This window comes from Callospermophilus lateralis, unplaced genomic scaffold (assembly GCF_048772815.1).
Source record: "Callospermophilus lateralis isolate mCalLat2 unplaced genomic scaffold, mCalLat2.hap1 Scaffold_2002, whole genome shotgun sequence".
NCBI classification, from domain to species: domain Eukaryota; kingdom Metazoa; phylum Chordata; class Mammalia; order Rodentia; family Sciuridae; genus Callospermophilus; species Callospermophilus lateralis.
In genome coordinates this window covers 152,425-224,513 of record NW_027512998.1, presented here as the reverse complement: position 1 = coordinate 224,513, position 72,089 = coordinate 152,425, and the positions used below count along the sequence as shown (strand labels likewise).

Genomic DNA, 72,089 nt, shown 5'->3' with positions numbered 1-72,089 from the left:
CAATTAGTATGATTTTCTTTTTTTTCTAATCGAATTGACCACTACATCTAGGATGATAATATATGATAGTAGCAACAGTATACATTCTTGTCTTGTTCCTGACTTTAATTGAAATTTATTCACTCTTTACCTATTTACCATAATGTATTTTAAAATGTTTTACATATTTCGGGGCAGCTATGAAGATCTTACGATTTTCTTTTAATATCCCCAGTATGGTGAATCATATCAGTAGCTTTTCTGGCATGGAAATGCCCTTACCTTTGAACTATAGTTGGGTGAATTCAGTGTGTTGCAGAATTTGATTATTAATGCTTAATATTTTGGTCCTTTTTATGCATAAATGAGATTGGTCAGTAGGGCCTTTCTTTTTTTCTTTTTCTTTTTCTGTTTTTTCTTGGTTTTCTCTTTCCCAAGCTTGGGTCTGACTGCTAACTGCTAAGTATACGCTGGGTGGAATCCAGTTCCTGGGTGGCCCTCAAGCTTCTTGATGGTGGATCTTGAACCATTTTTGCTGTTTCTTCTGTTGAGATTTTCTGTCTTGTCTTGGTCACTTTGGTAATTCACATTTCACTAGAGAGTTGTCTATCTGATTTAAACAAAATCTTACAATATTTTGTAGCTATCATCATTTCCCCATTTTCTTGTCTTATTCTGTATGTTTGCACTTTTTCTTTCTTCTCATTTTTTAGTTAGATGATTTTTATTTTATTGTTTTCTGTTATTCAGAGAATAAGCTTTTGGACTTACTAGCTCTAACATTTACATTTTTTCCTAATTCCTAAATATCTATTTTCACATTCATAAATAGAAGTTAATTCCTTCCTTTCTTATGCTTCCTTTAGGTTTATATTATTATTATTCACACTTACTGGGAGATTTTTGGTCTTTATTTAATCAATTTATTTATTTTGGAGGTGGGCACTTGGAATTGAACTCAGGGGTACTCAACCACTGAGCCACATTCCCAGTCTTACTTACTCTTTATTTAGAGACCTTCTTGAATTTAGAAAAATGGGCTTCTTTCATTGAAGAGGCAAAATAAAGCAAGCTTCCTTTTGATAGACCACTTTCATTTCCAAAAACCTGCCACAACATTTCTTAGGAAAATTATGTTTGAAATAACTTTGGTTTTAGAGAAGATGGTATGCTATTTTTAATTTGTTTACTATTTATCTCAGAGAAGTACTCATTTGCTTCTCACACCTCTGCAAATTAGAAAAGAAGAAAAACCTTTTTGCCCTTTTAAGATGGAGAAATAGCTGGGCATGAAAGTCAGAATTAGGGCCTGTTCTCCTGTCCCTCATAAAACTTCTCTTTGATTGTTATTTTCCAACATACCAGGAGAGATCTTTCTTGTGGGCACTGTGAACCTTGAGAACCAACATTCAAAATATATTTCCCACAGTGATAATTATGTCTATTGTTGGCCAGGAACATCTCTTGCATGCCTCTTGCCTTCTTATTGTAGTATGCCATAGTGTCTCTAATAATCATTAAGATTATTTCATTAGGATTGTGAAACTCACAGGTAGAACTTTCATAATGAGTTGCTGCCATGTATAGCTTCACCTTTTCAGAAAATTAACATTTGTATGATTTAGTCTTTCTGATCAAAAAATATGTGTGTGTGTTCTTGAGCAAAAAATATGTGTGTGTGCATATATATAATACACACACATATATATCAATATATCATTGTCTAGATTTATAAATATCTCAATATCAAGGCAATTAGATTTGGCATTTGAGCATTACCTTTGGCCTTGACAATACCAAGATTTTTAAGATATAGTCCCTATCTTTGAGGAACCCATGGCCCAGTGAAGGAAGTTATGCAGATATAGGAAAAGACTATATCTGCTTTGCACTGTAATAGAAGGGTCCAAAGAATACTGTAGATTCATTTATCTCTGCCAAAGAGACATAGAAAACAAAACAGTCTATACCGAGAAGCTGGAACTAGAGCAAAGTTTTAAAGGATGATTAAGAATTTTCTAGGCGGTGTAGGCCATGACATGTAAGCTAAATAGCATGGACAAATTCACAGAGAAAAGGTATGTGTCTTAGTCTATTTTCTAGTGCTGTAACAAAGTACCTGAGGCTAGGTAGGTTCCAAAGAGAAGAGTTCTGGAGGCAGGGAAGTTGATGATCAGGCAGCTGTATCTGACAAGGGCCTCAGGCTGTTTCATAACACAGCAGATAACGTCACAGGAGAACGTAAGTGGACGAAGCAAGCTGACCTTCCTGTCACAATAACTAATTCAGTTCCACTACACCTAATCTACCTCCATGAGATGAGCATTAATGCCTTCAGAGGGCAGTGCTCCAAGGACTTAATCATCTTCCACTAGGCCCCACTCTGAAGGGTCCCAGCAGGTTCCTACCAAGTCTCAATACAATTACATTGGGGACCAGGCTTCCAGCACATGGACCCTTTGGGGCAGACCATAGCCAGACCATAACAATACACATGAAAATGTCAATATTGTGTTGCAGGTAAAGTGTAGGAGGCTCCAAATGGAGTAGAGAAGCAGATGCAGAGTTTTATTCCAAGGCCAAGAGCCTGAAGAGGAGTATACTTCCCATCCACATGTGATGTCTTGGAGTCTGAAGTGACAGCTGCCAGTCAGGCTATCAGGCTTTGCTGTGGATGAACTGTGCTGGCTGCCCCAGGACAGAATCTGCCTATTGACGGAGAAAACGATGGCTCCCCGTGGCAGATGGAAGTCCTAGTGTAACTTGAAACTGGAAAAGAGACCTTTGGTACCAGAATCTCCTTGGTCCTCCTTTAACCCAAAGCAGGAACGTCAGGAATAATGAGAAAGCACACAATCTGACCTAGAGTCTCATGAATAACACTTGAAAAGAGAAAGGTTCTATCCTTTGTCCTTTTTTTTTCTTTCTGGGTACTGGGGATTAGACTCAGGGACACTCTACCACTGAGCATTCCCCAGAGCCCTATTGTGTATTTTATTTAGATACAGGGTCTCACTGAGTTGCCTGATGCCTCAATTTTGCTGAGGCTGGCTTTGAACTTGCGATCCTCCTGCCTCAGCTTCCTGAGCAACTGGGATTACATGCAGGTTCTGTCTTTTCTGTACCCTGCGCCATAGCATATACTCAGTGGTCTCAGAAGAGCATTTCAGGGGTATTCACAATCCTACCTGAAAGGTACTGCCTAGTCTGGAGAGAATGAAAACACCCCTTTTACCTGTCATGGTAAAATAAAGAGGTGGCCATTCATTTTGTAAAGTAACTCATAATTTTGTAATATTGATTATAGATTGAATTATAACCACCTCGTTCTATCAAGGTATGCCTCTACTATCCAAAACTAGACTTACCATTTTTCAGAGGAATCACTATTACATAAGACAAAGCTTACTTATAAATATGTGATCAACAATATGTATTTTTCATAAACCCAGTTTTGTTTTTAGTTAGTTTAAGGGGTGGGGGGACAGGAAACCAATATTTTCTCCTTTCACCCTTGGAAACTGCACACCCAATGATTTTCTTGGCCTTCTACCTTTATTTAAATGCCTGAGTCATCAATATCTCTGTTTCTCCGTCAAATGCTGTTCAAATATGATAATGAATTCAGTGAATGAACTGGAACAGATTTGCATTTCAGGAAGTCTTATAAAAGGGAAACAGTTTGTGAGCTCCTTGTGGGTGTGACATGAGGTTCACATTAGATCATGACTGTTGCATGTCTTCATTTTGGAATTCACATGGACCAGTCTGTGGCTGATGACTGACTATGTCAACCAGGTAGCATGGAGCCAGTTCCATTTCAAGAGTGTGTCTCCCCCCGTTTCCCAGGCAATTGCTCCTGCCCTCTGTGTGAGAGGAGCGTGGGCACTCAGCTAGTTTCCCTTTCCCTGTGGTAGATCATTTCTAATTCAAAGTACAGTCTGCTGTTCTCAAGGATCCAGCCAGCTGAAAGTAAATGAATCTACACATCAATGAATCTTTTCTGTTGAGGACACATTTGACAACTTATGGGACAGAGGTTTCATCATCCTAGATATTCTAGAGCAGGAATCCTTAGTGAGCATTGAGATCCCTTGCTGGTAAGATATTCCCAACAATTCTGATTCTGTGGGCCTGGGTGGAGGAGACTGCCTTTCTGACAAGCTTCTCCAAGGAGGGTTCCCAGCGCAGCAGCCTTGGCCTCACCTGGGGGAGCCTGTTGAAACTGCAGAACTCCAGGCCTGCCCCAGACCCACTGGTCCACCTGAGTTGGATTGTGCATTTAACAAGTCTTCTGGGGTGGTCATTCTCCATGAAAGATTGGTAACCACTGCTCTGGATCCTTCTCCCAAAGCTATGCTTAGCTCCATGGGGAAACATGACAGGAGAGGTAGATAAACATTTTTATTTTAATAATTATTGTCTGTTTGTTTATTTATTTATTTAGCAGTCCTGGGGATTGAACCCAGGGCCCTACAGATACTGGGCTTTGCCACTGAGCTACATCACCAGCCCCTTTTTTAAATTTTATTTCTAAAAGTTTTTACTGTTTCATTTTAGTTATACCTGACAGTAGGATCCATTTTGATATTATACAAGCATGGAATATATCTTATTCTCATTCAGACCCCACCCACTGCTTCCTTTCCTTTATTGATCTTTCTGCCATTTACCTATACTTATTATTATTTTTAAATTCACTTCTTGTGGGATTCACTGTGGTGTAATCATATATGTACATAGGAAAGATGTGAGATACTTTCCACTGTCTTTTCTATTCCTGTCTCTGGTCCTTTTCTTTCATCCCCCTTTGTCTAATCCAATGAACATCTGTCCTTTCCATCTCACCTTGTTGTGGGTGAGTTTTCACATATAAAGGAAACATTTGACTTTTTTTTTTTTTTTTTTTTGCAGAGCGGGGGGTGCTTGGCTTATTTCACTTAGCATGATTTGCCAGCAAATATCATAAAGTCATTCTTCTTTATGCCCAACCCTTTTTAAAAAGTTTTACTTTGAGACAGGGTCTTACTAGTTGCCAATGGTGGCCTCAAATTTGTGATCCTCCTCTGCCTGTGCCTCCTGAATAGCTTATAGACTATAAGTGTGTGCTACTGCTCTCGGCTATTATGTTTATTCTTATTATTACCTTCCATTTATGACAAATGGTATTATTTTACCATTTATGGTTGAAACTTAAAGTTTCTTTTTCAAAATAAGCTTATTTACTTATAATCATGAGTTTATTTATAATGCTAAATAAATATAAGTTCAGGTGGTGTGTGAATGTCACAGAAACTATCAGTCATATGTACACAAATGATTTAAATTAGCATGGTGCTTAGGAGCCTGATTTCTGGAGCCAGACACACTGAGTTTGAATATCAGCACCTCCACCAATTCACTGTATGATTTAGGGCAAGAGTCTTAACCTTTCTGTTTCTTTCTGAATTATTATGTGAAAACCTGTAAATATAGTACCTGTCCCATAGAAAGGGCATGCCAGGGCTAATTCATTTTACTATCATCCAGAGCAAGAATGCTCTGAAATTTTTTATCCTTTTTTATTTTATTTTTTAAAGAATCTTTATTTTATTCATTTTTTATGTGGTGCTGAGGATCGAACCCAGGGCCTCGCACATGCTAGGGGAACGTTCTACGGCTGAGCTGCAAACCCAGCCCTATCCTGCACTTCTTAATTCCCCCTGCTCTGTTGCCTACATACTCAGGCCAATATGCCCCACTTCCAAAAATCAAGGCTAGATGTTTCTAGGATTTTTCTACCACAGAGATTGAGAACAGCGGCTTCCACGTGGCCAATGGAAGACAGACCTACTTGGGAGTAGTGGCAGGTGGCCAAGGTCTCCCCGGTGGGAGTTGGGGAGCTGGCTGCCTCAGCCTGCTCACTGGATGCTGAGGAAGTGACCACTCATGTTGCTTTCACCATCACCTGGAGAGAAGGCTTAAAAGACAAAATTCCTTCATAACTTGTAATTTTGAAACTCTACTATGTGTATTCTAAGAGGCCTTCCACGAGGGCTTTGCACATGGACTTGCGGGTTGTGCATTCCTGGCTGCAAGAAACATTTGAACAACCTATCCTTAATGTGGCAGGACTCTAGGAGACATTGTGTGAGCTGGAGACGCCTGGAGACTACCCTCCATTAGTTTGAGGGTAAAAAAAACCTCTGTTCTTTTCTCTGATTTCACAGCCAAAAAATACCAAGAACTCAGCAGGACCGTATGGAGAGGTAAGAAATTAGAAATGCACTGAGGACCTTATCTTCAGATCCCTGTTGAGATATATTTTTAGAACCAACAAAAGATGTTTTTGTGAAATGGTAGCAGTAATTTTTCTTGCTTTAAAAAAAAAAGCACATTTTCTATTTGTGAGCAGCTGTAATCTGACAGACTATTCTTAGGGAGAAAAATTCTTAGATGTTTTGATGAGAGCAAACAGTGTGTAAAATTGTTTACCCTGAGTTATTTCTTTCTGAGATAACTCACAAAGCACAGCTGGAATAGAGATGTATATAACTTTTTATATTAACAAGCTTGGCAAGCCCAGTGCACATCTATTTCTGAATGGGCATAGACAGGCTGATCAGATAGGAAAAGGAGGAGATTAGCAGGACAGGAGGAAGAACAGTTCATCAACTGCATGGAGAGGGTGGTCCATACTCCCTATGCCAAAAGAACTCCCAGTAAAGAGGTCGCACTATGGCAGTATGAGCTCTGTGTGACCCGCCAACGTGTTCCGTTGGTACTTTGGGGCTGAAAAAAATGCTTTAACAGAGCTGGCAATGTAGCTCAGTGACTTGAGTGCTTGCCTAGTATATGCAAGGCCCTGGATTCAATACCCAGTACCACCAAATAAATAAATAAATAAATAAATAAATAAAACTAAATAGAGTGCTTTTAGAGTTACATGGAAATGGCCTTCATATTCTTGTGTTTTACATCTGCTGATTAAATCAACTATGGATTGAAAATACTTGGAGAAAATATCACATCTGTACTGAACATATGCAGACTTTTTCCTTGTCGTTAGTTCCTAAATGATCCAGTGCAACAACTATTTATGTGGCATTTATATTGTATTAGGCATTATAAGTAATCTAGAAATGATTCAGAGTATATGGTTGAATGTGTGTAGGTTATAGGTAAATACTATGCCATTATAGATGATGAATTTGAGCATCTGAGTATTTTGTTATCTGTGAGGGCTCCTAGGACCACAGTTACTAAGGGATAACTGTACTTACCCACATTTAAAAATTCTATTTTACATAAGAATTTGGATATGGAGATTTCCCTGGGGAAAATAAAAGAGCATTGGCCAATGCTGAGCTTGCACTCCTGTGGAATATCACATCAGTTGCCAGAGTTGAGAAGGTGCCTCTGCTCCAGACCCTGGCCTTGCCCATTAGCATTGTCCCTCCTGCACCCTGTTGATCTGGTATCTACCCTACCCCTGACTCAGTGTTCTCCTTCTGCAAGGGATGCTGGGAAAAAGAGCTCCTGACTTCTGGTTGTCTCACCATATGAGAAATTCCTCAGCATAGGAAAAGTGGCTAAACATAGTGGGTGGCCAAAAGACAAATGTCCACCCCTACTCAAGGAAAGAGACACTTGCAGAGTGGTTGGCCACCATCTAAGCCTCTGTATTCCCAGCCTTCTCCACTTCTTTTTCTCACATGCAGAGCCCTGCAGCTGGCATGCATTCTCTCACTTCTGTCTCTGTTTATAAACTACTTTTGTACATTTACAAAGTATAAAAGCTAACTAGAGCAGAACCCATAGACACCTGTGTTCCTGTTGAAAAATGTGGTAGCTTCTACTAATTGTTTATCTATTACACCCCTCCTCAAGTTTGAAATGATGATGGCATTCCTCGGCAATCCCTGCATCTCTTGGGGGTGTTTATCCCACTCCTACCTCTATTACAGTTATTCATGGTGGGTGATGGGGATTAATATGGTGTCCAGTGGAGTGCCTGATCAGGATCTGCACTGATTTCTCTGCAGAGAGGACCTGGACTATTGTCTTTATTGAAGCCTGACAGCAAACTGTTAATTAAGTATTCTAGCTCCTGTTTTACAAAAAAAAAAAAAAAAAAAAAAAAAAAAAAAAGTTAAGGTCACTAACCTGAAGCAACTTGTCCAAGGTCATGTCACTGAGGTCTGTATGACTCTAAGACCAGCATTGTCTCTGTGTTCAGGACCTCAACTGGGAGCAAATGTTGGCTGTTTCCCTTACCATTTTCTAAAGGTGCTTAAATAGCTAATGTGCATTTTGATGCTGTTTTTCAGTTATTTTGTGAGTTAAAAGTACAAAAGCCTTTGAGAACCTAGCTTTTTAAAAAAATCCTAAACATTTTATATATTTCAGAACAAAATAATATTTTTAAATGGGTCGGTAGAGCACAAAGCATCAAAGAGCTCATGGGCACAGCCTGTAACTTCCTGGAGCTCTGTATTCTTGTCAGATCTTAACATATACTTCTCTAGATAATTGCTTAATTATTATATCTGTCAAGATAAAAGCCTTCACACCCATCAAGTACTGCATATAAAAATACCCTTTAATCCCAGACGTGGAAAAACCATTCCCTGTGATTTCAGTAAAGCAGAATCCCCATGGTACCTAATCATTCTCAGATTCTTAAGGACAAGAGTAGATGGAGAACAAGAGCCCATGGGGAGAAGCAAGGGGATAGACTGTTCTCACGTTTGTGTCCCTTTCATTGAAGGGTCCCCCAAATATTTTAAGTTTTTGCAAAATGGAAACAGAGAAGGGATGCAATCTGAATCGTGCCAATTTAATAAAATAATGTGGTGCTGTAGAAATGAGTCCAAAAGACCTGGACTTTCAACTCAGCATTGCTGCTCTTTCTGAAATGTACTAGGGGAGATAAAATGTGGTTTTGTGTTACACGGAAATGTCAGGATCTATCTCATGATTGTTGAGAGAATTCAATGAAATAATGTATTCAAAGTTTCTAAAGCTGTGCTGAGCATTTACTAGGGGTTCCAACAGTTATATTGCTGATCCTCATTATTTGCAGATTCCATTTTCGCAAATTCACCTTCTTGCTAAAATGTATTTGTGACTCTAAAATAGTGTTCATGGTGCTTTTGTGGTCACTCACAGACATGGGAAAAGTGGTAAAAATATAAGTCACCCAGCAGGCGAATTCCCAGCTGAAGTGGGACAAGGTGACACTCTCTTCTTGCTTTAGCTCTTACACCATAAACAAGCTCTAAGGCTATTTCATGCCTCATTTTAAAAATGATGTGCTTTTTCTGTTTAGCAAAGCACAGTGCTGATGTGCTGTCTAGTGTCATAAGCCCAAGAAAGCTGTATGTGCCCTAGGGAGAAAAGCTTCATTCAGTCATGAGTCATCCTGCTGTTGGACAGAAGTCCTGTTGTTCTGTTCAGGCCCTCAGTGAATTGGATGATGCCCACCCACATTGGTGAGGGAGAGCTATATTCAGTCTAGATTCAAATGCTAACCTCTTTCAGAAACAACCTCAGGGATACACTCAGAAATGATGTTCTGCCAAAACTATCTGGGAATCCCTCAGCCTAGTCAAATTGACACATAAAATTAACCATCACACTCAAGTGTTTATTTATTACATCCCTCCTCGAGTTCCAAATGATGATGGCATTCCTCAGCAGTCCCTACATCTTTTGGGGGCATTTATCCCACTCCAACTTCTATTACAGTTATTCATGGTGTTGATGGGGATGAAAATGGTGTCCTGTGGAGTGCTATCAAGTAGAGCATTTTATGATTTTATACAGAGAGCATAACTATGGTGACCAGTAAGAATTGACTATATTCACCGGTAGAAATGGCATACACCTATAATCCCAGAGGTTCAGGAAGGAAGGAGGATCACAAGTTCAAAGCCAGCCTCAGCAAAAGCAAGGTGCTAAGCAACTCAGTGAGACTCTGTCTATAAATAAAATACAAAATAGGGCTGAGGATGTGGCTCAGTGTTTGAGTGCCCCTGAGTTCAATCCCCACTACCAAAAAAAAAAAAGAAAGAAAGAAAGAAAAATTGACTGTATTCTATATAGTTCCCATGTTAGAAAGGTTAAATATTATTGACTAACAAAGTAACTCCAACAACTCCACAACTTAAAACGATAGAAGTTTATTTTTTCACGTCTGTAATGTCTCATCAGGTGTTTGAAAGGAAATCTTACAAAAGGTGAGCCAGGAACCCATACTAAAGCAACTTGGATGCAGGCTCACAATAATTGAAACAAGGATAAATTATCAGCTATTTGTATTTGACATTTTATTTCACAGAGGCATCCTTTCATCTTATGGCTCTGCTAACACATAGGAGCTTTGCTTATGGAGAAAGGAGTCCTGGGTAGAAGACCTTAAGAGCCAGCCTCTCTCATGTGTCTTAGTTAAAAGATGAAGTCCTTACATAATGAGACCTTTCTTTATTTCTTTTTTTCTATGAATACTTCAGCCAAACCTTTAATCTCTGACTGAAAATATTTTTGCCACCGAACAAAAGATTATGTAAAGAATATATCCAATGCCTCTATGAAAGAAAATGTCAAATACAAATAGCTGATAATTTATACTTGTTTCAATTAAATTGTAAGCCTGCATCCAAGTTGCTTTAGTGGCTATAAAACAGTAGCTTTATATGACTTATTATCATATTTATCAGGTTTTGAATAAAACAACATTGACACTCCTTGAAAAAAGCATGCACTATCTCTGATATCTCTGCTTCGATTTACTATGGCCTAATGCTGTGGCCTTATGCAGTCCTTCTATTCTCATTTTAATATTGAGGAAAGAGGAAGTAACAATGTTTATCAGTACTTCACACCCCAGCCTTTAGAGAGAATATTATACAAGAAAAGTGTAGTCTTGTTAAAGGATCACCTCTTTGGAGTTCTTAGGAAATTCCATGCATCTCTGTAGAATTATAAGGAAAATCATCATGAAATTTTTTTCCCAAAAGTTGCATTTACCTGTACATTTTCTTAAATTTGTAACTTTTCTATAATTTTAGGGAATTTTTAAATCCTGCTGAACAGAGGCTGATACCATATGATCAAGCAGTACCATGTCTAGGTATATACCTAAAAGAAAGCAAGGTCCTAAGGAGATGTTTGTACACCAAGGCCCACAGCAGAATTTCTCACAATTTTTTAGAGCAATTCAGGTGCCCACCAACAGATGAATGGTTAAACAAAATGTGGTATTGACATGGAATAATCAGGAATGAGTTCTGATATATGCTATAACATGAGTGAACATAGAAAACATTAATGCTAAGTGAAATAAGCCAGACTCAGGCAAATATTGTATGGTCCTACATAAGTGAAGTACTTACAAGAGGCAAATTCATGATACAGAAAGTAGAACAGAGCAGGTGGTGAGGAGATCAAAGAGGAGTTATTGTTTAATGGGTAGAGTTTTTCTTTGGGATGGTGGAAAACATTTGGGAAGGGATAATATCATTGTTGAAAAGCCTTGTTAATATACTTAACACCACTGAATGGTTTACTTAAAAATAGTTAAAACAATACATTTTATATTATTTTTATTCTGCCACAATAAATCAAAATCACAATGAAAGGAGACTGGACTTTGGGACTTTAAGCCTGAGTTCCAGTCCAAGATCAACCAGGGGGTATGACTTTGAGCAAAGAACTTCATGTCTCTGAGTGGCATATTGCTCACCTATAAAAATGAGAATGTTACTACTGGCCTTAGAGGATTGTTGTAGAAATTAATGTGATTGGCCTGTCACATAATAGGCACTGTGTAAAATGATAAAGAGAACTAACATATTAAGTAAGCAAAATCCAGTAGACTATGTGAAGGTTAAAAGGGTCATAATTGTGGGGATTCTTTAATATAGGTTTTTAGTCCTTACAGTGTGACTTGATATGGGTTTTAAGATATTCATCTGCATCCAGACACATGTGTGCTCTGCAGACAAGTACATTTATCTGGAGATTAGATATCAACTATTTGAAATATCTGAAATAGAACCTTATTTGCAGAAATATGTCTAAAAGCCCTAGGTGTGCAAATGCCAGATTACAGTCTATGTAGAGGAGCAGTGCATGCCCACAACCAGAAGTTGTGCAGAAACTATGATATGGGGACAGCAAGAAAAGTCAGAGCTGACAGGAGAGAAAGAGGCAGGAGAATGACTAACGCCCCCTGGAAGCTTTGCTTGAGGCTTGCATCATGAGTAATGTTAAGCCCGTGACATTCAGAAAAGGTTAGATTTCATTCTGTTTGCTCTGCTTAGGAAGTTGGGAGTCTATGCAGTATGCATTGAAAAGGATAAAACTGCAGGTTCAATGCTAATAATGTGGATTTCAGTTATCTGGAAAAATCCTTATAGAAGGAAGTGTGGCTATTTCCCTATATACTCGATTTTTTAAAATATTTATTTTTTAGTTTTAGGTGGACATATGTCTTTATTTACTTTATGTGGTGCTGAGAACAAAACAGCTGAATTCTATCAGCTTTATCACCTAATTATCTCTAGAATCTGGTCAGTTTCCAGCATTTAGCATGAGGCCAGCCTTGCACTGGGCTCTGCGGGTGAATAAATGAATTCAATGAATTAATGAACAAGCCAAAGAAGGAAACCGTGTACAATATGCATGTGTCTGTAACACATGAACTGCCTGCATATAAAGAAAGACATCCATGTTTAAAACTACCCCTCTTTTTCTTTTTCAGAGCAGAAATCCCTCTCTTGGGACCATTCATAAACAAGAGACACCAACACTGCCATGCCAGTGCCTCCACCTCCTCTGCCTCTACCTCCCCCACCTCTAGGAGCTCCTCCCCTTCCCCACCATCAGCACCTCCGGTAAGACCTGTTTTATTTAGTGTCTGGTTTGCTTTGGAGCTTTGGGTGCTTGGATTACACTATAGGGAAAGATTCTCAATGTTCAGAACCAACCACTACCTAGCTCAACTGTGGCAGGTGGACCTCAGGTAGCTCTGACAGCTTCAGGATCTGATTCCAAACCAGCCTGGGTCAGGTATCTGTCTCTTCTATTCCTAGACAGCACCCACCTCTACTGTTCGTGTCACCTACCTTTGACTCCTGCTGCCCGGTACAGGCTCCTTGATTTTCCCTGTGTGTCTTTCCACCTCACTGGGAGCCTCACGTGCCAGTCCCTGCCAAAGTGCACAGCTGAGGAGGCATTGCAAAATCAAGTTCTGGTGGTAAATGGGAAGGTGATAGATAATGATACCTTGGACTTCATTCCCTGGTTCTATGTTCAAGCAAGTCAAGTGTCATGTGAAATGCCACAATGAAAAATATAAATCACTAAAACTTCCCTGTCTGCACAAGACTGAATTCTTTCTGTTTCAGTTTGTGCTACTGGACACTCTCCTGGTTTCATAGTTTGGTTTCGGTTAAGTAGGGGCCACAGAGGGTGGTCATTTTGTTTTAGAACATGGATTCTCAATCTCGTCACCACTGATATTTGGGACCAGATAATTCTTATTGGAGGAGTGGGCTGCCCTGTTCATTTTAGGATACTTAACCACAACCCTAGCCTCTGCCTACCAGATGTCAGTAGAATCCCTCAAACATGGCAATAAAAATTGTCCCTGGGTATTGTGAAATGTCCCCTGGTGGGGGACAAAATATATAGAAAGAATAGGAATAAGTATTAAAGTTTCCCTGATGAATTCAACCCCACATGGTACAATTCAGTCATCATGAAGTGTTGAGCGATTTATAAGTGAATGAAACATACACAAGTTATCATATGGATCCTAAAGAGATTGCTCCCACGGAGGAACAGCTTATATTAATTTTAAATATGATGATACAGGATGAATCACCAGAATAAATGAACTTACCAAAACCCATGATATTGGAGATTTGGGGAATGACCTATTTTTAAACCTTGCTGGTGACCCAAAGCTATCTGGGCTCAATACATGTAGAGCAAGCCTTTTTGGAGTTCTCTAGTAGATAAAGTGTAGAGCAATAATCATAAACATCACCTGAATAGCTATTGTGCCTCAGGTACTATGCTAAGCATGTAATATGAATTCTAAATTCAAATTTATAATCCAGTGAAGTCAACACTGATAGTGCTGTTTTGCAATGATGGACCTGGGGCAGAGAGAGAAGTGACTCACCCAGGGGCATGTAGCTATTAACTGGGCAGGGTGTGGTTTGAACCCCAGCCAAACGGCACCAGTCCTTGCTCTGAACTGGTAATCCAGCTGCTCTTTGATGTAAACTCAAAGGGCATTGAGTCTACTGGAATTCTCAGGGAAGTAATTCTCAAGGTTGCTTCTACCTATTTGAATCTAAAAACCAGGAAATCAATGGATCCCATTCTCCAAGCCCTGGACACATCTTCCAGATTTTCTTCCTGTATGCCTAACCTGCTCCTATGACCATTCTTTTCTTTTCTTTTTCTTTGTGGATCCATTGTTTTCCCCAACTTGCTCTGTTGATTTCCCTCTCTAAATAGAAAAAAAAATGCATGTTTCCATTTGAGTTAAACCCACGGTTTGCAGCAGAGAATCAACATTACAGAAGTGGCCACAATGCAGAGGAGCTCAGTTTTGTCTTGTCTTTAGCTTACAACTGCCTAGGGATAAGCTCAGAAAGATAGGGTCTCTGCTGCTGGGCACACAGTGGGGACAGTCAATGCCACTTAAGCTCAGTTTCAGGAGACCATGTCCTTAACCTTGACTGACCATCATCAGGCTTTGGCTGCACAGAATTCCTGGGTCTGTGCCTCAGGAGAGTTTAGAACCTGAATCCAGAGAACCTTAAGCTTGTCATGGATCACTGCTCAGTCATGGAAATGTTGAGTAGAAAATTGGATTCTCAGACAAGGATTCTGAAGGTTCTATTGCCTCTTCATCATTTCCCACCTGAGAGTTCCTTGAAGTCTTATCTTTAAAGAGCACTCTTTACCTCTGAATTAGTCATATTGCTTCTTCCTATGCTTGCTTCTTCTATCATTTGAGCTGTCTCTTGAACAATCAAGTCGGGTGAGGGCTGAAAGAGGGTCTTGGGGCCCATGGTCACACGGTAATAGTGAGTGACTCACAAGGCCCTATGTTCTAACCCCCAGCAGCAAAAAAAAAAAAAAAAAAAAAAAGTGAGTGACTCAAAGAGAAGGTGTGTGCCTAGGTCAGGGCCAGCACCTAGCAGGAACTGCCTTTCTGAGCTACAGACTTTGCTGTAGACCCTGTAAGTCACTAGGCAAACCTGCAATGATCAAAAAATCACTACTTTACATTTTCTCCTTGCCTAAGACTTGAAAGCCAGTGCATGTTCAATACTTTCAAATTTCAGTAAGAACATTTGATAAAGCAAATGCAATTAGATCAGAAGTAACTTTAGGGGCAGCAACAATTAGTATTTGGGCATGACTTTAAAAGCTCTTAAGTATCCTTTGGCATAACATCACCATTCCAATTTTCTATTGTTCTGTAAAAGAGTAGATCCTGTACCTTTGCTTTTCAATAGACATTTAAAAACTCACAGAAAGTACACAGTGAACCTGTTTTGTAGATGGTAGCAATAGATTTCCATCTGGTAGCAGTAGATTTCCATTTTAATAAGCTCTGCTGATAATAGAGCAGTAGAAATGTGCTTTCAGGCTGGTAGAAGCAGGATTCTACCTGTACCATGTACAGGGTCTAAAACTCAAAGGTGTAAAAGCTAAAAGCGTGTTTGTGTCCCACAGCCCATGGGTCAGCACTTACTGTTTTAGTCAGGATCATGTAATGATGCAGCATAGTATGTTTAAAACAAAAATTCATAGATTTTAGACATATGGCGATTGGAAATCAAATCCCAGGTGTGCTATTATTTCCTAGCTATAGAATATAAAGTGAATTACTTAACAACTCTGAGCTTCAGGTTCCTTATCTGTTAGTGGGAATCACAATGGCCACTTCTAGGGAAGGTTGCTCTTGGCACAGAAGTCTCCCGAAGGAAGGCACTTTGGTCTGTGTTGCTCACAGTGCATCCTCAACAATTTGGATGGCTCCTGTCTCATGGTGACCTTTGAAAATACATGTGGAATAAATGAATCAAGGGGGTTTTGAAAGGATTCAATAAGCTAACAACAGCAGCTGTTGTTTACAAAGTGCCTGCTTAATAAATGGTAGCTACTACTATTTCAGAGAACAGAAAACTACTTGTACTGTACTGATACATACAAGTCAAAAGGTCAGAGCAAAGCAGAGGTCAGACACCAGAAATGAAGATCTAGGTGGCCAGCCTGAGTTATCCACAGAGGGAGAGTCTGAAAATAACCTCCAAACAGGGGAATAGAAGTTACCTTGTAGATTTTCTGGGCATCCAAACCCACTTTGCCAGTACCCCGTTCCTGCAGGCTGTCTGGGGAGTTAAGGGTTTGTCTTCTTTTTCATTCTGTGGAATAAGCTGAGGGGACCTGGGTCCACAAGAGTTGCAGGAACTACATGGAATCAGCCAGAGGTCAGAACCACGTGGCTTCAGCTGTGGCCTCATCTCAACTGGGGTGACCAACCATGTGTGCGTGGAGATCTGGGGGTATCATTTAACATCCACTCAGAGAAATACTTGCATTGGTTCAGATATTTACGGCATTTGGAGGAGGCTTTGCTTTCCCAGCTGCCATTAGATTTGTCATTTGATGAGCAGCTTTGGCAGCAGAAGACCACGTCACTGAAGGGAAGGACATACATTTCCCTGGAAGGTTTAACGGTGATGCCTGGGTGAGAATTTTAAATTGCCTGGCTCCCTGTCCCTCTCTAAAGCAGAGGACACAGTTGCTTGGGTCTCATGGCAGTTCCAGGATGCTGAGGTTCAAATGCTATGGCTTGGTCTTTCACTACCTGAGCAAAATATTCATTTAAAACTCATCAGGAAAGAGAGTAGAATGAATCAGACACAACTTTCTTATGTTTATATATGAATACACCATCTGTGTAACTGCACATCTGGTGAACCACTAGAATGGGATCCTAAATAGAATAAGTTATACTCCATGTTCGTATAATATGTCAGAGTACACTCTGCTGTAATGTATTTCTAAAAAGAACAAATTAAAAAATTATGAAAAAATTAAATTAATCAGGGAAATTTGAACACAGATATTTTCTTTATTTTGGTTTATATAAGCAAATTAATTTTATGACTTATTTTATTTAATAATATTGTTATTGTTTAAGAGTTATTTTCTTTTATAATAAAATCTGTGGAAGATACAATGTTGGATATATGTTTTGAACAAGCAGGGATTTGGAGGAGGAAAGTGATTGGTGTGGAGACATAGATTGGCTATGAGCTGATAAGCACTGAAGCTGGATGGTGATATCTGGGGGGTTATTCTACTTCACTCCACTTGTATATGTTAACAATTTTCTATAGCTAAAAAAACTTTAATGAACATTAACAAACTCATTTAATTCAAAATATAGGTGATTTGACAGAACCAGGGAGTTTCATAGCAAGCTTTCACTAATTCAGAAGGGTGTTTGAGATCAACTATTATAGGCTTTCCAGTTTTACAAAAATGAGACCCATGTTAGTGCAGGTTTTCTGCTGGAAATTCTGTACATCACTGAGATTTGGTCCCTCCGCTTCCCCACTCATTCTGACTCCTGTTTTGCTGGGGACTCGTGAGCAGGGTTTTTAGCTCTCCCTACAGCTGAAGGGTTGATCCACAAGGTGGAGAAATATAGTGGCGTGGTTTCCCTCCCAAGGAGAGTCCATAAAGGTGACTTTTAGCAGGAGTGTTCAGAAGCTCTGGGTCCCTATCACAGCCTCCCTTGCTAGTTTGTATTCAAATAAACATTGAGACCAAGCAAAGCCCAGATAACAATGTTTTGTGAAACTGTTGCATTTCCTGTTCTCTGGCTGGTCCAAGGACATCTAGCTTAGCTGGTGTTCTCTCCTCAGACAAAGCATAAAGGACATGGGGAATGATCATTAAAGCAGTTCTCCCTGTCAGCAACTCCCCTTAAGCCCAAGGTCACCAAATATGGAAGAATTTTCACCTTCAGCATTCTCTCATCTCTGACGAAACGTATCTTGTGACTGTTAGTAGGAAAGCAAACTGTGAGATAAAACCTCTGGGTGTAGAGATAGCCAGGAGAAGTGTGTGCTATGGAGGTGTGTGTGTGTGTGTGTGTGTGTTTGTGTGTGTGTGTGTGTGAGAGAGAGAGAGAGAGAGAGAGAAAGAGAATGTATATAGTATAAATATATATATATATATATATATATATATATATATATATATATATATATATTGCATATATAATGTTAAAGATGAACCTGTGGCAATCACTAAAGGAAAAAAAAGGTTCCTGATTGTGCTGGTGAAGGATCTTAGCAAGGATGGATGCTAAGATCTCTTAGGGGAGTTTTCTAAGAAATTAAATCTAAGGCAATGTTTAATAATTACTTAGGAGCTAAGCAATATCAGAAAAATATTTTGTATTTTCTTCTGAGTTGCTCCCCCCACCCACCCCGCCATTTTCCATCTTGCTCATTTCTCCAGCCATGTGCAAACTCACATACTAGTTCCTCTTTACTTTCGAGGGTTTCACTTTAGCCTAATCTCCTTTTCCTTTTTTTAATCAGGTTTTCAGTTGAATCATCCATTCCTGACCCTCATGGTGAAAATACATGGCTCTTTTCCTCACCAGGACCATTCAACACCATTCCCTGCCCACCACTGACTTATGTCCAAATGAACCATATAGTTTTGTGTTCAAGGCATAAAATTTCCATTGGCAACAGTGCCAGTCTTCCCTGTTTGGCTTGGATAAGAACAGTACTCAAGTGGTAGACCTGGAAGACACTGTGGACTTTGTGAAGTTTAATGTTATTTCTTCTGGCGGTATTTTGGCAGGACCAGCCATATGGCTATTTGTGCGTGAAAGGTGGGCCACCTCTGGTAAGGTGTCCCAGGAGCTGAGCTTCCTCACATGGGCCTCACCAGCGCCCTCTGTGTCACCTTGGGCTTCTCTGTCCTTCACCTCTCAGGTCCTCACTGTACGACAGATGCACAGAGGCTTAGAGGCACTGTTAGTTTTCTTTTTGCTTCATTCTGCTTGGGTTCCATTTTATTCTCATTGCTGCTAGATAATGCCTGAAGACAAAAGCTATTCTAAAGCTGTAAATGTGTTCTTCAAAGGCTGGATTCTCAAATGTAAAAATCAAGGGATATCGGATGAGGGGTGGAGATGTGACCACACGATACTAGCTCCTAGGGCTTATGTGAAGAACTGTTTTAAAACTCATGCAAGTTCACACATGCTCTTGTTCTTTGGAGAAATTAACTAAAATGTGGTAGCGATATCAGGACACATTATTCTGAAACATGTTGCTTTACTGTCCAGATGCCAGGAGAACCCAAACCAGCAGGAATCAACTCAGCATGGGCACCCTGATATGCTGCTTTGATTCATGCCCAGAGCACTAACCCACAGGGCCCTCTGGCCCACCATAATTTTTGGAATTTAGCCATCTTACCTGGAGGCAGGGCATCTTACCAAGTCTCTTGTTCTCTTTGCTGCCAAGTATAGTTACCCAGCTCAGGATTTCTGACACAGACCCACTGGTAATTCTGAGATAAGAAGTTGAATGCATGTAGATTATTTGGGGCCTCTACCCTGCTGGGAATCCCTGGGAGACTATGCAGAGCCTTCCTTGATCTGCCCACCAATTCTTGTTCCTCCCATAGCACTTCCAGCAGTCCATCTCCCCATCTAGGAGTTCCTCTGGCAGAGATCACAGCAGTTAGCCCAAAAGGCCATTTTCTGAAGCCAGGCTTGGGGCTAGGCTGAGCACCTATGCCTGGAGCACCCATAGCATCTGCCACAGTCATACTTGTCACCAAGGTAGTTTCGGAGAGGGAGAAACTGAGGCACAGCAAGGTTAAGTACTGGCTCAGAGTCACATAGCTGCTAGAAGGGATCCGTTACCTGCGTTCTGTTCCTTCAACCTCATTGCCTCCTGGGCTACAGTTGTGGCAGAGATGGCTGGGAAACCCCCTAAAACTAGGAGTAGGGCTGGCCATGATGGCCTTCTCTGATAGTGCTGCTCCAATAGGACCTTTGTATGATAATGTATCTCCTTCTTTCAGCCATGGTGGCTAAGATTTCTGAGCAGACTGCATATGTTTCCATCCAAGCTGTGTGGCTTTGAAAAGCCAGATTACTTAAGTTTTCTGTGCCTTAATTAGAAAGTTTTCTATATAATATGGTCACTATCAAGACAAATTAATGCATGTACAGTGCTTAACAGGAAGCAAGGACCATAAAATTATTCATTGTTGATGATATTTTACATGTGAATGCTCTTTTCCATTTTGCTAACATTTTTCTGGCTTAGGAATTAATATGAACATGTGTAAAACAAAAGTGCACATTTCATTGCAGCATTCATGTGTGATAGGCACCAAGCCTTCAAGCCTTCAAGCCTTCACCAGCATTCAAGCCTAAACACCATTGCACTTGAGATGACTTTTTGATTGCCTGTCTTCACCGGGTGTTGGTAAAACTCCCTGAGGAAGGGGGATATGCTTGCCTTGCCCTTCCCAGCATCAGCAGTATGAGTGAGTCGGGTGCCCAGCCGTGGGATCTGCCCAGGAGATGAACAATAGATAACTAAGAGCACACTTTCCCTTGGGTTGTTGGGGATATAGCATAGCCACACCACTGCTGCTGGTGTCACCAGCATAAAAAGAATTTAAGAGGTTACACCAAAACTGCACTCCTCCCAGAATTTTCTCTGTATATATAGAACACCCTCCTAAAGCCCTCAGACTAATTTTTAGCTGTGGCTCAATTTGAATCCCAACTGAGATGAAATTGGAAGCTAAACTGTGAGATGTAGCTTTTGGATGTGCACTATTAACATCTGCCATTAATTATCAGTATTAATATTTCATTATAGATAACACTGTGAGGTAAGAGGTGGACTGATTTTAACATCTCTTTGAACCTTGATACGCTCTTTACGATGGGTGAGTTCCGAATTGAAGAATCCTGTTTTACAGATGAAGAACTCAGACCTAGTGAGTTGTACAGACCACACTGCAGCAGATGGACCTGCTGAGCTGCTCTTCACAATTATAAAGTTCTTTTTGGTCTATATCAGAGGCTCCAGTAGCAGTAGCCTCACCACCACATCCAGACTCATGTGTTACAGGATAAAACTGCCTTCTCCCACCAACACATTCACATCTGGAAGTTCTAATCACAGTTCCTCCAAATGGGAATGTATTTAGAGATGAGGTCTTAGAAGAGGTAATTTAGGTAAAATAAGGCTGGTGGAAGAGGCGCAATACCACCAAAACTGGTTTTCTTGAGAGTAAACTGGGACATAGACACACACACACACACACTCACAGGGACAACCCCATGAGACCAGAGAGAAGAAGGCCATCCAGAAGCCCTGGAGTGTAGCCTCAGAAGGTCAGAAGGAATTAACCTGGCTGACACCTTGATCTTGGACTTCTAGCCTCCAGGACTATGAGAAAAAAAAAAAGAAATCCTGGTGTTTGAGCCACACTGTCCATAGTGCTTTGTCCCAGCCACTTGAGCAGACTCATACAGAGCGTGTATGAGTGTCACACATGTGCACTGCTGACTCCATCAGCTGCTCCCACCATACCTGAGGAAAGGCCCCTGGGGCACCTGCATTTCCAGATGTGGCCATCTCAAAACAGAAGCTGCAGCTTAGTTCTACTGTCCTGTGTTGCTATGTGTTCAAAACCCCAAGTTCCTTGTACTGTTTTGTTGTGTTTTGTCTTATTTTCTAGAAAAATGCAGAATCTCTGATTTGAAGGAGCTTTTCAATTCTAAAATTTGTTTAGGCCTTTGTTTCTGATTACAGAAATGCTGAGTGTGTTGCAGGAGTAATGCATTTCAGAATCAATGGACAGATAACTGCTATTTCTAGATGCTTATTTGGAGACTCCTGTCAATTCCTTGCAACCCTGGATCATTTTAACATCCATTATAGGACGATCTTTCAGCAAGCACAAAGCAATTTGCCTGGCTTACCTGCCACACAGTGGCTCTGCCTCTCTTCTTGGGAGCTCCCTGTTCCTAATGGATGTTTGCTGGCATGATGGGGCTGGACTATGACCAGAAGAAAAGGGCAGAGCCAGGGTGAGCCTCGGAAGGTCTCTGCGCTGACCTGGAGTTGCAACAGAACAACCGCAGAAAACATGAGACATGAGGGGTAACCTGTCTGCTTTTTGCAAGTGGTCTCACTTCTTCCATTTGTATTTTTATTTTTGTCTTCTTCACCTTTCCTAGCTCTACCTAGATTTGCTTTATTGCTTTATCCCTGTTGCTAGAGCTAGCAAATTACAATATAGGACATTCAGTTAAATTAGAATTTCAGCAAATAATTATTTGAGTATAAGTATAGAGCAAATGTGTCATACTAAAAAAAATTCTTATTGTTCATCTGAAATTCAAATTTAGCTGGACATCTTATATTTTATCTGGCAACCTGATCTGTCTCTTAATATGCCACGTGTGCGTTTCTCTTATGTGAATGTCTGTAGAGGTAGCTATAGAGACAGAGGGAGAGCAATCTCCTTCACAGATCTGCTTCTTTCCCTGGGAACCTATCACACATTCCCCACCTCCAATCTTTTTGGTTTTGTTTGTTTGTTTTAGAAATGTTTTTGGTACTGGGAATTGAACCTAGGGGTACTCTACCACTGAGCCACATCCCCAACTCTTTTTGGTATTTTACTTAGAGACAGGGTTTCGCTAAGTTGCTGAGGCTGGCTTTGAACTCTTGATCCTCCTGCCTCAGAGTCCTGAGTCACTGGGATTACAGGTGTGTGTCATCATGTCTGGCTCCCACCTTCATTCTTATAATGGGGAGGCTGCAAACATTTCCCCCATCTCCTTTGTTCAAGTTTTTGCATTCTTTCCTCTATTGAGTATTTTCCTAATAAATTCTTTTAAACTATAATTTGAAGAAGTTTGAGAAATAAATGTTTTTTTTCACTCTCTTTATATTCCCTTAGTAAATCTGAAAATCTACCAGTCAATTTATGGGCATAAATTAATCTGATATCTGGGGTTTGTTGCAGATCATGTTGATAGGCTGCAGTCTCTACCCTCAGATTAGACATATGAAAAGGGAAGAATACCAAGGATTGTATATCCATTACAGTCAAGAATGGAGTGTAGCAGGAGGGGGAACTGGGTGATAATGGACTTCAGTCCTTTCTGGATCTGGTTTAAATGGCTGTGTTCCTCACCAGAGTAGAGGGCAGAGCAAGAAGATGAGGGTACTCACTCTGGGTACTCATCTCCTTAACTTTGCTCCCTCACCTCCCTCACTTCACCTTGACCAGCCTTGACCCTTGACCCTTGACATAGTACAGTTGAACTTTGCCCCCTATAACATAGCATTGCACAAGCTGAACTAAATTGCCTCTCTTAAAAAGAAATCATAGCAACATTTTGGAAGATTCAATTTCTTGCTTTTGAGTTATGTTTAACCTCATTCCACAAAAAGTTGAGACTACTATTCTTTAAAATTCTCCTACCACAAAGTTTTTCTAACCCCCTTCCATAGTACATGGCTTGTACAGATCCTCTTTTTATTTCCTGATTTGCAAGGTTTCTGATTCACTTTCTTAATAACATTAATCAGGTATCCATCAGTTCAGGGACAAGTACACTTTCCAGATTTCCAATTCTCATGGACCAACTTTTGGCCATTGGTATTACCTGGGGTTTCCACCATTCCCCCCACCCAGTGACTTCAGTAACAGGATGCTTTCATGTTATACTTTTCTTTAAAGTATTTCCATACACACATTAGAATGTACCTGTATGCATGTGATTTCATTTTGGTAGACTTTATTTTTAGAACTGTTTTAGTTGACAGCAAAATTGAGCATAAAGTGCAGAATTCCCATGTACTCCCGTACCCATGCAGAGCCTCCCTCACTATGAACATCAGAATTGTTATCAAAATGTAAATTCTGTGTTTGTTTAAGATTCATCAATTTTAAAACCATTCTTTTGATGGTGTTATTACTCATATGAACAGCAAAAGTATCAAAGATTATTAGGATCTTTAAAATGTGGTTTTTTAAAAAATGTGTGTGTTACTTTTTCTATAATCACTGCCTTACATTTCTAAAACACTGTCATATTTCCTGCCAGTAGAAATATTTTTGGTTATTGAAATTAAATATACTAGTGATCAGAATAGTAGCTGGCACATCAAAGGCAGTTGATGTTGAGTCTGATGTTCTAATACATAAAGAGTCTTGAGACTTTAGAGCCTTTAATGATGCTCTGCCCATGCGGGGCTATACCTTCTTCCTTCCAGGGTAGGGTTAAGCTTGCCAAGACATCCAGGAGGCAGAGAGCCTTTGGAAGGACTGCCAGAGAAGACAGATCTCCTTTGGGGAAGTGATGGTTTCATCAGCATGCCACCCTGGTTACATACAGCCTCAGTCAGCAAGTCTAATTTTAGGAGGTGCAAGACAAAAATACAGTGGAGAGGAGTGAACTAAAAATAGGCCCCCTTTCCCTGTTACCATCCACTTCCTCAGAGGTTTGGCATGTTCCAAGGAAGCCAAGTTCTCTCCCTGCTATAGTGGGCATGCAGACATTCCATGGTTATGGAGAACAGTGAAAGGCCCATCCTGAGTCACTGCAGATGTCTCGACCTTCAGTTTTCTTCTACTCTCCTTCAGAATTGCTGGATCCAATTGAACAGCTGCTTCTGTTTTCCAGGGAGGGTTTGCACCAGCCCTATTTTATTAAAAATATACCAGGGGTGCCATTGATGAGAGTGTGTTGTATGAGTCACACTCCTGCCATTCTCAGGGGGAAAAATTTTTGTTTTTACTTTTAATTTGCACTCTACTTTTCATATTGAAGAATGAGTTTCATTTTAGTCAGTTTTTAAGGGCTTAATATGTACAAGACATTGTGCTGAGTACTGGAAGGATGGATTGAGACATCATTTCTACTTTATGGAGCCTACTTGGGGGAGCCAGATGCATGTCAAGATGGGAAATAGATGTTCTCTGCAGCTGCACAGAATAGCTTGGGGGGGCTGCCTTTGGAGAAATATCTTAATAAAATCTGCAGGAGGGAACAGTTGTAACCTGGCTAGACCAGGCAATAATAAGGACAGCTTATCTGTACCTCCTAAGGCAAGGGCAAGAATTGGCTCTATGTACGTGAGAGGTGACAATAGTGAAGAAGGGAATAAGAGAGAGGAGTCCTAACACTGGTTTGAAGATGGTGACTGAGAGCATGCTGGGCCAGATGAAATTTTTCTGTGTTGGGATGGTGGTCAAAGGTCATTTGAGGGTCAGGGGTGCCCCTCACTCAGTGGGAAATTGTTTTTGATGCCTGAGATAGAAAGCTTTTCTCTTCTCCACCCATATAGCAGTAAATCTGCTATGTTTCATGTGGATTTTTTTGTCGGGGGAGGTGTTTCATTGTGTTTGATTTGGTGAGGGAGTATCACTGACAGCTCAGGCCATGTTTGTGAGACCACAAGGAGTAGAACAAAGACAGCTGTTTGAAAGTAGGAACCTGGAACCAAACATAACCCCGGAACATAAGTTCCTTGACCTTGCAGAAATCTCTGGAGGATTTGGGCTTCCTGAGAGCTTCCAGTAGGGCCTCTGAGCAAGTCTTCTCTACATCTCAGGATCAGGGAATTCCAGCTCCATCTTCTCTACTGGATTAAACTCGTAAAATAAATAAGAATATAAAAGAATAAGAGTGGAGATGCCAAGAAGGAAATAATTCTAACTCTTGAATTACTGCTGTGGTCTCTGAAAGAGCCTCTGTAGCCGGGCCTGGGAAGATGCAGGTGATTTCAAGAGACAGAGTTGGAAGAGGAGGCTGTATCAGACTGAGGAAGTGCAGGGGATTGACTGTGAGGCACCATGTGTGTGAGCAGCACAGGGAATGAGTGTGTGGCTGGGATGTAGCATGTTGGGGCGGTTAGGCCCTGATCAGATCCTGGAAGCCCTTAAACACTATGCCAAGTGAGTTTTACCCAATTCTGTGGATGACTGATCTAGATCTAGAGAAGAAAATTGGAGAAACAACATGAAAATTTAATTGCAGGGATAGGAGAACATTCAAATGCAGGACTCCCAGCCTTCTCACTTCTACCTACACCTCTGGAGGGTGGCCTACTGAGATCAGAGCTGTGGTTTAAGGGGTGTGGGTGAGAAGTGGAGAGAGTGTGAATACAAGAAGCTGTAGTGGGACTGGAAAGGGCGGTAGGAATTGGAGATGTGTTTTGGAGAGGGTTGATAGCAGGTAAAACTGATGAATTATTGATAGAAGGAGTTTTTGGTTTCGAGTGTGGTTGACTTGAGGGATATTGCTTAGATCCATATTACAAGAAAAATAACAGGTGGCAAGAATGTGTGCATGTGTGTGTGTGTGCATGCGTGTGTGTGCATGCACACATACATGTGTGTTTGGTGGGTCGTGTGGTGGAGATAATGTGTTTATTTTGGAAGTGTTGAGTTTAAGGACATTTTCTTGGAGATGTTCAGCAGCCAGTTGGAAACATAAACCCAGAAGCTGCAAATTCAGCTCCTTCTGAAATGATCTGTCTGTGTTACATAAATGCCATTGAGGCCCAAAGATGGTGGATGTAGACTTCAGGTGTTTCTATTCTGCTGATGTATTTCCAATCCTTAACCAGAAAGTAGTGTGCAGAAGTGTCTGGCTGCCCTTTCTCTTGCCTCTGCCCAAAGAAGATGCTCAGAGAGCAGTAACCTCAGTTTGGCAATGCTAAGAGGAAGAGGAGAGTTTGTACTTTTCTTGCAAATTCTGCATGAAGCTATCTAATTTACTGTATTTGCTTGCATTTGACCTTTCGTCCTTATGCATATGGATGTACCGACTATTTTTCTAAGAAAATAAATACAACTTTGCAAAATAGGTTTGAAAAACATACATAAGGAAAAAGGATGGGGGGTATTTCAACCTTAAACCTGCCTTCCTGCAGGTTGTCCTTTCTTTTTTTGTTTTGACCTATAAGCATAAGTTTGTGCTACCTGCTATTTGTCATATATTTGCTTATTTTAGATATTGTTCATTTGTTGTGTATTTTTATAGATATTTCCATCCTAAAAAACAACAACTTGAGGCTGTTTTTATAGAGAACTTTAGGACAAAATGTTGTGCTTAATAAATCCAGAAAGTCAAATAAATATATACTGAATTCCTGGTGTGCAGCAGTCTCTGGGCTTCTGGAGTGGAAAACAAAGTAACTGACATTTGCCCCTCCACGCTGCTGTGAAACCCATATATCATAAATATACAGAAAGATTTGTAAGCTGCAAATGTTTGCAATTATAGGACTATGTCGCTGTTGTTTGGGGAGAATCAGCAGGTGAGTTTTCAGAAAGCACTTCATGGAGATGGTATATTTGAGCCAGACAGAGATATTGTACATTCTTAAACAGAGGAGGGACTGATGACATTCATGAAAGATTTATCTAGGTGTTTTGCAATAATTGTGCCATGTAGTGATTGAAGGGTCTGGTAGTTGCAGGATGGGAACAAGATGTCATCCTGGCACCCTACAGCAGCCCTGAGGGACATAATCCCGGGAGACTTATTCTTCCCAGAGCCTGTTCATATTAGCTTCTTGGCCAGTGGTAACTCCTGCCCATTAACCTATTCCATGAAGGCCCCATGTGCACACAGACTAGGCCTTTAGACAACTGAGTTTGAATTCAAGATGAAACCTCAGGAGAGACTGTCCTTGTCCTTAAGAAAATAAGAGGCATTGTTGTTTTGGATGTTGAAATGTTTGGATAATGGATCTCCCTGACCCTGGGACACGATAAGCATGGTCACTTGGGATGGGAAGAACCTGACCATTTGTTGGCCTGAGATATATTTTTACTGTTCTGCAAATGAATGGAGATTAGAACTTAGTGAGTGGCCCAGTGGGAATGGCAAATAAATGCCATGGTTTAAAAAATGAAGTAGTGCACAAAGTGGTAATGAAGGAGAAAACAGTCTGTAGGTGAGCCCTGGTTGAGTGAGTTAGGTGCTTGCTCTTTTTGGCTTTCGGAATAGAAGAGATGATAAACTTGAAGAGGGCGAGGGGTGAGTTTAAATTTTAATCTCTAAATAATATGACAACACTGTTATTTCTTTCTTTATCACACTGAGTCATCATTTATTGACTTGCTGCTATAAGAGATGGGGATTGAACTCCCTTATATCACCTCTCACCTTCTCCTCCCTGTCTTCCTCCTTACTTTTGGTTCTTACTGTGCTATTTTGACTTCCTTTTGTGGTTGCCTTTGATCTTTAAATAATACACTTGAGCCTCCATTGGTTGTGGTCAGCATTTGACAGTGTGCTCTGACCCTCTCTTATATGAAACGGGGTCACCAGTGCCCCTACTCTTTGCTCCATCTCTTTTCTGTCTTTCATTTGCCAAATTTTTTTAGTATTTTAAATTTTGTTTTCATTTTTCAAATTTTCATATTGTAAGATTGACTTTTATTCTCGGGGAGGGTGATGGGTCTGTGAATTATAACGTATGCATGGATTTGTGCACTGTAAGAATACAGTATAGATCCATCAACCCCAAAGCTCTCTGGTGCCACCCCTTTGAAGTCACACCCTTCTTCCATCTGTAATCCCTGGTGGCCACTTGTCTTACTTTTTATTTTCTCATGAGTATTCCAATGCTGGGCATTGTCCACAGTTTGTTAATCCATTCACTGGCTCAATTTATTCAGGTAACTTCCAGGTTTTGGTGATTATGAATAAAGCTGCTATAAATATTTGTGTATAGGATTTTGAATGAACCTAAGACTTTGTTTTTCCAGGGTAAATACCTAGCTGTGAGATTACTGGGTCATATGTTAAGTGTATGTCTGACTTTATAAAAAAATGTCAAACTGTGGTGCTTCATAGTCCCACAAACGAAGTGTGAGGGTTCCAGTTGTGTTCTGTTGTTTTCATTATGTGATATTGTAGGTACTTTTCTGTTTCTTTGTTGTTTTGGCTTGTTGGTTTGGTTTTTGCAGGTTAGCCATTGTACAGGTGTGTAGTAGTCTCCCATCATGATTTAATCTGCATTTCTCTACTGACTAATGATAGCAAACATCTATTCCTGTTCTTATCTACCTTGTGTATATTCTTTTTGGTGAAATATCTGTTTAAGTCTTTTGTCCTTTATGTTAACTGGGGTTTTTGTTTTCTTATTGTTGAGTTTTGAGAGTTCTTTATATATTCTAAATATAAGTCCTTTATTGCACAAAATTTTTTTCTTCTTGTCTGTAACTTACTTTTCATCCTGTTAACAATTTTTCCCAAAACAACAATTTAAGTGTTTTATGGAGTCTAACTTTGTAATTTTTTTTTGATTGGATGTGGTTTTTGTGTCTTATCTAAGAACTCTTTGTTCAACTCCAAATCACAAAGAATTCTCCTTTGTTTTCTTCTTAAAAATACTACAATTTTACATTTTATGATCCTCTTGTGGATCAATCGTGATCCATTTAAGGGTAACTTCTACAAGGTATGAGGCTTAGGTTCATACCTTTTTGCATACAAGTGTCCAGTTGTTCCAACATTTATTCTAAAGTCTATCCTTTTTTCATGAAACTACTTCACATTTTTCTCAAAAATCCATTAACCACACTCAGGTGGCCCTATTTCTGAACTCTCTAATCCATCCATCCATCCCATTGATATGTGTGTGTGTCCCCTGGACAGCATCAGACCATCTTGATTACTGTAGTTTATAGTTAATCCTAAAATGAGGTATCCATGTCCTCCAGCTTCACTCTTCTTTTTTTTTTTTTTTTTTTTTTGCTTTTCCATATACATTTTAAAATCAATTCACCTATGTCTATTTTAAAATCTGGGATTTTGAATTGAATTGCATTGAATTTATAGATAAACCTGGGGAGAATTAGCATCTTTACCATATTTAAAAATTCTTCCTTTCATTGACATTCTGTGGTTTTAAAAATCCATGTCTGGGCTTTTAAAATTTTTTTTTGATTTCCAGTTATTTATTGCTAGTATATAGAAATATGATGGATTTTTTTAGTTGACTTTATATCTATTCTGACCTTACTAACTCACTAGAAGTTTCCTAAATAGAAAACCATGCTCCCTGATGCAGCTTTTTATTTAAATATATATATATTAGCTGTAAATGGACATATACCTCAATTTTGTTTATTTTATTTATGAAATGCTGGGGATCGAATCCAGGGCCTGGCTCATGCGAGGCAAGTGCCCTACCACTGAGCCAAAACCCCAGCCCACAAATGCAGTGTTGATATCTTCCTTTTCAATCTGCATGCTGTTTATTTCTTTGTATTATCTTATTTCACTTACTAGGATTTACAATATGATGTCAAATAAAATTGATGAGAGGGAACATACTTGCTTTGTTCCTAGTTTTAAGAGGAAAATATTCTTCCTTCAAGTATGATGTTATAGTGTTTTTGACAATGCCCTCTATCAGGATGATCAAGTTCCCCTCCATTTCTTGTTCAGTAAGAGTTTTTAATTATGAACGGATGTTGAATTTCATCAGATGCTTTTTTTTGCATTGGTTAATGCAATCAATGAGATTTTTGATTGTCCTTTGTGGAACCAGATATTCCTATATGCATTCCCAGAATAAACCCCACTTAGTTGTAGTCTATTGTTTTTTCTAAATATTCCCAGATCCATCAACTTCTTTATAATTAAGGATAATAACATGTGTCTTCTATCATAGTTTAGTATTTCTTGCTTTGTCTATAAAAGTTGAACATTCCTGAAAAACAATATTTTCAGGATTACGAAGTAAAAATATTATTCATATGAAACTTTTCCTGGGCAGCTTCCTCTTTTCAATGGAATCACAGATTCTCTTTGTTTTCAATAGGGGTGAAGAGGAAAGGAAAGGAGACAGTCTTTTTTCCTTTGATACCTAATACCATCCATCTTTTATCCACAGTCTCTTGCTTGGAATCTATTCCATTTTTTCCCACTCTGAAGTGGCTGTTTCCTAGGCCTGTGACACAGCTGTCATCCAGTGATTTCTTTTTTCTTTTTTTAAATCCCTGTCTTTATTCCAGGGAATATGAGCTTTAAAACAGAAAAAGGTGGAAGTGCGTCAGAAACTATTAGAGAGAGCTGGTATTAATAGCACACATTTATTAATTACTAGGTGCAAAGCACTGTTTTAAACTCAATATATAGATTATCTTATTTATTTCTTACCACAGTTTATGTGGCTGTTGTTATTCTCTTTCCAATTTTACAGATGAGAAAAATGGAGGCCTCCAGAGGTCAGGTAACTTACCTTAAATTATGCTACTAATAAATAGTAGATCCAGGATCCCATTCAAGATGGTGGGACTCCAGAGCCCACATTTTCAATGCAAAGAAGAACTGTGTTTACTCATGGAAAACTGATGGAAAAGGTTGTTTTTGTTTGTTAGTTCCTTTTGGTACTGGTGATTAAAATCAGGGGCGCTTAACTACTGAGCCATATCCCCAGCCCTTTTTATTTTTTATTTTGAGATAGGGTCTCACTAAATTGCCTTGGGTCTCATTGAATGGCTGAGGCTGGCTTTGAACTTGTGAACCAGTTGCCACAGCCTCCTGAGTTGCTGGGATTACGGGCATGCACCGTGGCACCAGCCATAGAAAGAGTTCTTAATCTACCAAGAACACTTGGCCACTGGCAAACAGTTGCTTCCTTAAGTGAAAACTCAGCTAGAATAGTAATAAGGGACCTGGGCTCTGCTCTTCCCCTATACAACAACACTGCCTGCTTAACTACCGTCCAGCAAATATGTTGTTGGCAGCCCAGACAGCAACAAAAGCAGTGGCTCAGGAAGAACTGAGGAAGTCAAGGGCAAGGGCGTGGATCACAGAGACACCTGAAGGGGTGTGGAGGATCTCCTGAAAACAAAAGGATGGTTTGGGGCCAGATAGGAAAGGAAGGCAAGCCTCCATTCTTTTTTTTTTCCTTGTCTTTCCACATATTTTTACTGGTGCATTATAGTTGTACATGATGGTGGGATTTGTTGTTACATATTCGTACGTGCACACAATATAACAATATAATTTGGCCAATATCACTTCCCAGCACTTATCCCTGTCTCCCGTTTTCCCATCCCTGGTCTCTTTCTTCAACTGAATCCCCCGTCACCTTTCTTTTATTTATTCCACTCTGCCTTCCACATATGAGAGAAAACATACAACCTTGACCTTTAATATAATGTTCTCAAGTTCCATCCATTTTCCTATAAATAACAATAACACAATTTTATTCTTTTTTATGCCTAAATAAAATTCTATTGTGTCTGTATACCATGTTTTCTTTATCCATTTATTCATTAGTGGACACCTCGTCACATCCCACAGTTTGGCTATTGTGAATTACGCCACTATAAACATGGTTTGCATGTATCACTATATTACAATGACTTTAAATTTTTAGAATAAATACCAAGGAAAATAGCTGGGTCATGTGGTAGTTCTGTGCCTAGTCTTTTGAGGAACCTCCACACTGATTTCCATAGTGGTTGTACTAATTTGCAAATCCACCAACGATATAAAAGTTTCTTTTTCTCCAGTATTTATTATTATTTGTATTCTCAATGACGGCCATTCTGACTGATGTAAGATGAAATGTGACTGTAGTTTCAATTTTACATTTCCCTAAATGCTAATGATGCTGAACATTTTTTCACATATTTGTTGACCATCTGTATTTCTTCTTTTGAGATGTGTCTGTTTAATTCATTAACCCAGTTATTAATTGAAGGGTTGTTTTGGGTGTTTTTTTAGTTCTTTATATACTCTGGATATTAATCCTCTGTCAGAAAAAAAAATAGCTAGCAAATATTTTCTCCATCCTATGGTTTATCTCTTCACATTCCTAATTGTTTCCTTTGCTGAACAGAAGCTTTTTAATTATATGCCATTCTATTAATTAACTCTTGTCATTATTTTCTGAGCTTTAGGTATCCTACAAAGAAAGTCACTGCCTGTGCCTATATGCTGGAGTGTTGACCCTATGTTTTTTCCTAGGAGTTGCATAGTTTCTGGTCTAATTCCTCGGTCTTTGATCAATTTTGAGTTGATATTTGTGCAGGGTAAGAGATAAGGGTCTAGTTTCATTTTTCCACATATAGATAACTAGTTTTCCCAGCACCAACAGTTGTTCAATAGGCTGTCTTTTTTCCAGTGTGTGTTTTTGGCAACTTTGTCAATGATCAGAGGACTGTAGATGTGTGTGGGTTTGTCTCTGTGTCTTCTATTCTGAACCACTGGTCCATGTGTCTGTTTTATGCAGTTTTTTGTTACTATAGTTCTGTAGTATAATTTGAAGTCAGGTTTTGTCATGCGTCCAGCATTGCTTTTTGGACTGAGAATTGCTTTGGCTATTCTGGGTCCTTTATTCTTTCAAATGAATTTTAGAACTGTTTTTTTTTCTAGTTTTGTGAAGAATGTCATTGGTATTTTGAAGGAGATTGTATTGAGTTTCTAGGTGGGAAAACCCTCCATTCTTCATCAGCCGTGTCCAGAACTGGAGAGCCAAGGGTGATGACAGAATTTTGAAGCACGTATGTCAGGCATCCCAGATCTGCTGCTCCAGGGGACCAGCCCAGAGAGGTCTGGAAGCAGACTTTGAAATGGATGAGAATCCCATGGGTGCTCTTCTTAGGCAAAGCTGCAGATCATTGTTTTTCTAGGATCCAATCCAAGCCCAGACTCAGAAACTCCTATTGAATTCTCCATGCAAAAGGCCTAGAAAAATGACAGTGAGAAAAAGAAGTCTAAATCCACTTACATTATCATCCGTAACTGGCAATACTCTGAAAACATCTCACACTTGCCATAAATTTTGAAATTTCTCCCATAGCTATTTTTGTTGCTTTTGTCTCCTTTTATATGTGGGCTGTGTTCATAATCCCTATTATTTCAGAATCAACATAAGGAAGCCATTAGCTGAAAACCCTGCATTTTACCTTCAGTCAGTAGAGAGGCATGAAAGGAGAACTAGGACTCAACTCTGGAAAGAAAGAGGTGGAGCAGTAAGATTGGTGCATAAGAGGTTCTGTGTTACCTGACAAGGGAGTTTCAGGAACAAGTAGTTTACAGTTGAGATATCAGCCGCACAGCGTAGGGTTACTCTGTGCAGTTTCCACTAGAAATGCCCCTGGTCCTCCCTTGCCAAGGCAGCTGCTGGCTCACATTTAATGCACTAACCGGTTCTTCTTCTTCCACCTTGGCCATCATTTCTGGTCCTGGCAGAGGCCTAGCACTTAGCTTCTATAGTACTAGCCTTTTCTGAAAGCTTTTGTCTTACACACACACACACACACACACACACACACACACACGTGCACGCACACCCCACAGCCCTTCCTTTTCCTTCTCTGATGCCCTTTCCCTGCCTGCTCCTTCCTGCTCTGGTTCCTTGTGAATCAGCATCTATCCTGGTTCTAGGCCAGAGGGCAGTTTTCCCCCACCCCACCCCCACCCCCAGCCGCAGGCCTGCCCTGCATTTCCTGGGTGATGACATTATGGAAGAGGCTTGCAGCTTAGTGGTTATGAGTGCCAGACTGACCTGGGATTACCTCTCAGCTCTACACTTCCTGGCAGTAGGTGGTCTGCTTCACCTCTGTGCCTCATCTGTCAAGTGGACAGAATCCTCATAACCAGGACCTACATCCAAGGGTTGCTCAAGGGCCCTTGTAATGAGTTAATTCTCTCAGGTTACTTGGGACAAGGCCTGGCACATATGAATGCCTTCCCATTACTTTTTGTTATTGTGATGTTGTTATTGTCACCTCATTGCATGTTGCAGCCTGTTTAGTCAGCTTTCTCGTTGCTGTGACTAAAGGACCCCACCAGAGAATTATAGAGTAGGGAAAGTTTATTTGGGGGCTTACAGTTTCAGAGGTCTCAGTCTATAGACAACAGATTCCATCCTCAGGGCTCCAGGTGAGGCAGGGACATCATGGTGGAAGAGTGTGGTGAAGGGAAGTGGCTCATGTGATGATTAGAAAGCAGAGAGACACTCCACTTGCCAGATACAAAATATATACCCCAAAGCCAGGTCCCCAGTGATCTACCTCCTCTAGCCACACCCTACCCTCTTTCAGTTTCCACTCAGTCAATCTCATCATGGCATTAATTCATTAATTTAAGGCTCTCGTAACCCAAGCATTTCTCCTCTAAACCTCTTGCACTTTCTCACACATGAGCTTTTGGGGTACTCCTCACACCCAATTCATAACACAGACCCTTGTTAATTCCCTTCCTCAGACTCCAAAACTACCTCTGTATGGATACTAAAGTAGAGGAGGAGATGGGTCCTCCCAAAAGCTTTTTTACTTCAAATGAAAGAGGGGACAGAGCCATAGGTATCTTTGAGGGTTCAAACTTGGATGAATGAGGAAGGCATTTAGCAAAAATGGGAATGCTGGTGCCATCAGCTGGAATTAAGGACAGTGGTGTTATTTCATTAATTTGCAAATTAATCAGCTGGGAGTTGGGCACGTTTCTTTCTTTCTTTTTCTTTTTTCTTTCTCTTTTTTTTGTGGAGGGGGGTAGCACTTTTTGTCTAAAGTAAAAAGAAAATATAAAAGAAACCTCACCAGTTATTGAGGTACTGTTCAAACTATGAATTATTTATTATCTCTTCCTCATATTGTACCTTGACTCCTAGCCTCAGGCTTTTTTTTTAATCTATTTTTTAATTTTTGAATTAATGAGGTTGTTCTTTGCAGGTCCAGTATGGGTTTTTTTTAAACCAAATTTTACTCATAATTTAAAATTTAGACTTAAAAACCTGGGAACATTGCCACCATTGAAAACGAGAGTGATGACAAATTGAATTCTCACTTGCAGGGATAGAGTGGCCAAGGAATAGAAAGTGAGAGGACCCTCTGGAAGAACCTGGGCTGTGAGATGCCCTCCCAGGACAGTAGATTCTCCTCCCACACCTGCATGTTGTGTGGGAGCCGTTGGTTGTCAGAGCCAAAGATCCAGGGTTAAGGTCTACATGGAATTCAAGTTAACAAATACAGATAGATTGCTTATGTATGTAGTTAAAAGAAAAGAAAAGAAAATCTGTCTTCCTTCGTAATAGAAAGTGGCTTAGATCCTACTCTCAAAAACAAGAGACAAATATATGTAAAGGCTGTAATATTGGACAAGATATAAATAGTGTCATAGAAAGTTACAGATCATGTGCTTTGGCAGTAGGAAAAGTCTAATTGAGGAAGTTAAAAAAAAAGTCTTTGTAAACTGTTCTTGCTGTGTAGCTTACAAGGGAGGTAAAAGGTTTGTGAAATATTGCAGGACTTTGGTGAGGGCATTCCCAGAAGAGACAGGAGCCTGAGCACAGGCTGCAAAGCAGGAAACAAGAAACACTGGAACAATCTAGAATGGAGGCCTATCACAGCCTGGGAAGGCTACCTGGGGCAGTATGACTGCATTCCTCCTTTCAGTTAAGAGTGGAGTGCCACAAGGGCATTTTGTGAAGGGAAATCAGGTGATTAGTGCTTTAAAGATGACCCTCTAAAGGTAATCTCAAAGGTGGATTGAGATTCTAGTTTTAGAGGCCAGCTAAGAAGCTTGGATCTAGAAAATAAATTATAAAACACACACACACACAAATATATATATATATATATATATGTATAAATGTGTATATGTCTATATACCATATAAACACACACATATGGAATAGCACACATACACATTTGTACACACATATGTACATATACTCTCTGAGAACAAGATCCTGGCAGTCCAACCCCTATGGCCCCTGGCCCAGTCAACACTCATATCTTAAATATTATTGGGTTACATCAATAACTAAGTAGTTTTCTCCTGATTTCTATTAACCATCATTCAAGTCCCCTCTCTCCAAAAGTCTCCATGAACTATTTATAAATTCATTTTATCATTTAAAACTAACAAACACCACATGAATTTAAAGATGTGTTTTTGTCTGGTATCCAACCCACACCTATATGTTCATTGCCTTTCTGAATCTATAGCTCTGCGAAAGTTGAATCTCTAATCCCTGCCTCTAAACCTGACCTTGCTGGCCTTGTATATACATCTCAAATCCCTCTCTTTCCACACTCCTTCATTTCTACTCTTCTCATCCCTGACATTTATTCTCCTACTTTTCTAATTATTCCCTATTGAAGGAATCTTGAACTCATATTGGAATTTAAATTGCTAAAAATTAGTGATTAAATTTATCACCATAAGTGTAGTTTGTATCTAGAAAAGGATCGTCAAATTCTTTATAACACTATTTTATAACACTAGTTTAAAAATGCTATCATTCATAGGTACACACAGGGTAGCAAGAGGAAATGGGGGTCAAGTCCAGCCAGTGATGTTAAGGAGGACTTTGCTTGTGCTATTCTGAGTGAGGTGGAAAGCCATTGCAGGGCATGAGTGGAGTGACATGACCCAGAGAGCAGATGCTCTGCTGGGGGCAAGAGTTCCTCCCAGAGCATAGACAGGGCTCTTACCTGGCCTTCTTGGATCCACCAATTCCTTGGAAGACTGCCAAGAGAAAAGTGTGAAAAGAGCAAAGATCACAGCTTGTTCAAGCCAAGTTCTGAAGGTGAACTCCAGTGTAAAATGGAAAGTGTGGGACAAAAGGCCTATGCAGCAGAGGGGATTTGAATGAGTTCCTCAGAGCAGTGGGGAGCCAGCAAAGAGTGACACAATAAATGATATGACCCTTAAAAGGATCACTCTGGCTGCTGTGGAGGAGGGCAAGACAAGAGGCAGGAAGAGCAAGTGGTGGACTGCAGAGGAATTGGTGGGCTTCCTTAAGGCAGCATCACGGGGATGGAGAAGAGGGGCCAGACCCAGAGAAATCACTCATGAAAAAAGAACTGGAGTTTGGAATGGGCTGGCTGCTGGGAACGAGATAGCAAGGAGGTTGTGCCACACGTAACAATCCAAGTTGTGCCAGAGGTTGAGATAAACATAATGGGTGGGCTTTTTTTATGGGTGTAAAGAACAAGATCAGACTCACCTACAGCCTGCAGCCCCAGTGAAAAGCTCCTAATTCTGCTTTACCTACAGATAAGAGAAGCAACACAGCATGAGGTAGCTCTACTCACGGGCCTGTAGACACTTTGGTTTAAGACATTAGGCTTTAGAAAAGGAGGTTAAAGGGTTCAATCTTTTTGTTCATGGATTTGAATTGCAATTTGAAGTTCTAAAAATGAGACACAGAACTGTCAAATCCCAATATGCCTCATTCTTAAACAGCTTGGTTTCTGCACATTTGGAACATAGGGAACATTCTGTCAGGTCCAACACAAGAGAGTTCATTTTTTTTCTGAAAATATTTCAATCTCTATTCTGGATCCTGGGTTCCCTGTGTTCTACATAAAGACGGTAGCAGCAGGCAGGAGACTCCGCCATTCTGGCATGTTCTTGTGATTTAGACTTGGGAATGAATTGCAAGTGCCCTGGCTGCTGACACAGGTCTGTGTCAAGTGTGAGAAGGGGTAGGCTGAGGGCTGGTTGATGAGCAGGCCATGTGCCTGGAAACCGGGCACTGCTATTAGTTTAACAGCCACCATGGAGACTGCGAGACTGAAACCGTGTTAGGCTGACTGGGTTTAGATCATCTTTGAGAGCAATAACCTGCTTGATTTGGATCAGCTGGCTAGATTATTATTAGCATTTGACACAAAAACCAGGATCAGACAGATGCAGGAATGGCATATGGTGGCAAGGTGGCAAATAATAGGGGACGTGCATTTCAAACAGTATCATGGCTGACTCATTTGTTGGAATGACAAGCCCTTATAAATGCAAAGACCTTATAACTTATCAAGATAAGAAGAAAGGCCCCTTGCCAATTTCATCCGACCCTTGGCTCTGTTAGTGCTGTCATTCGAGTTTAATCTTCTTACTGGTTCACTTCAGGTTTTCCATCTTTACACCGAAGGGGATGAGCTAATGTGCATATTTTGCATCTTTTCAGATCCTGGGCTATTTCTTTTGAAACTTGTTGTAGGGAAACTGAGTGAACCAAAGCTTCCTGTGGAACCAGTCGATCTTCATACTCAATAATGTTGTTAACATTAGTTATCTTTGAAATGATGGCTTGTTTTTGTTTTTTTGGTGTAAATAGTTGCAGTGGGAAAAGTGTCCAGGTGTGGCTTTCTTTCCCTTTATGATATTTTTAGTATAGTTACCAGTGATCAGGATTTGCAGAGAATAAAACAGCCAGGAACCTTCCCTCCTGTTACTGCATCCTGTAACCACAGTAACAAGAATTCTTACAGTTGTAGAAGATTTTTTTGAAAAGGAAATTATGTATAAATATTAAGGATGGAGTAAGAACATATCTCATTGGGTACAATGATCTTCAATGTGAGAATGAAGTCATCCTCTTGTAGAAAACCTATAAAGTCCAGATATATATGGACGCCTTAGTTATGCAGTTCATAATTCTTCTGTGCCTCACTGGAGAGGAGAGGGTGGAAGGATACCAGGTGAGGGGGAGCCCTCTAGAGGACAATCACCAAAGCAGACACTGCAACAGGAAAAAACTAGAAGTGAAGGAGAAGGAATGTTAAATTTAGGGCAGATCTGAACTGATGGTGTAAATGTAATGTGACTTGCCATGTGCTTCTGCTGATGTTGTGGTGGAGCAAAATGGTGACTTTAGCAGTTTAAGAGCTGCCAGGCTGTGGTTTGCACGCTTACCCAGCTCTACATAGTGTCATTTAACCATAGAAGCTTGCAGCGGCTAGCAGGTACCTGTCACAGAAAACCACAGCAGCAGAAGCAGGAAACAAAGCAACAGGGACAGAACAATCCCCTTAGTGCAGTAAAAGTCCCTAAGTGTATGAGCTAAGAGTCCCTAGCCTGTTGACAAGCTTGCACCCATATTCAAAATGTAGACTGCACCCTCCAATAGAATTGCACCAACTCCCTTGCCTTCATGTACCCCAAACTTGCTTATAAGGGGCTGAGGTTGTAGCTCATTGTCTAGAATGTGTGAAGCCCTGGGTTTAATCCCCAGCACCACATTAAAAAAAAGGAAACCAAACTTGCTTATATACCAGATTAAAAACCATGCTGCACTCAGGGCTCAGACTTTGGGAATTATCCCTCTGGGCTCTGGTGCTACTAATAAAGTGTTGCTGCCAGTTCTTGGTGTCCTGACCCTCATTTCCTGCCACAATGTAGAACATATTTATTAACAAATCGGTCATATAGCATCATCAGGGATTTATTGATGCATGTGCTAAGTAGGTACCACTCAGCGTAATTCACAGCCCTAACCTGCAACACCTGGGATAGGCAAGGTCAGGAAGTGGGGTGCATTGTGGTAATAAATAGGAAATTGAGGGTGAGTTGGATGAGGGGACCCCTCTCCCAGTGGTAGTGACAGGTAGGGTTTTCTCTGTATTCCAGGTGCTTCTTTAAATGGAAAAATGTGCCTTATAAACCCTGACCTGAGTTAGGCCATGAATATCATTATAACTCACTGCTGTTTATCTTGTGCCCAGGAAGAAATTGATGAAGCACTTCCTCTCCTGTGTCCCTGACCATAATACACATAAGATTGTAATACCAAATTTACACCAAAAAAAAATTAATACCCTCTTGGCAAGGGTTTTAGTATTTCTGTTGATCCCTTACTTGATCCCTTACTTATAAATAAAATGAAAGAAGAGTTTAAAAATCTTAAACTTTGCAGTGCAAAATGACTTCTGACATCAATGGTTTTAGAGGATATTTTTAGAACATGTATTATGGGAAATATCCTGCTGTCTGTGTGCAGTTAGATATTCATAGTATACATATCTATGTGTATATCTAAATCTAGCCAACCAATTAGGGTTGAGCCACTTGCTCACAGGTGCCTTAATGACCATCATTTATAAGCCCATCTCAAAAATCATGTTTGTAGAAAATAAGATCCAGACAGTGAAGCTCATACCTGTCAAAGCCAGCATAAGATTCATAACCTGAGCTTACTCAGCCAGTGAAAATACCGACTCAGCATATTTAAGCCCAAACCACAGTGGCCTTCACTTCTAGTCTGAGACACTACCAGGGCCCCTGAGTTTCTAGTCAGCAAGACTGCTTTGCCCTTTGTTGAAGAGAAAATAGTGATAGCAAGGATTTATAAATTCCACGTACATGTCAGGGGCCCTCCTAGATCTCACATCTTCCCTGAAGACTGCTGGGCTCATACATGTGGCCATATCTGAACCCTCTGTGGTCTTCCTCTCTATGGGACTCAATGGGTGCTTTATTGTGTAATAGGTTGGCTAAACTCCCTGTGTGTCCATGACCCTGGCACATGTGCATGCCCTTTAGAGCAAGGACAATGTCTTACACCTCCTAAGTGTAGTTCAGGCCTCTATTCATTCATCTGCACAGAAAATAGTTATTGAACCTACCTGAGGCCAGGTGCTGTTCTACTCTTTGAGGATATACTAATAGAGAGTCCTTGGGGTTAATGAACATAAAACTCATAGCCAGAACAATAGAAAGATAACTATAAACTTGTATGCCCTGATAAATATGACAGAAGAAAATGAAATATAACACTCTAAGACAGAAGAGTTCATGATCTTATTTAAATTTGGGAGCAGAAAAGACTCCAAAATGATAATATTTAAACTGAAACCCAAAGAAACATAGTCTTTTCTTCAGTAGGGACTAGGAAGTATTTCTTGCCTTGAAAAGTGTTTAATGGTCTCTAAAGTCTCATGGCATTAACATCCTAAGTGCAGCGAATCTCCATGGCTGTGTCTCCCAGTGCAGCCTCTCCCTCCCCTTTTGCCAACCTCCCACACCTTTTATCTGGAAGGAAAGTAGTTGGATCTCAGTACTACTTGCAGAATTAGGACAAAGTTGTTCTTGCTAAGATACTTATGAAGCATTTCAGCAGTCTCTAGGACACATAAACTCAAAATGGCATGTGACCTTGATCACTAGTGCTGCAAAGTAAAAAGTATGTGGCCTTCAGAATTCAGCCCATTTAGAGTTGAATCCCAGTCCTGTGACCTCCAAGAGATGATTTCATAGACTCAGTTTCTTCCTCTGTGAAGGGGAGGACAAGGTCTCTTGAAACTCACAAGGATTCATGAAGACTGATGTTACACATCCAGGCAAAGAGCTAGCAGTCACTCAGCCACTATAGCACTGCCCCACCTTTCTCTGAACCTTCTGGACCCCAATTTCTGTGGAACCCCACGGTTCTTCTCTCTGCTCCAAAAATCACATAAAGATTGCTATCACTTCCCTCAAAACCGGCTCTCAGAGTCCAAATTGGCTTCAGTTAAGAGACATAACAGGCCCATGATGGGCCACCTGGGCCCTAACATTGGAAGGATGTGACCACCAAAGGACTGAGCAACACCTCAGTACTGCTCAGAGTAGTCTAGAGTCAAATGGAGCAGGAGTATCTCTCATCCACAAGGTAGGGACAGTCTAAGATTTGGTCCAGGGGTAACCTAGGGACACCAGGCAGAGTGATCATTCAGAACCTGGAAGCAGGAATTAGGGACGCACAGATGGAAGCCTAAGTGTGTGGGTGCAGCTTACCAGGAAGGGGGGAAAGGGGCTATGATTGAGGGCTCCTTGAGGCCTCCAGGACTTTATGCACAAAATGGGCACTTGGCTTGAGGCCTCTAAAAGAAAGAGTCCATTCTAGGCTTCAGGAAGAGAGGTGTGATCAGGACTGAGGCAGTCTCCAGTGATAGCTGCAGGTAACTGCCTGGATGAGGTCAGCTTTGGGGAGGGGGTATGGAAGTAGGAGAGCTCCCAGAGTCAGGCTCTTCTGCTCCTCTGTGAATGTTAAATGCAATTATAGTCAAACCTCTTCTTCTTTTACAGATCAGCACTGACACTTCAGGCTTGAGGAAGCCAGATCCGAAAGGTTGGAGTGTCCTATTGGCCGATATCCAGCAAGGAACTCGCATGCGAAAAGGCACACAGATCAATGACCGCAGTGCCCCACAAATTTAGAGTAAGCAAGCAGTTCAATCAGGCCTACTGCAAGCTCAGGGCAGGGGCAAGGGCAGGGCACAGCCACAGTCCCCTGGCTGGGTTGCATTTGTGACGCAAGACACACCAGGCCATCTCAGACCTGCTCAGTGGACAGGCAGAAATCTCGGTAAGAGAGTCAGAGATGGTTTAGAGTGTATCTTCCATCACTTTTCGAAGGCTAAAAGTTAAAAAGCAAAACAAAACAAAAACAACTCCATGGTAGGTTGACATTTTTATTCATTGTATAAAACACATATAACACAATTTACCATTTTTACCATTTTAAAACCTTCAGCGGCATTTACTATATCCACAATGTTGTTGGAACCATTCCCTCTATCTAGTTCCAGAACATTTTTATTACCCCAAAAAGAAAATCCCACACTCATTAACAGTCACTCCATTCCTCCCAGCCCAGCCCCTGGCAGCCACCAGCCTACTTTCTGTCTCTAGGGATGTACTTATTCAAGTTATTTCATAGGAATAGAATCATGTCCTCTGTGGCCTTTTGGTGACTGGCTTCTCTCAGGCCAGCATTTTCAAGCTCCATCCATAATACAGTATGTGTCAGTACTTCAGCCCTCTCACACAGTTTCATCTTATGGATGTACCATATTTTGTGTGTCCATCATGGGGTAAATAAAGATTCCTTACCCTGTGCCAACATAGTCCTCAAACTTAACTGGAGACAATAAAGCTCTCAAATTTAAAAAAAAAAAAAAGGAGTTTTTGTTTTTCACAAGGAAAAAGATGTATTCAAAATTCTATCTCACAGGATCATGTGACTGCAGCCTTCTGTCTTCCAGAACATAATAGGAGCCTGTGTGCAGGTCAGATAACTCATGTTGAATTCTGCTTCTGCCACCAGGCAAATCAAGGGGCCTCTTGTTTTGTTGTTGTTGTTGTTGTTGTTGTTTGTTTTTGTTTTGGTACTAGGAATGAAACACAGGCTCTGCCACTGGACTACACCCTTATACACTCCAAGCCCCAGGGAACTTCTTTGAGGCTCAGTTAGCTCATCTGCAAAATGAAGGAGATAATAATACCTGCTCTTTTTTCTATGGTGGGGTAGTGTTCAGATTATGGAAGATTGAATTATTTAATAATGTAAGATTGGGTCTTTATATATTTTGCAATGATGTGCATGATGGTCCTAAAGCTAGTCCTAAAAACATAATTGTATCTCATATGATAACACACAAAGACACTTTTTTTGAGGGGGGCAGTACTGGGGATTGAACTCAGGGGCACTCAACCACTAAACCACATCTCCAGCCCTATTGTGTATTTAATTATTTAGAGACAGAAACTCAATGAGTTGTGTAGTACCTCACTTTTGCTGATGCTGGCTTAGAACACACCATCCTCCTGCCTCAGCCTCCTGAGAAGCTGGGATTACAGGCATGGGGTACCATGCCCAGCCAAAGACATGTTTTTAAAAAAGGGTTTTGAAAATTGATTATAATATAAATTAGTTTCCATTTAGACCCACTGTCTACTTGGCTATGCTCAATTAACAAATTAATCCATTTTTTTTGGAACACTCACTTCATAATGACTCCAGTAATTAATGTATATTAATACTCAGAATAATCTGTCTACTTTCAGCCACCAGTGGGCACTGTGTCCTAACTTCTCCCTGCATAAAAGCTTCAGGCTATAAATACATTCTGTCAGTGATTTTTGCCTCCGCTGAATATCTTTTCAGGTTCTGCAATTGGTAATCACACACATCTCAAAGGCTAGAGTTAGTGATGTCCAAGCTTTCAGGCTTCCTGTTTTACAGAAAGGACTATAGGGAATCATAGGGTGGGCCCAGTGTCTGAGAACCCAGGGGAAGGAAAATTCTGAAGCAGAAATCATTGCAGACCGTCACTTCCTGCTTGTAGTTCTGGTCAACCCCCTGTGGACAGCAAGTTAAGATGGTGGGCTGAAATCAAATCCATAGGTTTTCTTTGTTTAGTCTTCCCAATGCCAAGCTGCGAATACGACCAACTCTACACCTGCTGTGTTCAGGTTTTCTAATTTGCAGTGTACTGCTGATTCCCCATCAGCATCCAGCAAATGGGTAGAATTCAGGTTCCTTTGTTTGGTCGCCTTTCAGGGTGGTTGGCCACAAATGGTTAGCTCTTTGACAGGGCTGGAGAGGGCAGCAGACATATATAGGCACATGAGTCTGTGGAGTAACAAGGCAGAGGGCACCTGGGGAAGATGCTGAGTGCAAGGGAAAGAGGACAATGGGACACTGCTGAGACGGTGTCAAACCCCAGAGTGAGAAGGAACTGCTCAGCTCTGCTCACACATCTTCACCACTTGCTCTTCTCTTTGAAGGTTCAAAAGCAAGCAACAAAGAAGGAGGAGACTCTGCCAACTCCCGAAGAGGAAACACACCCCCAGTCCTGGGAGATCTCTTCGCTGGTGGCTTTCCTGTGTTGCGACCAGCAGGCCAGAGGGTGTAGCAGGTAAGGAAAAATTTGGACTAGCTACATCATAGTCTAAATCTCCTTAACTTATGGAACCAACTGGGAAATCCACATGTGACTAGTTGGTTCCACATGTGCCCAGGGACATGTGTTTTATAAACAGTCATATTAGAGATCATGTATTTGGAAAGTTAAACACTGGAACTTTCTAAAGCACAGAATTGTTCATGAGGAATCTTTCAAACCATCATCCTAACTAAATAATTCAATTAATAATTGAAGAGCAATTTGTATTATTTAGCATTGCCCAGACAGAAGGTTCAAATCATAATAGATCATCATAATGACATCACTATGGACTCACTAGAGATGCATGAGTTGTAATGGTTTTCATTCATTGTATCAATTAGGCATTGCTATGTAACAGAACACAGATACTTAAGAGTTTTAAATGACCATTTATTATTTAGCCTATGACTCTGTGGGTTAGCAATGTGGAATGATCTCAGTTCTACTCCCTCAGCATCTGCAAACCTGCAGGTTAGGTAGGTGGCTTTCCTTTATCTTAGATTTCTCCTGTTTTTCCTGTCTCTGAGGCCTCAGCTGTAACCACTGGCTTGACTCACCTCAGGTCCACATGGTCTCTCAGTCTCCAGCAGGCTTCTCAAGGGCTTGTTATCATGGTGGTGGCAAGGCTCCAAAATAAAAGGAAGATGTGTATAAAGTCCCTTGAGGCTTAGTCTTGGAAGCTACTGAGAAGTAACTTGGAAGGCTAGGAAGTGTTAATTCCTATCACATCCAAAGCATGTGACAAAGATGTGGAAATAGACTTCATCTCTTGATATCATATTCAATCATATTAAAAGGTTATGTTAATAGTCAATCATATTCAAAGATTAGAGAATTAGGCATGAGAGGGTAATTGAGGCCATTATTACAAACAGTCCATTGCAGTTATGTGTGCTTTAGCGGGCAATGGATGTTTTAAAACTTTTGCATTCAAATTCAATCATAAGAAAAAAAGAAGTGTTTTCCCACTATTGTGCTCTTTAGCCAACAAGATGAATAAACTCCAGGTATATCACTGACCCAGGGACTGTCAAGCTCCAAATATTCCTGGTACCTGATCTTCCACCACATGAGCAGGAAGCAGAGGATTTTGTACTCTTAACAGACTCACTTTCAGGGTTTTTGAATCTTGGATTCATGATATTTTCAATCATTTAAAAAGTTTGGATTGGTTTTTCAAGAGTAGGCTCTGTTCTGCTTTTTAAGTTTATAATTCTTTTAAATTTCACTTGGCAACTGGGCTGACTTATTTAGGGTTTTCTGTCATCATCTCTGTGTACTATGGGAACATGTTTCAGAACTTTTAGGCTGGATTCTCTGTGCTGATCCCTGCCCTAGACATCATATAAAATATAGATCTTGTCCCTGGAAAGACCAGGTAGGGCTTTCTACTCCTGGGCATAGGCAGCCAGCTGTTCTGGCCCCTGAAATTATGTTAATTCCTGACAACAAAGATATGTTTTCCAGAATCTCCTCAAAGAAAATCTTCAATAGAGGGATACAACCAAGCTGTAGTAGTCTTGCCCAGGTGACTGTCACATCATAGCCAGAGGGCCACCAATGCGAAAACCCAGACACCATACTCCTGCCCATTTATCTTCTTCCCCCAGAGGCACTTCTTATATGCCTTTGGCCTGGCTTTTGACATGAAGTCCTTCAGGAATGATTTGTACCCAGTTTGGGGAAACACTGGGATGAAAAACTCCAGAACCCCTCAATAGACACTGGGGTTTATAATCTGAAACAAAAGCTGCCCCTATGCTGCAGCACTGAGGAAGTTGTATATGTGAGATGCAAGCATTTTTCCAAGTGTTTTCCACATATTGCCATATAACATATAGGGGTAGTGAAATAGGGGAAAGTGTGTTCCCCAGAACTCCTTTAAGGGAGGACTATATTTAGAATAAATATTTGAATATGCCTCCTGAAAGGACAGTGACAGTCCCTCTGACAGTGACCTCTCTTAAAATCGTATTTAAACAATGATTGCAGAACTTCAGTGCATTAAGCAGGAAGAGGAACTTTTTAGCAAGAGGCAAGGGAGGGGGAAGAAGAGAATCAGAACTGTGGTGCAAGGTTGTATCAAGAGTCAGTGGTCCATCCAAGGACCCCATATCCACCCCAGTCCTCCATAAAGTTCAGCAAATACAAACAAGCAATTTGTTGTTATCCCTGAGTTTAAGAGTTAATGGATTTCAGTGATGTGGTTGGGCTGGGGTTGTGGCTCAGTGGTAGAGCATTTGCCTAGCATGTATGAGGCCCTGGGTTTGATCCTAGGCACCACATGAAAATAAATATATAAAATAAAATTACTGCGTCCAACTACAACTAGTATATATATATATATATATATATATATATATATATATATATATATATATATTAATGATGTGGTGAAGGAGACACATATAGGATGAGAAATTCAGAGATCAGGAAAAAGCCAGCCCTTTGAAAATTAGAGTAAGTTTTTGTGAAAGAGGGCTTTGAACTTCTAGAGGCCATGTAACTAGGAGGTTCAAGATCATTGGACCTGGAATGTGCAGGACAAGTGTTTCCCTGCTGATTTCCCTTATGTATTCAGGGAATCATGAATTTTATGTTTGCAATATAGAAACAAAGGATGTCCTTGTTCATAAAAGGCTAGCAGTGAGGAAAACCTCCCTAGCCAGGTGTTTGGACTTGGTATACCTAAGGATCCAAACCAGAGCATAAGGGCAACTGCACCTGGCAGGTAAAGGTAGATGAATGTGAGGGGTCTTGAGAAGAGGAAGGGCACAGGTCAGAGAAGTCCTGCGTCCTGGGCTGGATGTGAGAAGGCTATTGACAGGTGAGAACAGAATAGTAAGATTAGGGTCTGACCTGGGCTTGTCTGGAATGACAGCTCCTTGATGCTCAGAAAGACCTTGGTGCTCATCCAGCTGGTCCCAAGTGCCACCCACGCGCTTTAGCTTCTTCCTTTCTCTGTTGTTGAGCTAACCCAGAATTTGTTTCATTTCTAGGTGGCAAGACAGGGCAGGCCTCTGGTTCAAGAGCACCTTCTCCCCGGCTTCCCACCAAAACCATTAGTGGCCCGCTTAACCCCCCTGCATCTTCCAGGCTAGGCAATGCCTTTGAGGCCCAAGACGCTGCCAGGATAGCCCCTCTTCACCCCAATGTGCCCGCCCCACCTCCACCTCCTCACCCCCTACCTCCACCTCTATCACCTTCTTCCCCCACCAAGGCCTCACTGGTGTCCCCAACGGGCCTACCGACCAAAGGGAGCTCTCCTGCCATTGCACCCACTGTCCCCTGCCCTCCTCCGCCTCCACCTCCGCCGCTTCCTCCGACCCCACCCCCTCTGCCCCTGGCCTCCCTACTCAGTGACAAGGCAGTGAGGCCTCAGCTGGCCCCCTTGCACCTCCCGCCCATCACGCCCCCTCTCCCTCTCCTCCCACCCTGTGGGTATCCAGGTCTCAATGAGGAGCCTGCCAGCCCCGCTCAAGAGGTGCCAGAGCCCCCCGACCCGCCGCCACCGCCACCTCCGTCGCCCCCACTCCCCCTGTATGCTTCCTGTTCGCCCAGGGCTTCAGTGCCAGCGCCTCCCTTGCCAGGCGCTAACAACTGCAGCGAAAACCCTCCCCCGCTGCCCCCCAACTTCCAGGCCCAACAGCAGAAGGCCAGGGTGCAGGGCTTGCCCGCACCACCTGGCCCTCTGGGACCTCAGCCGCTCCTGCAGAAGAGGAGGATCTGCAGAGGCCCAGGTAAAGCAGCCCAGACCGCGGAACCCCGTGCAAACCGTGGGATGGCTCCAATCTCAGAATCTTGTTTTAGTCTAGAGCTACTCAGTGCCTCTGGGTAGAACCTTGTCCCTCTATGGGACTTTATTGTTGGAAGTTTTCATTTTAGAGACGCAAACCAATGGCCAGGGGGAACTGGGAGACTTGTCCCGGATCCTGCAGAAGGTAAGGGAGGGATTCGGGCCATGATCCTCTTGCCATCACTGGCTGGGACCCTGGACAGCCACTTAACTGTCTGTGTGTCCTTCTCTGTAAGATGAGGACAGCAATATTTCTACCTCCTGGAGTTGTTGTAAAGATGTACGTGATGTGCTTAGAACAGGGAATAGCAAGTGAGCTCTAGAGAAGAGTTTTGTTTTTACTATGGACTTTCTGTCTCCAGATCTACTCCTCGGGTGGGGCTTGTTTCCCAGCCCAGGTCTCTGGTTTAGTCTTCTCCTGAATTATTCCAGTCTGGCTCCCAGCCTGAATCTTTACTGGCCCTCAGCAGATTGGATTCACAGTCTGCCTTTTGGCAGGTTCTCAGCTGACTGAAGAAAACAGGGCCTGTATCTTTAGCCAAAAAGCAAAAATAATTCTTCACTTACAGAGCAGAGAGGATTGTGAATTGAGTGTTGATGGCTCCTGACTTACTTCACTGGTCCCTGTAGTGGTAGACTTCATGCACTGTTGACGCCTTTCCACACAAAAGGTACCATCACACATCCACACACACACCTGCATTTACACACACAACTCAAACACAATTACAAGCACTCTCTCAGCCTTACACACAAACACCCTAATAAATGCGTACTCCATACACACACCCATATACATACACACTTAACACATATACAACTCCCCCACACACATATCCATACACATATTTTTTGTTCTGTCAGTAAATCTTTTGATGCAGAAAGTTGCTTAAATGTATTTCCTTAAATTAAAAACAATGCCAGCTTATTGTGGAGCAAATATAAATAATATCGCCTAGAGATGAAAACTGTCATTTGGATGTCATTTTCATTTTTTTTTCTGAATACATGTACATTGACATGCTTAATACCATTTTGTATTTACAGTTTTGTATTTTTATTTAATACTATACTAAAAGCAGTTTTGTCAAATTATTAAAATGTATAAGTAAATTAAAATGATAATATGTACATATATTTGATTCCCTGTTTTTGTTATTATGAATAACAGTGTAGGAAATACTTTTATAGAGATTTTAGTCCGTACTTTGGATATTTTTTTTATTTTTTTAAATTAATTTATTTTTTTTCTTATGTGGTGCTGACGATTAAACCCAGTGGTTCACACAAGCAAGGCAAGCACTCTACCACTAAGCCACAACCCCAGCCCTACTTTGGATATTTTTTTAAATGATAGGTTCCTAAGAGAGAATTCCTAGCACAGAGGGCAAGGGTATTTTTAAGACTGTTGATCAGAAGAGATAAGTTTTTAATCATTCTTCTTTCAACTGACTGGTCACCAGGAGGCCCGACATTGTGAGTGGTGAGCACCTCTGGTATCTGTGTTTTTAAATGTCCATGATGGAGTGGAAAGAAAAGCACGTTTTGGATTTGGAGAGATTTGAGTTCAGATCCTGTGTTCCCTGCATACTCCTGTGTAATCTGATGCCAGTTGCTTGTTTGCTTTTTTGTTTTGTTTTGTTTTATCTTGTTTTTTTTTTTTTTTTAATTTACTCTGACAAATAGGAATAACGAAAGCACCTTTCACAGGGCATTGCTGTGACTATGCGGTGAGGGCCTGTGCGTGGCTGGGGCAGGAGCCTGTATTTTCCTTCCTTCCTTCTCCTTTCCCACAAGGAGGGGCAAGTTCCCATCAAGAGGAGGATCAGCAGTCTCTTTAGCCCTTTAGTCTCCTTGTGTGATCAAATAACTCCTAGGTGCCGAGGAAGAGAAGAGTGAGAGAAAGAAGCCTGGGACAGTCTCTTTGGGCAGACCTTGCAGGGAAAGCAGGAGCTCAGAGGGCACCACTCTGGTGCTGCTGCTGCTGGAACCCCCACCTGCTCCAGAAGGGTTGCCTGGCCTCTCCCTTGGTGTCTTTGGATGTGAAACTTGATTTCACATATAAAATAGGGGTAACTTCTACTTCAGCTCAACTTGGGAGAAGGGAAAGAAGTTGTACTGGCAGAGTGATGGAGGCAATGTCATTGAGGAATAAGCAGCAGTGGGGTACCTGTAGTGAGGAGCCAGGACACTGGGCTGTCGACTGCCAAGGGTCACACAGAATAGCACAGGGGGAGGAGGGAGGAGCCTCTGGCCATTGACCAGGGAAGGCTTGAGGGTGTAGGTTGGATTTGAGTTGGGCCTTGGTGGTCGGGAAGGATCTAAGTTGGAACTGAAGGAGAATAAGAAGATTGCAATGCAGAAGAGCTGGTGGGAGCAGAACTCAGTGGGAGCAGAATTTGAGGGTAGGAACATGCCCCTACGACCCATTCCTCTGGCCTCCCTCTGGGCCCTCACCTAGCAACTACCTTTGCTGTTCCTATCACTCTGCAGTGGGGCTATTCCTTGAGCTGTACCATCTTTCTTGGGGGGGAGTTACTTGGGATTGAACTCAGAGGCACTCAACCACTGAGCCACATCTCCAGTCCTATTTTGTATTTTATTTAGAAACAGGGTCTTGCTGAGTTGCTTAACATATTGCTTTTCCTGAGGCTGGCTTTGAACACACAATCCTCCTGACTCAGTCTCTCAAGCCACTGGGATTACAGGCATGCCCTACCATGCCCAGAGAGCTATACCATCTTTTAATGAGGGTCATCATTAATATTATCACAACTGTCAAGCACTTACTGTATTCCACTTGACTGAAATCAACTCATTTAGTCCTCTCAACCCTAGGAGGTATGTGTCCTATTATTCCCATTTTTGGGTAAGAAAACTAAGGCACAAAGAACCTGTTATTTGTCCCAATGAAAGAAATGTGATTCATTCTCAGTTTGGCTGAAGCAGTTGCCCTTTTAATCACTATATCATATTATATCCAGAAATCTAAACATCTAATCTCTCACATAGAGTTAGAACGTCACTGTCCCCATTCCTAACTCTGAATGCCCTGTCATCTTCCCCATAAGGGACCAGTGGGGGAAAGCTAAATCCACCTCCAGCACCTCCTGCAAGATCACCCACCACAGAGATTTCAAGCAAGAGCCAGAAGAACCCTGCCTGGACCCCCACCCAGCAGCCCGGAGGTCAGCTGCGGAATGTAAGCATGCACATCACTGGTAAGCAGGTGCACACATGGGGGACTGTGCCAGTGAGGAGGTGATTTCTACTGGCTCCTGGAGAGAGCTTACATGCTTCCCAGTGAACTGTTGGCTCACACAAATACAGGACAGCCTACAGAGCCTGTGAAATAGGGTTTCTTTCACCACTTTCTGGATAGTTCCAGGGCCTACTCTTAGTCTTCTGACTCAGACTAGAGAACCAAAAGAAAACCAGTATTTAAATTCTCTTTGTGTTTATGTCTGTCTCTCTCCATGGAGACCAGAGTGCCAGAGAGACCAGAGTGATTTGGATAAGGGCAAGGAGTGGGTGGAAGGCCCACGAGGTAGGGGGACAATTGGAGCAAAACTATGGACTATGGAGGTAGGAAGTTAAAGGCACCTGGAGTTGGATGTGACTGCAACACCTCTGCCCCCCTTCTGTGTGCTAGGCTATGGTCAGACATAAGACCCAGCTCAAAAGACAGGAGTCAGCCCAGGAAAGGGAGACAGGACCACTCCTCTTTTCTCCCCAGGAGCTCACTTCTGCTCCCTTAGGAGCTTCCTTAAGATGTTGGTTGGAGTAGTTTGGTGGGTGATGGGAAATCACTGCTGATCTCACTCTACTTCCCCTCCTCCCAGCCAAGCAGTAAAACTTGAAAGGTGGATGGATGTCTTGGGGTGAATAGCCCTTCCATCAACACCTTTGCACAGAGCAGTCAAGCAGAACACAGTGCATTTGCTTAGAGTGACATGTGTTCTCCTGGAGCGATCCAACGTGGGACCTGCCATAACCCAACTAAACTTTACCATTTCCCACATGTGCAGATGACTTCTAGTCTAAATTCATGTTCCATTCTGTGGAAGATTTTCCCCCTCCGGATGAATACAAACCATGCCAGAAGTTTTACCCCAGCAAGGTCCCCCGAAGTAAGTACTACCTTGACAAGACTTCTGGCTTTTCCTGACACTCCTAAAGTAGGTGCTCAGTGTGCATTGATTGACCAGAAACTGCCTGAAGGGTGACATCATGATTTTACTGTCCTGCTGCAAGGATACAGTGTGTTTATACTTAATCAGAACATGTATTTGTCTTTGCACATAAGAGTTCATTTGGAGATTTTGTTTTTATTTTTATTTTTTGCACAACACCAGGGTTAACTGGCATCAGATTTGGATGCCTAAATTTACCACATATCCCTTTCCTCCTGGGACTTTTGGCTAGAGAGCTGAACGCCCACAAAGAACACTGAAATGGGATACAGGGACTGAACTTGGAAAGAAATAGAATTCCCCCCAATTCAGAATTCTGACAAATCATGCAATGGAAAATATCCTTAGGCCAGTGGTTCTCAACCATGGCTGGCTACCTACTGGAATGACCTAGGAGTTTTTAAAAGTCCTGAACTCCACGCTGCCTCTCATCAAAATAGCCAGGGTGGGACCCAGATGTCACTATTTTTGAAAGCTGCCAGGTGATTCTGGTGTACAGTCTAGGTTGAGACTCAGCCAGGAGAAGGCCTCCTGCTGACTGAACAGTGTGGTCAGGCTCCAAGAGAGGCTTTAACTCAGCTCACCTGTTCAGCCTTGAGAAGAGAGGAGGAGACTGAGGCTGAAACAGCAGGAAAGTGAGAGAAAAGCAAGGGTGGGGTACTACCACACTGTCGCTGCTTGCTGGTTAAACTGAGCCAATTCTTGTGTGGTGCTGAGCCAGCTGGACTGGACGAGGGGGTGGCAGGAGGCAGCAGATTCAACAGTATGGGGTGAGAGTTGGATGTGTGCCTACCCTGTTGCCTAAGTAAGGACCCTGTCCCACTCACCTGAGCACCCTAATGAAAAGTCATCAGAGTCCAAGGCTAGCTTGAGACCAGGAATCGGGGACCAGGTTCAGTGGCCCTGTCCTCTCAGAGGGGCCTTGGTGAGGTCCCTTCTGCAGAGGAGCAGAGGTGCTCAGCCTGCTCTAGTCAGGGCAGAGGGCTCTCAGCACCAGCCAGGACAGAGTTCCCTTTTCTGGCTGTGGGACTGCCTGTCAGAGAGAGGGGCCTTGTGACCTCTTTTAATCACAGGTAAATACCATTTTTCTGACTTGAGAGAAAGGGAGTGGATTGTTATAAAGGCGGATGGGGGAGAAATCACATCCCTTTAGGTTTTAAAAAGACTGAAGAGGGGCTCACCTGGCATGCGTGTGGCCCGGGTTTGATCCTCAGCACCATATACAAACAAAGATGTTGTGTCTGCCGAAAAAACTAAAAAATAAAAATTGAAATTCTCTCTCTCTCTCTTAAAAAAAAAAAAAAAAAAAAGACTGAAGAGCCAGCAGTTGGAGGAGGCAGGTGCTGCACTGGTCTCACGTTCCTGCTAAGTTCAGCAAATGTGTCCACACTGCCCTTGCACCGCAGGCACCCTGCAGACACCAAAGGCTGCAGAGTAAGAAGCAAGGTCCCCACATCACCCTCCGCCATGCACACTCCTGAAAGATGAGTGAGAAGTTAGCCGCTGTACATAACAATGTCTTAATGACTGGAGTGTTAGGGGCATTAAGGGGAAGGAGTAGAAGGTGTGGTCACAGTGGCCTAGAGAGAGGACACTGTTTACATATGCCCAGTAGAGAGCATGATAGCATGGTGCATTTAGGAACCATAAGTCCCCCATGGTACTTTAGGCATAAGGTGCCTGATTGAGTAAGGCTACACAGGCTGCCATAGTTGACAAGTTGGGAAGTGTCACTCAGTAATATCCCTTTGCTCATTTGTAAAATAAGCATAATAATCTGGTGGGGAAAAAAGGTATCAGATGAAGACTTAGGGATTCCCTTTCTTGTTGGGCATGACTTAGGAAGTTGGCAATGGTAGACTTCATACTGCCCATGGTGCCTGAGAATTGGAGAGCTACAGTCCTGAGCCCCACTCACCCTGCCCAGCAGGGCACAGCTGACAGTCTGTGCTCTATGCTCCATTGCAAGAGAAATGTTTGCATAAGTGCCCACCTCAAAAGTAATCCCCTGCTGCTCAGAAAGGAACAGAAAAAAAATGTCTGCTAAATGAACTGACATCTTACAGACAAGAAAGTGAAATCGCAATTTCAAAAATAAGGTAACTATTTTCGATTGACGTGGCATCAGTGGACATGAAATACTTCAGGAGATTCTCTCAAAATTAAATGAGCATATTCTTGCCATTCTTGTGAATCACAGGGGAGAGCCTTGTTAATGATGTTTGTGTGATCACATTTCTCCATACAGTTTTTCTCTCCTCACTATTGAACTGGTTCCCCAAGATATGGGAGTCTTCATGGTCCAGGAGTCAGTGTTGTTTCTATGAGACACATGGGTTCTCATGCTCAGGCGTGGCAGTGCTCACTCTGTCTCATCCTGCTTGTTTTCTCTCCCCTTTCTTCTAGAACACATGCATGCTAAAGTACACACATACCAGAGTACACAAATGCCCTAATATTTAGCTTTTCCAATGGCTGTATTTGCTGTCTCTGTTCTGCAATTAATGACTATTTTTTCCCATTGTTAAGATGATTTTGTCTAGTTATTTAAATATTTTAGTGATGCATTAGGTTCTTCAATGATTTAAATATAAAACATATGACCTGTGTTAGTCACTCTTCCTTTACTATAATACAATAACCAAAATAATCGATTAAAGAGAGAAAAGATTATTTGGCTTACATTTTCAGAGGTTTCAGCCCATGGTTGTTGACTGGCCCATGCTTTTGGGTTCGTGGTAAGGCAGTATGTTGTGCAGATGGTGGAGCAAATCTTGGGGCAGCCAGGGATCAAAAGAGAGAACAAGACTAGGGTCCATAGTCCCCTTTAAGTGTATACCCCCATGACCTAAGACTTCCCACTAGATTCTACCCCTTAAAGGTCTCCACCAAACCATAAGAGCACCACAGACTGAGGACCAAGCCTTGAAGACATGGGCCTTTGGGGGACTTTCCAGATCCAACCTATAGCATGACCCATCAATTCCTCTCCTGGATATAGACCCAAAAGAATTTTAAGCTAGTCTTCAAACAAAACACTACACTATGAATGCTGTGCAGAAACATTCATAGTGGCATAATTCACAATCACCAAAAAGTGGAAATTACTGATGAATTGATGGACAATGCATGATCATCCTGTAATGAGATATGATTTAGCAATAAAAAGGAATGAAGTACAGAGACCTGCTAGGGCATGAATGATGCTTGAAAACATCATGCTAAGTTAAAGAAACCAAATAGGACAATCACAGTTGTAGGATACCATTTATATGAAATGTCCAAAATAGGCAAATCCATAGAGTCATAAAGTTAGATTAGGAATTCCAGGGACTGAGTGTTGGAAAATGGGGAATGATGGCTAATGGGTGTGGAGTTTCCTTTTGAGGTGGTGAAGATGTTTCAAACTCCAGGATACTTTTCATCTTGTAAAACCAAAACTCTACACCCATGGATTAATAACTCCATGTTTCCCTCTCCCCCTGGCTCCTGGCAAGCACCATTCTACTTTCTGTCTCTATGATTTTGAATACTCTAAGTACTTCCTATAAGCAGAACCATACACAATTTGCTTTTTGTTACAGGCTGATTTCACTTAGCATGATGTCCTCAAATTTCATCTATGTAATTTATGTCAGAATGTCCTTCCTTTTTAAGGCAGAGTAATGTTCCATGATATATGTATGTATACATACACACACATACAAACACAAATACCACATTTTATTTATCTATTCACTGGATGATTGGGTTCTGCCACATTTTAGCTACTGAAAATATTAACTGCTATGAACAGAGGTATACAAATGTCTCCTTAAGACTCTGATTGTCATGGCATACAACTAAACCAGTCAGGGTCACTCCACGTGAATTGGGCTGGCATAAAATAATGACACAGAAATACCTTTTTCTTTGGGTTTTATGATGACTCTTCTGACCTAGTTCCCACAAAGGAGGCAAGGCTGGCAAGAAAGAGAAAGAGCACACCTTGAACCCAGTTTTATTGGGAAGAATCCATTCAAATGAAGCAAGGGGTCAGGTTTCAGGGGGCTTAATCTAGCTTTGCGACATCTCCCAGGTCAACAGGTTGACTGACATCTTGAAAGACCACACCTATCTCATGTGCTGTGTGATGATCAAAGGCAGAACAAGTGAAAGGGACACATCTGTGCACAGCCCAGACAGAGCTGCATAGTCAGTCCAGTCTGCTTGTGTGTTGAAAATGCTCACAGCTCATACACACAGCCCATGGCCACTTGCCACATCTCTCTACATTCCTATCAATCAACACTAGGGGGCGCTCAGCTCCTATGTGGCAGCTCCCAACACCTGATTTCAAATTCTCTGAGGGTATATATCTTAAAGTAGAATGGCTGGGTTGTATGGTAATTTCTATTTTTAATTGGTTGACGAACCTCCATACCAGTTCCCATAGCAGCTCCACCAGTTTACATTTTCACCAAAAGCACATAAGGGTTCCAGTTTTTCTCCGTCCTTATCAACCCTGATTTTTCAGTTTTAAATTTTAATTTCATTTCATAGTAGACTGTCTAGTGAGTGCAAAGTGGTATCTCATTGAAGTCCAACTCCTCTTTGAAAAGAATTATTTTATGTTTAAAGTAAAACTTGGCCACCATTATTTCCAGGAGCTGTGCAACTTCTCCGCTAGGCACTGCAATGACTTTAGCAGTATAGGGTGGATCATGTCACGGAAATTAAAGGATGAGATGTTCCAAAGCTGAGAGAATTCATAGAAAAAGCACACCTCAGGGGGAGAGTAATTATTTCTGCCTTTGTGGTGGGAGGTTGGGCAGGACCCTCTGCCCCAGTGAGCTTTTTTAGTTACTGTCAACCACAGCCATTCATAAACTGTCTTCCAGCCTCCTACTCCTTCACCACAACTTCTGCCTCTCCTGGGCATTTCTTTATTTCTCTAAATCTGCAAAGGTGCTTTGATGTCTGTAAAATCTGTCCCTTAATCTACTCTTTCCCTGAGCCTTCTCTGCTCTTCTTAGAGCCAGCATGTCTCCCTGTCTCACTTCCTCTCCTCCTGTTCTCTCTCCTGCTGAGTCCTCTCAGTCCTTCTCCCCTCCCTACCATGGCAAGAGCTGCTATCAAGGCCACCAGTGGAACTCCCCCTTGCCAAATCAGAGGCATCAGGGTAGTGTACAACCCCGTCTTCCAAAGCTCTTCTCCCACTTAAGATGTTTCAACAGTTCTCCTTCTCCTTTCTACTTCCCCTGAACTCTGAGGCTCCTCCATTATTTTTTAATACCAAAAACCTCAGAATCATCTTCTGCTTCTTTCTCTTCTCCCACATTCAACTTAGCAGTAAACTCTAGGGCATCTTCCAGTGAAATGCATCTAGAATCTGATCTCTCTCACCTCTTCTTCCACCCCAACCCTGACCTAAGCATTTCTTTTCCAAATTACCTCAGGAACCTGTTAATAGGCTTCCCTGCTTCCCACTGTAGCACAAGTGATGTGGGTAAAGCCCAAGCCCAGCCAAGCTGCCCTCTGCCCCAGAGCCTCCAGTAAATTCTCATCTTGCTCCAAATCAATGAGAAATTTTTATCATGGTTCATAAGACCTACATAAACTGTCCCTCTCCTCTTGAACCACTCTCCTGCCACCTTACTTGCTCTAACACCACCTCAATTTCTAGAACATTCAAAGCACAATTCTGCCTCTGGGTTCTTTGCATCTGCTTTTCCTTAGGTATGAGACATTTTCCTCAGATAGCCACAGACTCATTCTCTACTTCCTGTGGATCAAATGTTACCTGTCTATCAGCTCAGGCTGCCAAAACAAAATACCAAAGACTGGCTGGCTTAACAGACGTGTATTTTCTCACAGTCTAGAAGCTGAAAAGATTAGGTGCTGTCTGATTCAGTTTCCTGCTTTGACAGAGGAAACTCTGTCAAAGAGTTTGAGAGCCACCTTCTCACTGTACTGACATGGCAAAGAGGAAGAACCACTTTCTAGTATGAGGACACTAACCCCATCAGGGGACCCACCCACATGACCTCATGTAACCCTGATCACCTCCCAAAAGCACATCTGCCAATACCATCACACTAGTATTGAGATTTCCACATATGAATTTGAGAAGGGGGGACACAGTTCAGTCCACAGCAGTACCTTATCAGACAATCCTTGAGTGATGTAAAAGTGTAGGTCTCTCTGGCCCATCAATTTTTATTCTTTTCACACTGTTTTTTAATAGTCTTCAAGGTATTTATCACCTGCTGACATGTGATGTGTTTACCTGCCCCTTGTCTGTCTTCCCCCATACTTGGTAAGACTTGAATGGCAGAGAAGGCACCAATTTTATGCACTAGCCCATCTCCAGCTCTCAGAATGGAGTCAGGCATGCACTCAATAAATACTTGTTGAATAAAAAGGCTCACTCATGTATACATTGCTCAACCATTTACAGAATTAAAAAATTGGAAATATCACAAATTTCCATCAATGGAGTTTAAAAAATTAAAGCAGAGCCACAAGATGGAACACCAGGAAAACATTAAAACAATGTTACCAAATATTTAGCACATTGAGAAAACATCAACACCCTCTTGAATGAATAAAATAATACCAAAAAAGTACACAAAAAATAAATACGATTTATTTTTTGTTGTTGTTGTTGTTGTTCTGGGATTAAACCCAGGGATGCTTAACCACTGAGCTGCCACATCCCCAGCCTTTTTTTTTTTTAATTTTGAGACAGGGTCTCTCTGAGTTGCTTAGGGCCTTACTACATTGCTGTGGCTTTGAACTTGGGATCCTCCTGCCTCAGCCTCCTGAACTACTTTGATTACCATTGTGTGGCTCTGCGTCCTGCTTATGATTTAAATTTAAAAAAAAATTAAATTAAATTAACTTGTGTGTTGAGGGAGAAAAAGAGAATTTGATCATTTAGAGGAAGAGATTAGAAATACACCAAAATATGAAGTGATTGTCACTCAGTGCTTGTCTGTGTTGTCTAAATTCTTTTGGTAAATGAATACTGCTTTTAGTAATCATTGAAACTTATAGATTGCAAATTTTTGGGAAAGAGAAGAAGATTAGCCCACCTATAGGTCCATGTACCTGTGCAAGAAGGGAGGCATATGGCATGTAGGGTGACCTTTCTTAGCTTGGGCTTAGTCCAGAGGAGATGTGCTCAAAGGGATGATGAGTCTCCTGTGCCCACCAGTTCTATGATGGCAGTGACAGTGGGGAAGGAGAGAGAAAAACAGATGGAAGGTTTAGATCCAATGGAACCTGTCATTCCCTTCACTTAGAGATTACGAGAAGGCCCTTTGTGGGTCATCCGGCTTCATGTACAGCTGGAGAAACCAAGGCAGAGTAAAGTGGCTTGCCTCTGTTGTCCTGGTCAGGGCTAGTTCAGGTCTCTTCTCCACATCCAGAGTGATCTTTGCATCTCGGCCCACTGCCTCCTCACTTTCCTGCCATGGTGGACTGAAGTTGGGCAGACTCTTGGCCCTGCACTGATGGTTAGGTCTGCTCTTCACACGAGTCTGCCTTTCCCAAGCCCACCTTCCAGCTCCCAGGAATTGCACTCCAAGGCTGGTAGAAGAATCTCCAGGAGGCCCTGCCTTAATGGCCAGCCAAATTTCTAAATCCTTTCTGGACACTCTCCAAGTCCTACATATCCATCCTCATGTCACTTAGCTACAGAATGGATTTTCTTTTTCCTAATATGAAAATGTGGCTATGGCTGGAGAAAGATACAAGGCGAGCTTGGTTTGCTCATGAAGAAAAACAAGGCTGAAAGCCAGCTTGGCCCTGGGTCCTGCTCTGTCAGCCCCAGCATAGACATTCCTCTTTCAATCTCATAATGCAGAGGAGTGTGCACCAGGACTGCTGTTCAAGTGTTCCTCAGGGCCACAGCTGCATTAGCAGGGAAGCAGAGCCCTCTGTTTGCAGGAGATCGCAGCAAAGGCAGCAGCGTTCATTCTGTGGGCTCTGCCAGTGCAGTAGGAGCTGGATGGAGATGGGGAAGAGGTGTAAAAAGATTTCTTACTCTGAGCTCCTGTACCAAAAGCTTGAAAACTGTAGTTTGGATGAATATGAAATACTGCTGCAGTCTCTGGCTGGGCACAAATCACGAGTCTCCACACAGCTTGTAGATTCAAACAGCAATTCTTTATTCCCGAACTCACACCGCCCGTCTACAAACACGTTCTGGGGGAATCCACGTTCTCTGCCCAAATCCACTTCTCCCAAATCCACTACTCCTGGGCTTCTGTCTCCCAAATATATTGTCTGACCCTAAGAACTCAAGAGGAAACCAGGCAGCAGGATACGCCCTATTCTAAAGGGGGAACACCCTAATCTCCTATTATGCTAAACTGCCCTATTCTAAAGGGGGAACACCCTAATCTCCTATTATGCTAAACCGCCCTGGTCCTTGAGCAAGGTCACCTTTCAGAAGTCCTTCCACTAGACAGCATGGGAGTAAGCTGGCAAGGAGATTGTCATACCTACTTGGCTGATGGCTCCCAGCAAAATACCTTTCCAAGGGGAATAGCTGGTGTGATAGACGGTTTCTGCAGAACGGCCCCATTTGATGAATTCCAGAAGGTTCTAGTGACATTTTAAAAGGGGAAATCCCTTCAAAGCCATTTTTAAATCCAAAGCACTCTCTCTAACCCTGTCGATGTCCCCGCCACTCACTTCTGGCACCAGTGAAATTTCTCTTTGCACTAAGGCCAGAGTTGTCCTTTCTATTTTATGGAGAACTCACTGATTATCCTTTAACCTCTCTGCTCTTGTTTCCAGGCATCTGTAACAAAACTAGGAAAAGCTGTTTACCTGGGGAAGCCTGTTTTATTACCTAATGGTCTTCAAATGGGGAGATGTTGGCCCCCAGGGACCAGTCAACCATGTCTAGAGTCCGGGTTTGAGTTAACAATTGGGCATGGGCCTGGGACAGGAGTGTGACTGGCACCTAGTAACAGAGAGACCAGTTCTGCTGTTAAATGTCCTACAGCACAGAGGATGGCCTCACCACAAGGAATCATAGAGCCCAAAATGTTAATAAAGCCTGAATTGTGAAACCCAGACCTAGAAGATTTTTCTGTAGTGGACAGGAGTTTCTGAAATTTAAAAATAGTCATTCCCAAGGCTGTCTTCTCACAGGGAATCAGATCAGGGGCTGTCAGTACCTTTTTACTTTTACTCAAACTGTCTCAAAAATCCTAGATTCCCTGCATCATTTGCTCCAAAATATCTTTATTCTAAACTCAGTGCACTCATTAATTTAAAAAAAAATGTTTTAATGAAAGTTACAGTGCCCATTTATTAATGTTTTGTTAAGTTTCAGAGACCCTTCTGAGTGATAGTTCATTTTTAAAACTGTACCATACAAAGTTGTCCCAATGGTTTATATATGCTCATGGTAGAAAACTTCAGAAGTATTTATTCACAGGAATTTTAAAAAATAATAATTCTACTCAAGAGGAAACATTTCCAATTATTAACTGTGTTTTTAGTGAATTTTAAAAATAATCAACACTGTTCTATTTTATACGATTTAGTTCCTCCAAATCAAGACTTTTTAAAAAGACATCTGCTTCATACACCATTATATGATACTGAACTCTAGATTACCTAGAACCTTTGGTTGAACACAGGTTATTATCAGTTTTTCAATATTATAAATAATTTGTGATCATTGTTTCTTTATTTCATGCTGTTTTTTAAGTAGCACAGCAACCTGGACTGTCCTGGGGACTTTGGGACATGGATCTAACTGACCCTGGCATGGTGCCTGGTACACTGTAGAAGGGTGTAGCTGAAGGTTGTGGTGAGCCATGAGTCAGGAAGCGTTAAAAAGCTTAAAAATGATGGGCCTCACAAGATGCTGTCCTTGCATCATGGACATGACGACCCTGTGTCTGTGGTCTGTGGCTTTAACCGTGGGGCGGAAGCACAGTCCAGGGCCAGGAGCCTAGTGGTCTCAGGTTTCCAGGCTCACCTTGCCCTGGGTTCCTTTCTGGTGTGGAAGTGCTGGCTAGCGGGTTTCTTGGTGGAGTGGGCACAACCTTCCCCGGTCCAATCAATGATGAGATCTTCTTTGTTTCTCTCAGGCCACACACCTGGTCCCTCGCTCCAGACAGAGGCAGCTGGACAGAGCCCAGATGACATCAAAGGCAGAAATGCTCAGAAATAGCCCTCAAAGAGATTCTCCTGGGGAGCACGGAAAGGCTCAACAGCTGGGCAGCCTTCCTCACACTCGTTTTCTTTTTGGAAAGCCATTTTGGTGTGGCTTTGTTTCAAGCCAGAATGGAACACTTAGAATTCAAGAGCTGAAGCATGGAAAGGGCCCCTAGAATCACTACAACATGCAGAAACAAGTTGAGCCACTCAGAACCCCCTTTGGACTCATTCTGCTGTCATCACCCCCAGTCCCTGCCCATTTTTCCCTGAGTAGCATACTTTAAGAAACCTGTGAGAAAAACCCTGTAGCATTTATAAAATCTAATTCAGTGTTCTCTCTCACCTGTAGAATACATGGCTCCTTTTGGTGCCCTTAGAGCTTTTTCCTCCATCGATATTATTATTCATTTTGGCCAGATTGATTCACAAGCCAAGTTCTTTTGCTACAGGAAATTGACAAGGCCAAGAGGGAGACCACACGGGTGCTTTTGCGCTAAGACAGTCTTGGAAGAAATGCCCTTGCTCGCACCCCATGCAACTTAGAAGTGTCTTCTAACCTGGGCAGAGGTGACATCTCTCACTGTACAAAATGAAGTCTCAGGTTTAAAAGTCCTTTGTTTCTTTGAAAACATGTACAGTCCTACTCTGGCCTCGTCCTGTTTCAGGGTTCTGTGTGACAGACAACAGACTGGCTTGCTGGTACACTGGGCCATCCCACAGTGACCTAAGAAGCAAGGGCCTCGATTCCCAAAAGCCAGGATAGTCCCTGGGACAGGTGGTAGGTACTTCCTCTGGCAAACAAGCATTTCCCTTCTCTAACCTCAGCTAACCCAGGAATAGCAATATCCATTCTCAGATGATCATAGGTTCAAAACAGGTATACAATTGTAGTTAAAGAAGGATATGCACATAAAAAAGAAAGAAGAGAGGAAGAATATGCACAGAATTGTTACTAGGTGGAGGGGATTCTGAGAGGATGATAGGATAAGACACACCAGGAATCTGTCTCCCCACCTGAACAACAATTGCACTGGCAAAACCCATTTATTGTATTTTGTATGGAACTGTGTAGAACTCTGGGGTCCATTGAAGGCTTGCAAGACCCAGGGGATGCTTGGAGAATAAATCAGAATTGATTTTAGGCGATTTCAGCTTGTACCAGTAGCTGCTGAGCATCCCCCCAACCAGCCCCATGGCAGGCAGCTATGCATGTGTTCTTGGAGTAACTTGCACACAATTTGGGGGAGCCAAGAAGGGAAAAGGGAAAAAAATATCCCCATCCTCCACACGTTGGGGATCTGGGCTTTAATTGCCCACTGCTGCTTCTGGAAACATGGGTGCAGGTAAAGAGGTGGCATCCCCCCCTGCACCTCTTCCCACCACTGCAGATCTCTCTCCTTCTGGCTGAAGCAACCTCCAGGAGAACTTTTTTTCTTCCCTTCATTTTACTGTTTCTACTTTTGGAAGCCAAACGTTAAAGACCAAGCTGTTTGAAAGCAACTTCACATGTAGGGGAAATTAGGAAGTAACCACCACGAATGTTCAAGAGAAAAGGCATAGGCTCCAGAAAGACCTGAGAAGACCTTAAATTTACACCTCAAGCTGATTCTTGGCCTAGAGATAACATACAAAAAATAAGAAAAATAGAATAGAATAAAATTAAAATGATAACAAATACTTCTAGCAAATTCTGAGGAAGGAAAAGGATCTGCTTTTTAGTGTTATGGCATTGTTTGATTCAGATATCATTCCCAACAACAATAAAGAGAATCACAAATTACATAAAGAAGTAGAAAAGTGAAGACCATTCAACAACAACAACAACAACAAAAGTATCTTTGAAAAAAGGTTGATGGCAGATCTATTAGACAAAGAGTTTAAAACAGCAGTCTTAAAAATGTTCATGCTGGGCATGGTGGCATGTCCCTGTAATCCCAACAATTTGGGAGGCTAAGATGGAAGGATAGCAAGTTCGAAGCCAGCCTCAGCAACTTAATGATGCTCTAAGCAGCTTAGTGAGAACCTGTCTCAAAAAACAAAACAAAAAAAAATTAAAAAGGGTTAGGGATGTAGCTCAGTGATAAAATGCCCCTAGATTCAATCCCCCCTACAGAAAGTAAGTAAATAAATAAATAAATGGCAACTGGCTTATTTTAAATATTATATGGACACAATACCTTTATTTTATTTTTATGTGGTGCTGAGGATTGAACCCAGGGCCTCACACATACTAGGCAAGTGCTCTACCCTGAGCTCCAGCCCCAGCCCAAAAGGCAACTGTCTTAAGTTGCTCAAAAAAGTAAAGGAAGATGTGGATAAATTCAAGCAAATGATGTATGAACAAAATGGAAATATCAGTAAAGAGAAAGAAAACATAGAAATTCTGAAGCTGAAAAAATACAACTAAAATGAAAAATTCACTAGAGAAAATGAAAGGCAGACTTGAGCCAGCAGAAAAACAAAATCAGTGAACTAGAAGAAAGGACAGTCAAAATTATTAAGTCTGAAGACCAGAAGGAAAAAACATTAAAAGTGAACAGAGCCTGTCAGAGCTATGGGACAGCATCAGGTGTTTTCAGGGAGACGAGAGGGGGCACAGAAAGAATGTTTGAAGAAACTTCACAAATTTGATTAGAGGCATGAATAAAAACATTCAAAAAGCTTACTAAACTCTAAGAAGATGAACATAAAGAGACTAACATCAAGGCACTCTGTAACAAAACTTCTGAAGAACAGAGGATCTCAAAAGCAACAAGAGAATTGATTTGTCACATACCAGGTATCCTCAGGAAGGTTATTGGCAGATTTCTCATCAGAACTTTGGAGAGGACAAGTAAGCTAATATATTGAAAGTATTAAAAAGAAAAAAAAAACTGTCAACCTAGAATCCTATATTTGGCAAAACTGTCCTTTAGAAGTAAGGAATAAATTAAGACATTTACATATAACAAAAGCTGAGGGAGTCTGTTCTCCCTCACCTGCCCCGTGTCTCTGGCTTTCAGGAATCTCATTCCTCTTGGATCACCTTCCTGCACATTCCATGCAGCCCTGCAAAATGGTCCAGTGTAGACATTGCCCATAGAAGATGATCACTGCTTTTTACTTTCTTCCTAGTATACTTCTATAATTTCTACAAGGAATGTATTGCTCTTGTGATCAGCAAAATAGAATCATCATCATAATTATAGTCTCATATATTTATATGGCTGTTTACAGCTTTTAGTTGGTTTGTACATGGTATCTCATTTGATCCTTTTAATCACCCTGTGATCAAACTGGAGAGAAACTTCTAATGCATTTTATTTTTCAGTGATGGGGATTAAACCCAGGGACTCACATAGGCTAAGCAAGTGCCTGACCACAGAGCTACAATCCCAGCCCCAAGGTCATTTACACAAAAGAGAAAACTAGGCTCCAGAGGCTAATGGGTTTGTCAAAGGTCACATGCCCAGACCTTCTGACCTTCCTCTGGTGCTCCTAACACTATATATCACTGAGAAGAGCCTTCCTCACCATCAACGGGGCAAGGCTAGGTGGGACATTATGCAGTATCTGGTCTCCAGTCTCATGACAGGCACAAACCTAAATCACCCCAGACTGATGCCTTTTGTCTCTGCCCATGACAGTCCAGTCAAGGCTGGATTAAAAGTCTCATTGGACATCCCACTGAGATCTCTGGAGATCATCTTCAATCATTTTCACTGCAGTGAGACACAAAGCAGTGCCCAGAGAAACCAGTGGGCTCTAGCCAGCACACAGTGCCCGGGGAGGGCTCTCTCTTCACATATGCTGGTTCTGATTATCATGAACTGATATTTCTATCCCAGAAGTCTCCCAGTCTCCCAAAGAGGTTGCAAAGATTTCCATGGAAAATATGAGAAACGTGTAAAACAAAATGTCTGAAGAAATATATGTCTCAACTATCTGGCCACAGCCCACCCTGAGAATCTGAAAACCAACCATAGGCCACACTCAGCCCCCTTCCCAGCTGAGGGAAGATGTCACAGGCCCACAGCTTCCCCTTTCCCTGTAATGGGTACCTGGGGGCAGGTGCACATTCAGCTCCCTGATTATGCAGAGTCCAGCTGGGCTGGAGCTGTCCCTTACCTTTTCCTTGAGCCAGCAAGGGCATGGAAGTGAACAGGGAACGCTGACATGGATAAAGGAGAGAGACTAGGAGGAAACAGATTTGAGATCCCTGAGGAAATCGGAGAGGGAGAAGAGCAGGATAGCAGAAAAGTTTGCTTTGGAACAACCCACTCATCTCTTCAAACCTTGAGGATGCGGGACAGTGAGCCACAGTGAGCCAGGTTTGGCCAATGTGACTGCAGACCCCTCGCTGTGGTCTGGAGCCCATCAAGCTGGTGTCCTGCATCAGTGTGTGCTTTCTCATTCCAGATGGGAGAAACTGAGTCAGCATCAAGTATGCATCTCTGGGGCATGACTCAGGCCAAATCGTAACAGCTAAAATCAGTGGGAAAGAAGCTTTCGCAGGCCTTTTGCATTATTGATTTATTGTATTGGTTCTGGAAGTTTTCCAAGAAGTCCAGGATTTCATGTGGGGGACAGTATCCACTCTGCCTTCCTTCTGGTTGCATAAAATATTTACAAGAGCTTTACTTTGAATAATGGAGAAGGCCCTAGACACTGGAAGTTCCACTTTGGAGTGGACTCCTGGTCCTGGTGAGGCGTTCAGAAGTTCTGCTGGGATAGAAAATTTATAATAAAACCATTTAAGAACAGAGAGAAGGAAGGAGCAGAAACCAAAAAATGGCAAATAGGGAGCAACCTCAGGAATCCGGCATCACGTGTGTCCTCGAGACCTGTCACTGAATGCGCACCCTCCAAGCTTGGGCAGTGTACAGGCTGAGCCCCTTGACCATGGACTCATCAGAGAGGCATCCCTGCCACCTCCCACATCCTCACTGATCCTGTTGTCTGTAACTCTCCCCCTGTTTCACCTTTATTTTATATTTATTGATGCCTTATTCTGCAGATTCATTTCTTTGTACCTAATAAACTAACTTTAATAAGTGGAAATGCTTCTGAGGTCATTTCCTGTTGAAAACCCATCTATGGTCACCAGTACTGATCTAAGCCAATTTTTTAATGGTATCATATTTATGAGATACTGTGTGATATTTTGATATGTATAATGTATAATGATGAAATTTGAGTACCAAGGCCAAACATTTTAGGGAGGGGGCACCAGGGATTGAACTCAGGAGCAGTCAACCACTGAGCCACATCCCCAGTCCTATTTTATATTTTATTTAGAGACAGGGCCTCACTGAGTTGCTTAGCTTTTGCTGAGGCTGGCTTTGAACTTGCAAACCTCCTACCCCAACCTCCCAAGTCGCTGGGATTATAGGCATGCACCACTGTGCCCGGGAAAGCCAAGGATTAGAAGTTTAAGGATCGGAAGGGCTTCTGAGAAGGCCACAACAAAATGGATGTTTACATGGACCTCGTGCTTGCTATAACATACAGTAATGGAAATAGAGTCTTTCTTCTTTGAGCTAATTTACTGAGTGTTTGGTTCAACCAAGCCTAGGGGTTGGGGGGTACTTTTCAGGTGTGTTTTTAAAAGTAGCTAAAATTAGCCAAGTGTGGTGATACATATCTGTAATCTCAGCAACTGGGGAGGTTGAGGCAGAAGGATCCCAAGTTCAAGGCCAGCCTCAGCAACTTAGTGAGGCTTAAGCAACTCAGCAAGACCCTGTCTCAAAATTTAAAAAAAAAATAAAAAGGCTGGGGATGTAGCTCAGTGGTCAAGTGCTCCTGGGTTAAATCCCCAGTACCTAATAATAATAATAAAGTAGGTAACTATATTTATTTAGTTTTATTTATATAGAATGGGCAGAGTGTATTGTTCATAAATTCTGCTAAATTGTATTAAAATGGAAAAAACTTTCAGCCTAAAATGCACTTGGACCCCCACTTCCTTAATTCAGCAAACCACTCCAAAGAGCCTCCTGTGTGAAGCAAAACCATCTCTGACTCCATTAAGACTGTTTTAGGTAGACTCTGAAGCCTGTTCTGGGGGAGATTTGGCTTATCTGCTAGGTGAGCTGGCTCAGGATGAGAGCTTAGAAAACACACACAGATTTGAGTATCTATCCTCTCGTATGAGTTTTGGAAAGTAAATTACTTGGCCTGTGCTTTAGTTGCATTACATGGATGTGTACCTGGGCATATAGAGATGAAGTCACATGAGCAGGCCCTGACCCTTTGGTCACTTCAGTCAGGCAAGGGCACACCCCTCCCTCTGAGGAGCCACCAGTTTGCGTATTTCATGCTCAGTCACAAACAGGGCTCTGCTGGCTGCATCCCAGTTGCTCCCTTTAGTCGCTGGCTGAGCTGCTGGGACCACGCTTTGCTAGCAGTGCTGTGGGATAACAAAGCAGGAGGGGTAATTAAAATTCATAGATGTTCCAAAAATAAATCTCATCTAGAAACTAATTTGAAAGCTAGCTACTACATGCTTTGCATCCTAATGAGTTAAGAAGCTGAATTTTTTTTCCTGCTGCCATATTGATGGAGGTACCAATAAGCTCTTTAGTGACCAAAAAAGGCCAGTCTGACTGGGGAAGAAGAGCAAGGACCCAGGATAATCTACAAAGTAGGTGATGAATTCTAAAGTCCAGGCAGGTGGTAAAGGAGCTGAGCTATACATTGAAGGACCTTTACACTGAGGCACCCATTAGGAAATTAAGAATGGGAGAGGTGAGAGGAACAACTTCATGAGAAGAGCTGTAGATTTCAGAAGCTCTTCCAGGAGTTCCAGATTTTCTTCCAGAATTTCTAGGAGTTCCAGAATCTCAGACTATGCCCCAAAAGCTTTGGCATCCTTCATGAACACATTCTGTCATGGGTTGAATTATGTCCCCACAAAATTCATATATAGAAGTCCTTAGCTCCAATATATCTCAGGATGGTACCTTATTTGGAAAGAGGATCACTGAAGATATAATTCTTTTAAATGAAGTCATACTGAAGTGGGCCCTACGTTCAATAGGGCTGATTTTCTTATATAAAGGGAAAATTGGGTATTGCCATACACACGGGGATAATGTGGTATAAGAGGAAAGCAGAGGTTGGGATGATGCTAAAGATTTCCAGCAAAGCACCAGAAGCTAGTCAGGAGACATGTAACAGATTGCCTCTCACAGCCTCAGATGGAACCAACCCCACAGACACTATGATCTTACACATGACATCTAGGCTCCAAAGCCATGGAACAATAAATTTCTACTGCTAATACCATCTAGTCTGTGGTATTTTGTTATAGCAACCCTACAAACTCATACCTACTCTTGGAGCTTTTCAGGAGTGTGTTACTTTAATGAAAAAGAAATAGGTGGGAATAAAATTTAAAGTAGCAATTCCTTATGTCAATGGAGCAATCGTCTAATCTAATCTTGACTCAGGTCACTTGTTGCAGGTGGCTTAGTTCTATTTCCTGAACCAGACAATCAATTTTGCATGCCATAAGAGCAGAGAGAACTTTTTTTCTTAAGAGACATCCTTGTGTCATGGAGCTGCTAAACCTTTAGAAGGAGGAGACTCAGCATAGATAGCATCAGCCATTCTGATGATCTAAACTCTAGACTTCCAATTCTAGTTCTTTTTTTCTTTTAAAAAATTGTGGTTAAATACACAACATAAAATTTGCCATCTTGATTGTTTTTAGTGTCCAGTGTAACTGGAGGGCATCTTCACTGTTAAGCAGCCACCACTACCACCCAACTTCAGAACTCTTCATCTTGTAGAACTTCAGCTTTGTACCCATAAAACTACAATCCTCTATTTCTCCCTCCTCCCAACCCGTGGCAACCACTCTTCCTCTTCCTTCTCCTTGATTTGACAACTCTGGGTACTTCACATAAATAGAATTGTACACTTCCTCCTGTAACTTGTTTATTTTACTTAGCATAACGCCCTGAATGTTCATACATGTGGTGGCATGAGTCAGAATTTCCTTCTCTTTTTTAAAAGCTGAAGACTATTCTATTGTATGGTGTCATGGAACATGGCTAAACCGGTCAGCATCACTTCAAGTGAATTTTGTCTGACTAAATAAAGACACAGACTCAGAAAGTACTTTTTTGGGTTCAATGACTGCTCCTCAGCCACAGCTCCTACAGGAGGGGCAAGGTAGGCAAGAAAGAGGAAGAGCACGCCTGGAACTTGAGTTTTATTGGGGAGAAGCCACTCAAATGAGGCAAGGGTGTGATCCAACCCCATCGGGTGACACCCACTCCTGGAGCTGCACCTCTCTTATCAGTGGAGGTAGGGTCCAAACGCATTGCAGTGCAATACCTGTTCAGTACCTCCTCACTCAGGACTTAAAGGTGTGTACCTAGCTCCTTTCC

At 41.7% G+C, this 72,089-nt stretch overlaps 1 pseudogene; it reads left to right on the top strand.

The window, feature by feature from the left end:
• Window positions 1-27,371: 27,371 nt before the first annotated feature.
• Window positions 27,372-66,244, top strand: LOC143388274 (WAS/WASL-interacting protein family member 3-like; annotated as a pseudogene).
• The last annotated feature ends 5,845 nt before the right edge of the window (window positions 66,245-72,089 follow it).